The sequence below is a fragment of the Impatiens glandulifera genome, chromosome 1 (assembly GCF_907164915.1).
Source record: "Impatiens glandulifera chromosome 1, dImpGla2.1, whole genome shotgun sequence".
Classification (NCBI taxonomy): domain Eukaryota; kingdom Viridiplantae; phylum Streptophyta; class Magnoliopsida; order Ericales; family Balsaminaceae; genus Impatiens; species Impatiens glandulifera.
In genome coordinates this window covers 156460824-156532912 of record NC_061862.1, presented here as the reverse complement: position 1 = coordinate 156532912, position 72089 = coordinate 156460824, and the positions used below count along the sequence as shown (strand labels likewise).

The 72089-nt window shown below is 33.3% G+C and overlaps 3 protein-coding genes and 1 non-coding gene across 4 annotated transcripts; 1 reads left to right on the top strand and 3 right to left on the bottom strand.

Moving 5' to 3' along the window:
- Positions 1-32868: 32868 nt before the first annotated feature.
- Positions 32869-32969, bottom strand: LOC124923136. The gene has a single exon (XR_007098150.1). It is a non-coding gene; the product is annotated as a small nucleolar RNA Z279/snoR105/snoR108 (small nucleolar RNA).
- Positions 32970-37562: 4593 nt separating this feature from the next.
- Positions 37563-37936, top strand: LOC124912492. Its single transcript, XM_047453125.1, has one exon. It carries the CDS (start codon positions 37563-37565, stop codon positions 37929-37931), a length of 369 nt encoding a protein of 122 aa, XP_047309081.1. The 3' UTR covers positions 37932-37936.
- An 8603-nt stretch (positions 37937-46539) lies between these two features.
- On the bottom strand, positions 46540-51209 carry LOC124920342. The gene is made up of 3 exons (XM_047460811.1): positions 51111-51209; positions 50837-50994; positions 46540-49351 (listed from the first exon to the last, which is right to left on the bottom strand). The coding sequence occupies exon 3, from the start codon at positions 49254-49256 to the stop codon at positions 46797-46799; it is 2460 nt and encodes an 819-aa protein (XP_047316767.1). The 5' UTR covers positions 49257-49351; positions 50837-50994; positions 51111-51209; the 3' UTR covers positions 46540-46796.
- Positions 51210-53381: 2172 nt separating this feature from the next.
- Positions 53382-60298, bottom strand: LOC124920343 (kinesin-like protein KIN-6). The gene is made up of 19 exons (XM_047460812.1): positions 60025-60298; positions 58864-59333; positions 58574-58761; positions 58354-58477; positions 58164-58258; positions 57807-57930; positions 57583-57648; positions 57410-57472; positions 57230-57280; positions 56976-57058; positions 56766-56883; positions 55607-55679; positions 55310-55512; positions 55057-55221; positions 54806-54917; positions 54378-54499; positions 54179-54276; positions 54020-54098; positions 53382-53818 (listed from the first exon to the last, which is right to left on the bottom strand). Exons 2-19 carry the CDS (start codon positions 59302-59304, stop codon positions 53711-53713), a joined length of 2313 nt encoding a protein of 770 aa, XP_047316768.1. The 5' UTR covers positions 59305-59333; positions 60025-60298; the 3' UTR covers positions 53382-53710.
- Positions 60299-72089: the final 11791 nt, after the last annotated feature.

Here is a 72089-nt window from a genome sequence, read left to right as displayed (position 1 = left end):
GACAACGTCATCTTTACCTGAGGAGTATCTGCATGCTTGCCAAGTGTTGAGGAAGGTGAAACGTGCAAGCAACCTCCCTGCACCGGCGTGACGCTAGATTAACCAATCCCACGGTGAGAGAAGAAAGTGACCGTTGGGATCAGCCTCACTATAAAAGGAAGACGAAGCGACCTCATTAATGGCGACACAAGTTACGAAAATCTTAGAGAGATAAAGAAATCTTACGCGCGATCCAAAACTGTTGTGTCATTTACCGGAAGCTTTATTTGTTTGTGTTTTGTGTGTGTTGTGTATTACATCAAGAGTGAATTGGTGTAACCGGCGAGTAGCGAGTTAGGCTCGACCGGCATTATAAGTGTTGTAACTTTGAAAGTTAGTGGAGAACTGGAGATCCTTCTCATAACCTGAGAAGAAGGGGTGACGTAGGAGGGTTTGCTCCGAACATCCATAAAAAATCTTGTCTCGTGTCATTTCTTTTATTTTCGGCTTACTCACCCAAAAAACCTAACTATTACCAAACCAAAACAATCTTACTCCTCAGATCAAAAACCGGTTCACTCATACTTCTAAAATCGACTCCTCCTAAACATCATCTAAGTCGCATACATTGCTTCAGACTGAAACAGACATTTCCGCCCTTGAACCCGGTTCAAGAGTCTGTGACAGTTTGCGAAGTGCTGAGAACAGTTGTAGTCTCTAACCGGACTATCATCAAAGTGTTGTGTGTTGTTGTAAGCGGCCACCATTTTAAAACCGGAAACACCCCGGTCCTCCAAGGGCGTCCCCGATCCTAACAAGTGGTATCAGAGCGATGTTCTTAGCACTCAAGCAACCAAAGAAGATGGGAAGCATGACCCACAGCGACAAGCCGTCAATGCTAAACAGTGAAGCTTTTAGCAGTTGGAAGAAACAGATGTATCTACATCTGATCACGCTGGATGATGAGATGAGCCGAGTCCTGAAAGAGGGGCCAATCAAGATCAACAAGGAGTTAGACGAATGGACAACTGAAGATCAAAGACGGAGTAACCTGGACAACCATTGCATGAGGCACATCTATAAAGATATAGACGATAATACCTTGAACAAAATATCAGCCTGCGATAATGCAAAGGAGGTCTGGGAAACGATCATTCAGATCCATGAAGGAAACAAAAGAACAAAGGAGAACAAAATCTTGGTGGCTACACAGAAATATGAAAACATCAAGATGAAACCGGGGGAAAATATGAAGGAATTCAGTAACCGGTTCATCAGTGTGGTCAACGAGCTTCAAACACTCGGAAAGAAATACGAAAACCGAGAAGTAATCATTAAAGCCTTAATATCACTACCGAGCACATGGGATATCAAGACCATGGTGATGAGGGAATCAAACAACCTCGGGCAGATGAAGTTGCATGATGTATTTGAGGATCTAAAAGCCTACGAGTTCGAGATTAAGTCTCGGATCGAAGATGAAGCATCCACGTCAACCGCAACCAGAGCTTTGGTTACATCGGTGGAACCGGCGGTCCAAGTATCAACCGTTCCGGCTCCAGTCAAAAACGCTGATCAGATCAGTGAGGATGTGATGGCGATGCTAGCTCAGAAATTTGGGAGATTCATGAAGAAGAATCAGCCACCATCTAACAACAACTTTAGTTATAATTATGTAGATAAATCAAATAAAAGATGTTATAACTGTGACGGTTTTGGACATTTCAGGTCAGAATGCAGAAAACCGAGGAGAGATGATAGAAAACCAGAAGGAAACTATCAAGGCAACAACTACCAAGGTAACCGGTACAAGGGTAACAACTACCAAGGGAACAACTACCGGAGAAATGACAATCAACGGAACGACTACCGGAGAAACGACGACCAGCATGCCGACGAAGGGAATGAAATTCAGAAAGCACTCATTGCATCCGACGGTGGAAGCGAGTGGGCGTACTCCGACAACGAAGATAATGAAGAAAGGGTAACATGTTTCATGGCAAACAACGGAGAGGTATTTGATTTCTCTTCTGATGAGTTTACTAAGGAAGATTTGATTTCTGCACTCAATGAAATGGTCGATGAGTTCAGAAACATATCTGCATACATATCGACTCCGGTAGAATCTAAAACCGTAGAGTCAAGTGGTATCGCTGATAAGTCATACGAAACTGCAATGTATGAACTTGATGAACTATCCTTAGACAATGAGGAGACAGTTCAACCGGTAACTGAAACCGATGAGCGAGCAATGTACGTTACGGCTGCGTGGGAGAGATCTCGACAAGCCGTAAAACATATGTGTAATTATAAAAGACATCCTAAATGTAGATTTGGTATCAGTTACGAACAAAACCAACAAAACGAATCAAAACAACTTAACGGAATGAAACTCACGAAAGACAATCTTCCATTCATAAAATTTGTCAAGAGTTCAACAACCGAAAATAACGAAGAACATGATTTAAAACCGGAAAAAGAGCTTAAGTATGTAATTCCGACTGAATCAGAAAACTGGCTTCATCCTGAGAGAAGGAAAGCCAACCGGAAACAAAACAAAACGAGTAAATCTAGGTCTCAAAGAAACTCATCACCACAACATAAGGCATTCTTGAGCAAAGATCAAGAAGTTAAGCCAAACATTATAAGAACAGATACCGGGAAAGTGATCCGACTTATTCAAGTCTGGATCCCAAAGGGACTAATCAACCATGGACCCAACTGAATGTGGGTATCAAAAAGGTGTAAATAATTTTCTTTTGCAGGTTAAGAGAAGCAACCGGCTAAAGAACTCAGAATGGTATATGGACAGCGGATGCTCAAGACACATGACCGACAACGATGAACTACTAACCGACATTAAGTATGAAACCGGAGCAGTCATAACATTCGGTGACAACTCGAAAGGTAAAACCGTGGGCAAGGGTAAGATTGTCCATGGTAACCTATCCATAAATAATGTATTACTGGTAGAAGAACTGTATTTTAATCTATTAAGTATAAGTCAAATGTGTGATGTGGGTTATAAAGTTGAATTTCATAAAAACGCATGTTTAGTTAAGAATCAGCAAAATGATATCATTTTAACCGGTAACCGAATGGGAAATATTTACAAAGTTAATTGGAAAACTGATTTTGAAAAACTTGTGTGCATGATAACTGGAAATGATCCAAATTGGCTTTGGCATAAACGGCTAAACCATTTGAATTTCAAAACAAATAACTTTATATGTTCTAAAGAGCTAGTTCACGGTTTCCCAAACGTTAAGTTTTCAAAAGACAAAGTATGTGATGCATGTCAAATGAGCAAACAGATAAAATCATCTTTCAAAAGTAAAGGAAATTATCAATCTGAACGGTGTCTAGAACTTTTGCATATGGATCTGTTTGGTCCGGTTAAAGTAACCAGTCTAGGAGGCATGCATTATACTATGGTAGTTATTGATGACTATTCTAAGTTTACTTGTGTAACATTTCTAGTCTCTAAAAATCAAGCAACTCCAAACCTGATCAAATTGATTTTGAGAATACAAAATAAAAAATCTATTCGAGTAAACAAAATCAGAAGTGATAGAGGAACTGAGTTTATAAATAGCAGATTAACTACTTTTCTTGATGATTCCGGTATTAGACACGAGTTGTCTAGTGCCAGAACTCCTCAACAAAACGGCCTGGCTGAGAGAAGAAACTAAACTCTCAAGGAAGCCACAAGGTCAATGATAGCTGATTCGGGTATTGCTCAAAAGTTTTGGGCTGAAGCTATCAATACCGCATGCTACACACAAAATCGATCTTTAGTAACTAAACGTTTTTCCAAAACCCCTTTTGAAATATACTATGATCGAATTCCAAACATACGGTATTTTCGAATTTTTGGTAGCAAATGTTTTGTTCACAACAACGGCAAAAATTATTTGACAGCTTTTGATGCTAAATCCGATGAGGGAATAATGTTGGGATATTCAACTGTAAGTAAAGCCTATAGGATATATAATACTAGGACTTTAACAGTTGAAGAAACATCCCACGTTGTTTTTGATGAATCGGTTGAACGAAACACTGCATTACCCTTCGACCTTCACAACAGAATGGAAAATTTCAATATCTATTCTGATGATGAAGACGAGGTTCCGGTTTTTAGACGAATTGGCAATGACCAAGCGGTTGATGCTGAACCTCAGCCTGTTCAAGCTGCGCTACCGCAGAAAGTTGACTATTCAGTTTCGACTGAAGAAATCGGTCGGTCTGACTCTGTTCAACCTACCGATCAGTCTAACCTTGACCAGCCAACCGAAAGCTTGATAGACACGTCTCGGATAAACCTCAGAAGGAATAAAAATCATCCTATTGAACTAGTAATAGGTAACATATCCTCACCCGTCCGAACTAGGCAACAGAATTTGGAACACTATGAAAACTCCGCTTTCATATCACAAATTGAGCCGAAAAAGGTGGATGAAGCATTGTCTGATCCCGATTGGATCCTAGCAATGCAAGAGGAATTAAACGAGTTTGAGAGAAATAAAGTCTGGTACCTAGTACCTAGACCGAAAAATAAACTGGTTATAGGAACACGATGGGTATTCAGAAATAAACTCAATGAAGACGGTTTAGTTACGAGGAACAAAGCCCGGTTAGTGGCTCAAGGCTATAAACAGGAAGAAGACGTTGATTTTGAAGAATCATTTGCCCCTGTAGCTAGACTTGAGGCCATTAGGATATTCTTAGCTTATGCGGCTTTCAAATATTTCAAAGTTTTTCAAATGGATGTTAAAAGTGCATTTCTAAACGGTAAGGTAAATGAAGAGGTATATGTTAATCAACCTCCAGGTTTCAAAAATCCAAAACACGAAAATCATGTTTACCGGCTGAACAAAGACCTTTACAGTTTGAAACAGGCTCCAAGAGCCTGGTACGATACATTAACACAATTCTTATTTGATCACAAATTTACAATAGTTCAGTTGACAAAACACTTTTCAAATTTGAGAGAAAGGAACACATATTACTTGTTCAGATATATGTCGATGATATTATTTTCGGATCAACCGATCCAAAACTATGTGACAAGTTTTCAAAGATGATGACTGACAGATTTCAAATGAGTATGATGGGAGAACTGAGTTTCTTCCTAGGACTTCAGGTTAAGCAGATTGAAGTCGGAACATTTATAAGTCAACTAAAGTACACAGTCGAACTATTGAAGAAGTTTGGAATGGATACATGTGTAGACACTCATTTTCACACCTAATTTTATAGTTTGTACTTTTCATAAATCTGAGTCTATAAAATTTTCTCGAATTCATTCACGGACTCATTGCACGATTTATATTAAAGATGATTATTTTTAGAACAATTGAGTTTTTGAAAATAATTGATTTTGGATTCTTAATAAAGTTAAGGTAGTAATTTGTCTATGTTACAACACTTAGAGAAGTTATTATACTTAAAATATTCAAGGTTTTATTTAATTAATTACCTTGGGTATTTATAAAAAATAAAAATTAAAAAAATTATTTACAAAATATATATTAGCGTTTTTTATAAAATTTCGTTAGGTATATTTTGTTTTCTTTTAATTAGATTACTTTGTTAGATTAGTTAGATTAGATTTTGCAATTTGATTAAGTTAGTTAGTATTTTATTATAATTATAATTGTTCCTTAGAAATAGGAATAATTAATAATAATACAAATAATTAATAATAATACAATTGCTTTTTTTTAATTGTTTGTTTTAATTTTATTTCTTTTGTAGGATAAAGGGAAATAGGAATAATTAATAATAATACAAATAATTAATAATAATACAATTGCTTTTTTTTAATTGTTTGTTTTAATTTTATTTCTTTTGTAGGATAAAGGGAAATGGGTCAATCCAAGATCCACATGCAAGATCCAGATCAGATTTGTGAATAGAGATAGGAAGATCCAAATCAAAGGCAAATCAACCCAAAGTAAGGCCAAGGAAAGGATCCAATTGACGGATCCGACCGGTCACCCGACTAATGGACCGACCCATGCCCAAGATTCGACCCATGAAATCAAATGTTAAAAGAGTTAGGTGAAGGCAACGGTCATCTTCTTGATGGTGACAACCACAAATCTTGAAATGATGATTCTATCATGTGGGGTCAAAAGAAAATAAAAGAAGTTGCTAAAAAAGAGGAGGAAGTGGCAAGAGAGAAAGTTTCAACGTGTAGAAGAAAAGATTGAAGACTTAATCTAGTGACATGTCCAAGTGGAGATTATAAAATTAAAATGACCAAGTAATACATCATTATTAAATAAAGATTAAATCCCATTGGATTGAAAACTTGATTTAGTGACATGTCCAAGTGAGATTGCTCCATTATTTTAAACATTTGTAAATGTTTAAAATAGTTTTCTTTCCAACAAATGGGCCTTTGGGCCTAGGGTTTCATAGCTTTGCCTATAAATACCCCTCTTAACACCCTAGCAAAGGAGAACTGGGAACTCTTGACCTTCAATCTTCTCTACCTCTTTCTCTACCTCTCCCTTCGACCTTCTCTATTGGGCTGCATTTTATCTAAAAATCTGCCCTCTTTCTTTCAAGAATCTAAACAAGAGCTCCAACTAGTTTTGTTGGGTGATAAGCCTTTTGTTTAGAATTTCAATTCCTCTTTGCAAAGAAGCAACCCCATTGTAAGCCTCTTTGCACAATTTTGTTTTTTTTTATATATTTCAATTTGAATTAAAAATTGTTTTTTATTTATTTTATCTTGCACTCAAATCCTATACATTATTCCTCTTAAGTTGCTATTTTGATAGGCGTGTAGGATTTTCTTTATTTTGTATGTATATATGTAACATAATAAAACACAACAAAAAAATAAGATAAAAATTTCAATGTAAATAAAAGGTCCTTGACCAAAAAGAAAAAAAAGTTTCTTTTTAAAACCAAAATCGGCCCTTGAATTGGCCATTTAAAAAGACTCTAAAGCATAACAAAAAAACAGCAAGTATAAAAAAAATAAAAAAAAATATGTTTTTTTTATATACAGTTTTATTTATTTATTTTATATTTTTGAATGGTTAGATTTAAGTATTTTGTATATATAAATGTATACTTATATGTTAATAATTTTTTTTGGATTTTTATGCAATTTGGGATCCATTTGGATCACCATAAATAAGTTAGAATAGGGTAATGTTGAAAACCTAAAGCTGACCCAGGACCGAGGATCCAAGACTGAGGAATGAGGACCAAGGACCGAGCATCAGAAGACTTAGGACCGAGGATGGAGGACCGAGCTGCATTTATTTGTTTATTTATCTTTTTATTTATTTATTATTTTATTTTTTGTTTTCTTTAGTCTTAGGGTTTGTTTGTTTGACATTTTTGTTTGTTTAGTTAAGAGTTTGTGGCTTGTTTGATTTGATCCTAAGTTAGAAAAAAAATTAAAATTAAACCCTAACTAAAATTGAACTTAGCCCAAACTTAGAGTTAGAATTTTCTTTAGACATAGGACTTTTTTATTTTATTTTATTTTATTTTATTTATTATTATTTTATTATTTTATTATTATTTTTATTATTTTCATTATTATTTTTATTTAAATAAAAAAACCCCAAAATAGTAAAATTTTAGACCTTTAAATAATTCACTAAATTTCTTAAAAATTAATCTAGACTTAGGCCAATTAATTTTTGATTAATAACTTGCCTAGTTTTGATTTTTAGGATAACTTTATGTGTGAATTATTTGCTATCGTTTTCTTTTATCTTTGCTTATTTGTTTATCTCATGCAAACCCATTAAATGCTTAAAATGGAAAATCCTAAAATGTAAAGCGTAAGAATGTTTTAAAGAAAGGCCAAAATTAATTAGTAGAGACCTTATGGGCGTTGTGGGACATAGCGTCTAAGAAACTCTTTCCCACACATAACCAAACGCCGAACTCACATCTCTTAAATTCCTAATTTTTGAAATTAGGTGGCGACTCTCTAGTCGTGAGGTTAATTAATATTAAAAAAAAATTAAAAAAGGCCTATGACATACTTCCCATTAAAAAACTCTCAATCTCTCCCAGATTCGACGGGAAGGTAAGATATGGAGTTGTCTATAAAGCCTCGTTTTTAAAACTTAATTTTTTTCAACATTAAAATTAATTCCCCTCACGTTTTCAAAAAATAAATTTTTTAAAGAGTGCCCAGAATTTTTAAACTAGTTGATCAAAAATATATTTTTTTAAAAAATCGATCACAACATGCGCAGAAGCGGCTACACCAATGAGTCCTTCCGTAAAGTTAGACAAAGATGAGGATGGTCAAGCCGTTGACATCACAGCATATCGGGGAATGATTGGATCCCTGCTTTACCTAACAGCCAGCCGACCGGACATTTTGTTTGCGGTTGGAGTATGCGGGAGATTCCAAGCCAATCCAAAGCAATCACATTATACTACGGCCAAAAGAATATTAAAATATCTAAAGGGAACTCAAGAAGTGGGACTTTGGTATCCAAAAGACTCAAGTTTCAACCTCATAAGCTACTCAGACGCGGATTACGCAGGATGCAAGATCGATAGAAAGAGTACAAGTGGTACCTGCCAGTTTCTGGGTGACCGACTAGTTACCTGAAGCAGTAAGAAACAGACATCAGTTGCAACATCAACCGCAGAGGCAGAGTATATAGCAGCCGGAAGCTGCTGTGCACAACTCCTCTAGATCCAACAACAACTAAGGGACTTTGGCGTAGTTGCTGAGGAATCTCCAATATTCTGTGACAACACCCGCGCGATAGCAATTACATACAATCCGGTGTTGCACTCAAGAACAAAGCACATTGATATAAGACATCATTTCATCCGGGAGCACGTTCAGGAGAAACACATCCGGTTGGAATACGTCTCGACTGAGCAACAAGTAGCTGACATCTTCACCAAACCGCTACAGGAAGCTAAGTTTTCTCATTTCAGAAATATTCTAGGAATTACCGATGTTAAGCAACTTATATCATGATCATGCATGCATACTGCTTTCATACATATAATTAAAAACCGGGATATTTGTTCAGGGAGAAGCTCTTGCTTCTCAAACCATATTCAAATAGGTCATTGAAAATTCAAGAATGCTAACTGGGAGGAAGTCTCCGGTTATGCCTGATCACTTCATGATGTCAAATCACGTGTATACTTACTACACGGTTGAAATGACCTGGTAGAAGTGGATATAGTTAATCCAAAGTTGAACAAGTGTTGATATGTCTCAACATTTCTTCATAATCGGAACAAAATATCCAACTAAAACCGGTCATGGAAAACCGCTTAGTACAAATGCACTCTGGTTTCGATGGATTGAAATTTTCCGGTTAACTTGGGACAGCTAACCGCGTTTTCATGCATACCTTGAGAATGAAGTCTGTAATAAATAAAATAGTCTACCGCAATCGAGATGACGACATGTGTCCATCATCAAGAGAGGGAGACTCACATCTTGTCAATAGATTTTTGTCATCATGAATATCTTAGTAATAATTAGTTTTTACATTGGAAACAAACATTATACACTTCAACAAGTTAAAGTCTATTAACTAATTGATGACATCACTAAGCATGCTTAACCTATTGATCTAGCCGAACCCCTGACTATATAAACCACCCTCAAATCCTCACAACTCTTCACAAAATCTACTATTCACAAAAACTATCTTGAGTTCAAATCACCTCAAGAACATGAACTCCGATCCACTAGCAAAGAAAATTTTATTGGTTGATTTCAACTCGATCTACCAATACGAAGATCATGATGTCAAAGAAATGTTCTTAGCCGTTGAAAGAAGCGGGCTAAGAGGATTTCTGGAAAACAGATTCATTCTCGACTATCTAGTAGTCGATGAATTCTTCCAGACTGCAAAGGAGGTGCATCGAGACATAATCGTTGCACGAGTTTACGGTCAGTCCTTTCTATTCAGCGAGACGGATTTCGCTGAATACTACGGTTTGCCCACTGAAGGGTAACCAATTTAACCTACTCTCCGGTGACCATTGAAGAAATGTATCATCGGTTCTCCAACTTTGACATCCCGGTTAGACCCTGGGGTGCTAAAAGCCAACTCTCTCACAAGTACCAGCTTCTTTGTGAGATTATGGGAAAGTCTGTTCTGGGCAGAGAGAAAGGCTATTACTACACCCAAAGGCTTTTCGAGATGATGATCGCCGTTACGGTTGGGACACCGGTAAATTGGTCCTGGATCATCTTCAGCAACCTGAAGAAGATGATTCTTTCAAACAAAACCGGCTACGCTCCTCAGCTAAGCGGTTTTTGTGCTAGCTTGGATACCCACTTCGGACCCTTCGTCACTCTTCATCCGAAGCATGTGCTCACTAAGGAGAGAGTCCAAGAGCTGATCGGCCGGTGGGAAGCAGCTAAGGCAAATAGGAATCAAGCGGCCGGGTCATCAAATGTTTAAATTATTTCTCATCTCTTTTTATCCTTTCCCAAACCGGTAATTTTGTTGTACTACCGGTTTGGTACTTTCCATTAATGAAGATCATTTCTTTCCCCTTTCAATCGGAAATCAAAGAAATCATAAAGTAAATGACCAACATTAAATGCACCGTATCAAACCAAATCAAATTACTCTTGGAAATAGAAATATTCGAAGCATGCCTGATTCGAAAAGACTAGACATGCCCTTATCCTCTTGAAAATTGACAAGGCATTTATGACCAGACATAAATGGTCTGATTTTTCAAAATATTCTCATTTAATGCACCCAACCGCTCAAGCTATAAAAAGGGATCTAATCCTTCCTCTTCAAACACGTTTCCATTACTCTTCTCTCTCTAAGCTTGAAAGTTCAAAGATCTCTGTTCAATTCTCGATTCTCACTCTAATCTCCAAAATGAATGCTGAACTTCGAAACTCAATCGTAGTCAACTTCGAAGAAATAAAAGATGGCCGGTTTTACAACAGCATCTTCCAACCGATCGTAGAATCGGGGCTTCAAGAATTTCTTGAAGGTTCAGACACCATCCTCGAAGAGGAGGTGTACGAGTTCCTTAATAATGGACACATTCTTGATGATGGTAGCATTCGGACCATCATTGACGGGAAATTTCTTCGGCTTACCGAAGAACACTTTGCCGTTTTCTTCAACCTTCCAACCGAAGGATTTTTAGACTTCCCAACGCCGTTCTTCCCGGCTAAGGAAGACTACGCCCATATCTTCTCCTCTTCCATCGAACCGGTCGCCGACCACGGGAAGAAAGAAAAATTCGCTCCTCATTTCCAAGTCTTTCATGACTTGGTTCAGCGGTCTATCATGGGCCCAATGTCCAACCAAAACTATAATCGGGAGGCTTTCGACATCATGATAGCCATTATGCGTAAATCGCCCATCAATTGGGCTTCCTACCTTTTCAACAATCTGAAACAGCTCATAAACGCTCCAAGGGGAAGGATCAGTTTTGCTCCACAAATCACTCGATTCTTGAAGGATCATCGCCGCAACCTTGGACCCGGTGTTCCTGTCGGACCGGCCAATACTCTGACTCTATCCGTGCTAGATAGATGGATATCGAGGATTGAGAAACGGACACCCGACAACACCGTATCCAAATGGCTTGTCAGAATGACCGAGGGGGAGTGGATCGAGCTAGCTTAAATTATCTGTTTTTCTTTCCGGTTTTCTGGTCATTTTGTTGTACGACCGGAAAACCTCTTAGTTACTCTATGTTTCGGTCTTATTAATAAAAAATTTCTCATTTTTAAAGTCTCCGGTTATTCACAATATCTTTCCTTCCGATTTTTGACTTGAATAAACATAAGATTCCATGTTAAACGAAACTTCCGGTAAATCAAATCTCGAGAAAAAATGAAAAGTTTGAAAAACTTACCGCCCATGGTTTTACCGCACAAAATTACCGCCCATTGTATTCTCCGCATTTACCGCCGAAAGTTATTGCAGTAACTTTTGGAGGGAAAATTGGCGCCAAAAACATAACCAAGTGACGGTTCGTCTTCCAACCGTTCGAAACCGCCTCCTATATAAGTTCAAAACAGTTCATTTTCTACACAAGCTTTCTCTCTCTAAAATCTCAAATCTTAAGAATCTCTCTAGCTTCTGTTCATCGTTGTTCTTCATCCTTTTCATTCACAAGATTAACATGGCTCTAGGTAAAGCACCATTTCAATTCATGTTGCAGGTCGATTTCAGCGACATCAACGAACACGCCAGGGAGGAAAACAAGGTCGTGCTACAATCACTAAGGGATGCGGGATTGGAAACGTTCTTATCTGGTCCGTTCGACGTGCACCCGACGGAAGTCATGGAGTTTCTGGCGACGGCGACTCTAACGAAGAGGAAAGTCTCCGCCACCGTAAGCGGAAAAACGGTTAATATCACGGAGGAGCTATTCTCTGAAGCACTCGTTTTGCCGAGTACCGGGTTGGACTTCAAGACTATCCTGACCGACGCAGAATCCAACGCGGTCCGGTTGGTCATATCGGCTGACGATCAGGATCTGGTGACTCATTCAAGCCGGAAGAACAAACTCAAGCCGAAGTTCAAATGGCTGTTGAACATAATCTCTCGTTCAATTTAGGGTAGAGGAGGTAACTTCGATAACCTGACCAAACTCAAGCTGAAAATGATGATGGCGATTGTCCGCGGTGACAAGATAGATTGGGGAACCGTTATCTTCGAACAGTTCTGTGAAATGATAGTAAAGAAGGATGGCCGAGTTCAGCCTTCGCAATGCAGATTGTAAAAATTCTTAAGTTCCTTAATGTGGAACTTGGTGAAGGTGAACCGCTCCCACCTGCTAACATTCTTAACTCAAAGCAAAAGAGTAAGAAGACTGTCAAAGCGGCTAAGCCGAAATCCTCCAGAACGAAGTCATCAAAGGGAACCAGTTCATCCGCTCCGGCTGGAGAAAGCTCGAAACAAGAAGATCCTAAGGGGAAGGCGGTTCAAGCCGGGGCCTCTCAGAAGAAAAAGGAGAGGAAGAAGACATCCGCAAAGAAGAGCTCCAACAAGCCGGTGGACTCCGAGAAAACTCTTTCCTCGGATCATTCTCCAAAAAGAACCGGAGACGTTTTTCAGCCCATCCCCATCAACACAGTTCATCCCATTCATGTCGACTCTCCACCATCCAGGCAAGCCGAACCCTCGGGGAGCCAAGAAACCGAGTCAACATCGAAGGAAGAAGAGGATGTTAGTAATCACTCTGAAAACTCCAAGTCTCCTAACAAGAACATCGATGAGATAATGGCCGACGTAGGTTTAAGAACCTCAGAAGTCATTGTGGACGTAGTCCAAAACATTGCTAATGAAACCGAAGATGATGTGTCAAGTCATCTTAAGCCAGCTGATCAGGTTGTGATACCCGGTTAGAGTGAAATCCATTCGGTCGAAGAAACGGCCAAAACCGAGAACATCACTCCTCCGGCTCAGGAGGGAAATACTGAAGAAAAAGAACCATCCGGTTCGGTGGGGAACAAGTTCGTTCCAACCGACACAACGCTCCAACCGGCCCAAGATGGGCCAACAGACTCAACTATCTCACCTGAAGGGTCAATTCAGGTTAACAAAGGCAAAGAGATTTTACTTGAAGATTCTGCGGTAAAGGGAAAAAGTGTTATGCAAACCGATTCCCAACCTGAGATTGTAACCGAGGCCAAGGTCCTCATTTCAGCAGAAGAAGAGGAGGAGATGTTTGAGCAGCTCCTTCGGGATATGAACAAAGATGTTGGTGAGTTGATATCACCATACCACTTATGGGTCAAGCTCCGTTGTGAGACAAAACTATCAGACATGATCCCAGACATGAGAGGTAACAAACACTGGGAGAAATTGTTGGAACTAGAAGAAGTGGCTCTCAAACTAGCGGGTACCAATGTCATTCAAGCCGCATTCAGCAAATCCTTGGCGATTCACGAATGCACCCGGTTACATACAGTAGAAGATGCATTGAGGGAGGCAGAAGGAGCAACTTTAACTCCAATCGAATCAAGAATGTTTGAGTGGTTTCACCCAGCGCGTGAAAAACTCATTAAAAATATTGACCGGCTCGAAGCAAAATGGAGGAACGATTGCAGACATTACCTTCATGACAACAGAAAACCGGGGAAGTGATCCTCCTCAAACTAATAAGGCTCCGGAACTTGAGCAGGTAAAGCAAGTGGTGATCGATACAATCATCTCTTGTCTTGGGAAATACAGCATTACAACCGATGAGAAGATTGCAACCGTTGAAACCAACTTGACAAACACTATCCGGGGATCAGTTCAAACCGAAATGGCCAACACCGCTCAAACATCAATCAGGTCGATGATAGATGAAACCGTGCAAACTTCAGTCAAATTATTGATCGCAGAATCCGTCCAAACCGCAACCGCTCCCTTAATCGATATGTTGCAGGCTATGGCCGCTAAGATTGAAGAGTTGTCCAAACTTCAAGTAAACAAAACTCAAGCGCAAATCAGTTCTGATGCCGAAACCGCAAAGAAAGCTCAAGACGAAGAGAGGAAGAGGGAACGGTTAAGGAAGGAAATTGAAGAAAAAGATCATGAGTTGGCCAAGTAGTGTAATGAGGAAGAACAGGCAGCTCTACAAGAACCCATACCGGCTCAACCCTCGCACGCTATGAAGACAAGGAATAAGAATAAACGGAAAGCGGTTGTAGAGGTGATGAAGTTGGCAGGACGAAACAGTCGAAGAGAGATCGAACCGGTCGGACTAAACGAAGAACCTTTTGACGAAGAAGAAGAAGAAGAGGACCTCGAAATACTCAACCGGTGTAAGAAGAAGGCAGTCGAAATTTCAATCGCAACCCCAAGTATCAGACCGATCGTTGCTCAAACGTCTCGCCCACCAAAACCAGCTAGTGGCGGTTTTGGATTCGGCAAACGAACTCCCGGCATCTCAAGTGTATGGACCGGCTGGCAATTCGATGCTGAACGAAGAGAAAGGGAATGGAAGGCACGAGAAGCGGAAGAAAGGAGGCGGAAGGAAAAAGAAATTGAAAAGGGGAGACCATCCAAACCTTAGTTTCTTTTATTCCTTACGAACAATTTATATATGTTATGTTTTGTTTCAGAACTCAGTAGTTTTTATCATACTTTGAAGTAATTAATTTTCTCAATATCCTTTGAAAAATCAAAACATGTTTTGAAACTTTTTTAAAACAGAAAACCATCAAAAAGGGAGAAATTGTTGAACAGATTTTTCAAACCAGCCATACACTACAAGTTTTGAATATTTATTCTAAATAATCAAAACGGGAGAAATTGATAGAAAAATTAAGTAAGTTAATTTTTCAAACCGGCCATACACTACAAGTTTTGAATATTTATTCTAAATAATCAAAAAGGGAGAAATTGATAGAAAAATTAAGTAAGTTAATTTTTGGAACCGACCAGAAAAACTAAACAACTATTAACTTATATGTGCAGGAACAGATTGAATTGCACAAACCGGCTGGAGCCTCACAAACCGGCTGAAGAACACTTCAAAGAAATTAAGTTCCAAGTGATCAAGTCAAGATCAGAGGAACCGGTTTCAAACTTTCTTAGAGAGACTGGCTAGCAAAGACAAGTCTACATTCCAGCCGGACTATACTGTGTAAGAATCAACCGGAAACTAAAAACTATGAAGATGACGTAACATGACGAAATAGACGTGTCTCGAAGAAATAAACGAAGATAAGATTCGATTAGAAGCATGCGAGGAAAACAATGATGATTTACTGATCCGACTTCGACAGCCGGAAGGTGCATGCCTGACACGTGTTCAAACCGGTAACGTCATCTTTACCTGAGGAGTATCTGCATGCTTTCCAAGTGTTGAGGAAGGTGAAACGTGCAAGTAACCTCCCTGCACCGGCGTGACGCTGGATTAACCAATCCCACGGTGAGAAAAGAAAGTGACCGTTGGGATCAGCCTCACTATAAAAGGAAGACGAAGCGACCTCATTAATGGCGACACAAGTTACGAAAATCTTAGAGAGATAAAGAAATCTTACGCGCGATCCAAAACCGTTGTGTCATTTACCGGAAGCTTTGTTTGTTTGTGTTTTGTGTGTGTTGTGTATTACATCAAGAGTGAATTGGTGTAACCGGCGAGTAGCGAGTTAGGCTCGACCGGCATTATAAGTGTTGTAACTTTGAAAGTTAGTGGAGATCCTTCTCATAACCTGAGAAGAAGGGGTGACGTATGAGGGTTTGCTCCGAACATCCATAAAAAATCTTGTCTCGTGTCATTTCTTTTATTTTCGGCTTACTCACTCTAAAAACCTAACTATTACCAAACCAAAACAATCTTACTCCTCAGATCAAAAACCGGTCCACTCATACTTCTAAAACCGACTCCTCCTAAACATCATCTAAGTCGCATACGTTGCTTCAGACTGAAACAGACATTTCCGCCCTTGAACCCGATTCAAGAGTCTGTGACAGTTTGCGAAGTGCTGAGAACAGTTGTAGTCTCTAACCGGACTATCACCAAAGTGTTGTGTGTTGTTGTAAGCGGCCACCCTTTTAAAACCGGAAACACCTCGGTCCTCCAAGGGCGTCCCCGATCCTAACAAAGCTCACGAATTATTTCTGACTAAATTAAGAAATCACATGAAAGAACCATATCATTTCGTGATTCATTAGTAAATTAACTTTGTTTCTCTAGAGTACCAAAAGTAAGAATGACATCATTATGAACATAATTAAACCCCCAATGTATGGAATTCTATAAAGAGACTGGCTCAACTTAAACTAGATATAATAATTTCTTTATGGTCTAATACATTGTCCTCATTCTGTTGATCTAAGATTTCAATCCTTCCATGTATTAGTAGTTGTATATTGTTTGAAGGGAAGAAAAAGTGTTTCTATAACTTTACCACCCACCACAATTTAAAGTGTTGTTAGTGGTTTCAATATTTAACATTTAATATTTTAAATACAATTTTTATCATTTTAATTTTTTTTATTGAGATAACTTTAATATAATGTTTTTTTTTTAAAATTTTCTCATTATTATTTTAAACCCACCATAATTTTATTTCAAGTCCACCCCAGTTTGAAATTCTGGATCTGTCCTGCATTATAGTATATTGTTTAGATCAAATTAATAAAACTAAAATTAAAATTCTTTTATTCATGGACAATACATGAAAATGTGATAATGATTTTTCAATCTAAGAGAATTTTTCAAATGCATAACATCTGAGATGAAAATAAATTGGAAATTGTAGGTATGATAGATTTTTTTTTTATGAATTTGAAGTTTGTTTTGGCAAAATACTTTACTCATAATCTAATGATCTTTTCCGAGGCTTAATTAAACTTCTTAAAAAAAAGAATAATGTTTCAACTGCAATATTGATAATTTCACAATGAAATATGTCTGGAAAATTAGGGACAAAATCCTATATTTTCAACTGAGCTCAATATTTGTTAGGAAACAACATAAATTGTTTTTAAAAAAACATTTATTTAAAAAACCCAAAGGGGAGATTACATGCTTTTTTAGAGATTACTTGACTTTTTGAATTGAGTCAAAACATACTTTTTACTGTTGGTGTTCCTTGCCATTGCGGGCGGGTTTTAAATTCCGGGTAAACGGGTCAGGGTTTTCTTTTATAAAAACGGGTTAGAGTATAAATACTTTATTTTGGGTATTTTTCTCATAATAGAGCAAAGTTGAGAGAGAGAGAGTGAATTACAGATCTAGGGTTTCTGGTTTTCTTCTTCTTCTTGTTCTTTGACTAATCCAGAGAGAAATATTGGGGGAGCTTTTGATTGTGGAGTAGTCCAATCATAACTAGTGTAATCACTTCTTTCATTTGAGAGCAAGGCATGTAAGTTTCTACTATTGACATTTGTTTGATTTAGTGAAACTTATCCCTCCCGTGGACGTAGTCGATTTTGACCGAACCACGTATATTGTGTTGTCGTTTATTGCTTTGTGTTATTTCAGTTCTTGGTAAATCTGTTGTTCGTCATAGACGATTTGGAAACTGATTTGTTACAGGTTTGATTTCTAAGAAGATCCATAGTTTTGTTGTTGCAAAACCCAACAGTGGTATCAGAGCAGTATTGATTGGTTATATGTTTTAACATTGGAGCAGAGTGCTCTGCTGGTTATTTGGCGAAATTCATAGAAGAGATCAACTGGTTTTTTTGCTGGGTTTTTTTGTCAGTTGTTAAGACAGTAATAATGGGGAAATTTAGACCTGATATGGTGAGTCTGAATGGTACAAACTACAAGCAATGGAAACTGATGATTAGTGATCTGTTAGTTTCAGATGATTTGAATGAAGCAATTGAAAATGAAGGTGTTAGACCTGAGACTATAAAAGAGGCTGATTGGAAAAAGATAGATAGAAAGTCCTGCAGCTTTATTCGTTCCTGGGTTGGTGTAAATGTTGTGCATCATGTTGAGAACGAGACTACGGCGTATGGTGTGTGGAGCAAACTTGAAGCTCTCTACACTAGGAGGTCAGCAGGGAATAAAGAAGCACTGGTACGAAGGCTGGTGAATCTAAAGTATATTGATAATAAATCAATTGCTGAGCATTTGAATGAATTTCAAAATATTTTGAATCAGCTGAGTAGTATGAAGATAAACTTTGATGAAGAGGTGCAAGCACTTTTAGTTCTTGGATCTTTGTCTGCAAGTTGGGAGACACTTATTATCACTCTCAGCAACTCAACACCAAATGGTAAAGTCAACATGGCATTTGTCATCAGTTCCTTACTTGATGAGGAGAATCGAAAGGGGGATAAACCCTTTAAATCTGATATGTTGGTGGCTGATAGAGGAAGATCAAAGAATAATAGAAGTGGTTCGAGCAGGGGAAAGTCTAGAGCTCCAAAGAAGGATGGTGCTTGCCATTACTGTGGCAAAATGGGTCACTAGAAAAACGAGTGCTGGAAATTTAAAAATGATAAAGCGAAGGGTACAGTGAAGCCCAAAGAAAAGAAAGAACAGAGTGCAGATACATCTGCTTATGCTTCAGATGGTGAACTGACATATGCTTCTAACTGTCAAGACTCATGTCTCAACACATCTTCAAATGAAACAGCATGGATTGTTGACACAGGTGCCTCATTCCATATTACTCCACACAAAGGTTACTTCCAGTCCTACAAAGCTGGTGATTATGGTGAGGTTCGCATGGGTAACAGTGGTGTGTCCAAGATAGTTGGTCTGGGTGATGTTAGAATCGAGACAAATATGGGTTGTTTCTTGACATTGAGAGATGTAAGACATGTTCCTGATTTAAGAATGAATTTGATTTCAGCAGGTAAGCTCGATGATGGAGGCTACCATAATGTTTTCAGTGGTGGAGCATGGAAGCTAAACAAGGGTTCATTGGTTGTTGCACGATGTAAGAAATGTTGTTCCTTATACAAGACCAATTTGAAAATTGTCTATGATGCAACATATTCTGTTTTAATGGAGTCATCCTCTGAGTTGTGGCACAAGAGACTAGGTCACATTAGTGAAAAGGGGCTGAATGTTTTGATCAAAAAGAATGAGTTGTTGAATCTCAAGGATGCTCATCTTGAAAATTGTGAGCATTGCTTGAAAGGTAAGCAGAACAGAGTCTCCTTCAGTAAGTTAAAATTTGAACTGAAAAAGAATATCCTTGAACTGGTCCATACAGATGTTTGTGGTCCTATGAAGATTAAATCCATAGGCGGTGCTTCCTATTTTGTAACCTTCATAGACGATGCATCTAGGAAGGTTTGGGCCTATGCTATAAAGTCCAAGGATGAGGTTGCATCAAGGTTTGAGGTCTTTCACAAGCTGGTTGAAAGAGAGACGGGAAGAAAACTAATGAGGGTGCAGTCAGATAACGGAGGAGAGTACATAGGCTCATTTGATGATTATTGCAAAGAGCAGGGTATTCGACATGAACAGACTGTGCCCAAGACTCCACAACAAAATGGTGTGGCAGAGAGGATGAACAGAACAATGTTGGAACGGATGAGGAGTATGCTCTCCCATGCCAGGTTGGCTAAGCATTTTTGGGCTGAAGCCATGAGCACTGCAGTGTATGTGATCAATCGTTCTCCCTCCAAGCCATTGGATAATAAGTGTGCAGAAAGCGTCTGGTCAGGTAAAGATGTTAATTATGACTATTTACGTATTTTTGGTTGCAGAGCTTTTGTGCATATTCCAAAAGATGAGAGGTCTAAGCTAGATGCAAAAACCAGACAATGCATATTTTTGGGGTATGGTGATGAAAAGTGGGAATACAGGTGTTATGACCCAGTTGATAAGAAGGTTTTGAGAAGCCGAGATGTGGTATTCCTTGAAGATCAGACTATTGAGAATTTTGAAGATGGCGAAAAGCTTGATGCATACATACGTGACCTTTCTGGTCTTGAGTTGTCTCATGATGTTGAGGAGACAAGGTCACATGTAGCTTCAGATTCAAATAGTGATGATGATGTTCCTCAGGGTCAAGCTATAGGCCATGGAAATGATACTGATACTGAAACTGATCTTGGTGATAATGTTGGGGCTGATTTTGAAGTTCAACAAGAAGATGGAAGTCAACAGAATCAACAAACAGATGTACTTAGGAGGTCTACTAGGGAGAAAAGATCAAGTTCTAAGTACCCTACTACAGAGTATGTCCTTTTAACTGATTGTGGGGAGCCTATATGCTATAAGCAGACTCTTGAGGATACTCATAAGGAAGAATGGATAACTACTATGGATGAAGAGATGAAGTCATTGCTGAAAAATGGCACATATGAACTGGTTCAAAGACCAAAGCACAGAAAAGTATTACAAAATAAATGGGTGTATAAGATCAAGCAAGAAGGTGATGATAGCAAGACAATATACAAGGCTAGGCTGGTTGTCAAAGGTTTTGTCTAGAGGCATGGAATCGATTATGATGAGATTTTTTCACCGGTAGTGAAGATGACTTTTATCCGGGTGGTGTTAAGTCTAGCTGCTTGTATGGATCTTGAGGTTGAACAGCTTGATGTCAGGACTGCATTTCTCCATGGTGATTTGGTGAAGATGTTTATATGGAGCAACCTGAAGGTTACAATAAGAAAGGTGAGGAAATCAAGGTGTGCAAACTTGTCAAAAGTCTGTACGGTTTGAAGCAAGCACCAAGGCAGTGGTATATTAAGTTTGAGTCGTTCATGATCATCCATGGGTACATAAAGACGTCTACAGATCATTGTGTCTTTGTACAAAAGTTTGCTTCTAATGATTTTATTATACTTCTCCTATATGTTGATGACATGCTGATTGTTGGGAGAGACAAGCTCAAGATTGCCAAGTTGAAAAAGGATTTGGCTAAGTCTTTTGAGATGAAAGACTTGGGTCAAGCAAGACAAATTCTTGGAATGCAGGTCATTCGTGATCGGGTGAAGAAAAGGCTATGGTTATCTCAAGAGAGATATATTGAGAAGATTCTAAAACGATTCTGTATGGACAAGGCAAAGCTAGTTGTTTGTCCATTGGCTACACACTTGAAAATAAACAAGACAATGTCTTCTAAGGATGAAGAGGAAAGACAAGAAATGTGCAGTGTTCTATATGCTTCAGCAATAGGCAGTCTGATGTATGCAATGGTCTGTACAAGACCGAATATAGCTCATGCAGTTGGAGTACTTAGTCGTTTTTTTCAAATCCTGGTAAGACACACTAGGAAGCGGTTAAGTGGCTAATGAGATATCTTCGAGGGACCTCCAAATACGTTTTGTGTTATGGTACTGGAAAGCCACATGTTGAAGGGTTTTCTGATTCAGATATGAGTGGTGATATTGACACAATGAGATCAACTTCAGGGTATTTGTTACTTTTGGAGGAGGAGTTGTATCATGGCAGTCTCGTCTACAGAAATGTGTTGTTTTATCTACTACAGAAGCTGAATATATTGCCATTACTGAATGTTGTAAGGAAATGAGATGGATGAAAGAATTGTTGAAAGAAATAAGCATTGCACAAGACAGGTTTGTGGTGTTTAGTGACTCACAAAGTGCTATACATGTGAGCAAGAATCCAAGTTTCCATTTACGTTCAAAACACATCCAAAGAAGGTACCATTGGATCTGTGAAGTGCTCGAGAAGAAGGAGTTATACTTGGAGAAAGTGCATACAGATGAGAACGGGTCAGATATGATGACAAAGGGCTTGCCAAGAGGAAAGCATGAGATATGTTGTGCCAAAGCCGGAATGGTTCTAGCAGGAGCGTCACGATGATGAATGTTTATAACAACATTCTCCCATGGCTCGGAAGGGGGAGAATTGTTGGTGTTCCTTGCCATTGCGGGCGGGTTTTAAATTCCGGGTAAACGGGTCAGGGTTTTCTTTTATGAAAATGGGTTAGAGTATAAATACTTTTTTTGGGTATTTTTCTCATAATAGAGCAAAGTTAGGAGAGAGAGTGAATTACAGATCTAGGGTTTCTGGTTTCCTTCTTCTTCTTGTTCTTTGGCTAATCCAGAGAGAAATATTGGGGGAGCTTTTGATTGTGGAGTAGTCCAATCATAACTAGTGTAATCACTTCTTTCATTTGAGATCAAGACATGTAAGTTTCTACTATTGACATTTGTTTGATTTAGTGAAACTTATCCCTCCCGTGGACGTAGGTCGATTTTGACCGAACCACGTATATTGTGTTGTCATTTATTGCTTTGTGCTATTTCAGTTCTTGGTAAATCTGTTGTTCGTCATAGACGATTTGGAAACTAATTTGTTACATGTTTGATTTCTAAGAAGATCCATAGTTTTGCTGTTGCAAAACTCAACATTTACCTCAATTATTTAGTAAATAAAATATCAACAAAGAAGTGAAAAATATATTGGAAAAATAGGGAAAGATGAAAAAATTAACAAAAGGGAGAAAAGAGAGAAAAAGAAAAATATTAACAAGTTTTAAAATGGGTGGTTTTTACGATTTTTTTTTATTTTGATGCCCACTTTTGTCAAATCTTTGTTATTCGGTGTTTTGGAGTTTGTCGAGTTTGCCTTCACATATAATTAAGTGCATGACCATCTAAAATAATCCCTCTTCAAAGTTAGTCTTCATTTCTACTAATTTTAGAGAACACTTTATGCACACAAATTATCTTTGAATTTAGTACATTATGTTTTTTTCATTTAAGAATAATTGAAAGATAAGTGAATTCAAGTTTGTAAAGTGAATAATGGAGCTTGATAAAATAAATAAATTATGGAAACTTATTTGAAATAAAAAAACTCATTCTAATGTTTTGTTGCTTTCCCAAAAGTCTAGTAGATGCATTGATGAATTCACAACTAATGTTTTGTACACAAAAATAAGTTATAAGAGAAAAGAGATTAGATAAAAACAATAAATGATCCATTAAAAAAAATTATTTTACCTTTTCAAATCAAAAAAATTGAAATTTCTAAAAAAAATAAAATAGTTTCCAAATTGCTGTTAATATTAAATAAAATTTTGAAAATCTCAAAATCTATATGTTTATAATGTGGATAGAGAAAGTTTGAGTTTATGGTTATGAGATTGATAGAAAATATAAATTCTTATTTTTCAAAATATTTAAATTTTGATAAATTTTTATTAACTATAATAATTAAATAATTAACTATAATAGTTAAATAATAAATAATAAGTTATAAAATATAAATTATATTTGTATAAAATGATAAATATTTAATAAAATACATAAAATTGATATATTTAAGATTCAAACTTTATAAAAATAAATTTAAAATTTTTCAAAAATTTCAAAGTTATAAAAAATAAAGTTATTTAAGATTGAATTTTCTGTAAAAAAAAAATTAAAAAACCAAACTAATTATTATTTATTAGTATTCTTTATATATCATATTTATATATATTTTTCACATTTATGTGTAATGTATATATTATTAATACCATATAATAATAATAATTCTAATAATAATATTAATTATTAAAATTAAAATTAAAATTATTATAATCATAATAATTTTAATAATAATTTTAATTTTAATAATTAATATTATTATTAGAATTATTAGAATTATTATTATTTTAAAATTAACTTTTTTTTTTCTTATACTCATATTTTAATTGTTTTTAATTGAATCAAATTTTAACACATATTAATTTGATTTTACATTTTTGTTTATTAATAAAATTTATTTGAAATTGTTACTATATTAATATTTTTTAATTGAATTTGTTTAATTAATTGCTTATAGAAAGTTGAAACGAGACTTTTAAGCTTAAAGTCTTCACATCAATAGTCCCTAGAGTTTTACGAATAAGATATATCAAAGTAGTGTTTCAAATTATGAAAAACAATAAAAATGATCAATTGCTTCCATAATTCTTGTCTTAAAAAAATTTCACGCCTTCTTAAAAAAAGCCAAACTCGTTGCATCCTGCGCTTTATCATTTCTGCATCCCTCAATGACCTCCTCAACCTCTTCCAACGAAAAACGAGACTCCAACATATCTTTTTGCGCTAAACTAATTGAATAAAAAATAATATCATTCAATTTAGGTCTGACCTTAAATGACTCCTTAAACAAATCTTTATAAAATTTGACAATACTCGTAGAAATTTTTGGTTCACTATCATGAACTTTCCCTCGATCGAGAACAAATTAATCACATTATTTCTTGTTTGCACGTTAGAGATCCTGTTATGATCGAATACAACAGTAGAAGGGGGTTGAATAATGGTGTTCTATTTCTTTACTTAAATTTGATTTTAAACTTGTTAAGGACTGAAAATATGTTTCTATTCTTTAACAAATCGTAACAAGCTCTTGAACGGATTTAAGTGTGGAAAATGTTTGTGGGATTTGAAACGGAAGATATGATAGCGAACATAGCAATGAAATGACAACACAAGATTTTATGGATGTTCGGAGATAAAACTTCTATGCCACCCTTCTTCTGTTTCCAAAAAGATTCTACTAGAATATTTTGATTTGTATAACCTTACACAAACTCACTTAGATCACAGGTCTTAACACTTGCATATTCTAAACTCCTAGTTCTCATACTATCTTGCTGAACATACAACGTTCTGTTCAACTTACAACAATAAAATTACTATTGAATGATACAAAAGATTATCGCTAAACATATATTTTCTCGTGTATGCTTAACATAGCAACTTGGTGATTTTCTGAAGCACGAACTAAGATCCGGTGACGGAGAGTATGGAATCTATAAAAATTACTGAGCGTTGTAGAGATTGACATAGAGTGATTTTTCTGGCAGAGATAAAATTTCACTGATAGATTCTCGAGAGAGAGATTCGTCGTTGTCCTCTAATGCTTTTTTATATTTGATGCCTAGCAACGGTCGAATCTATTTTTTAAATACGTAGCAGTTATTCATTCGTCGTACGCCTAGCGTACGGGGTAGTGCGTAGAGGAATCGTTGTACGCCTAGCGTACAGGATAGTGCGTAGGGGAATGAAATATTCGTTTTCCATTTTGCATGTCAGAGCAGAGAGGTGGTTGTACATTTTATCGTACATTCCGTTTTGATCGTACATTTGATGTGGAACTTAACTGACAACTAGCTCTGGTGATGATCAGGTGTGTTGATAACGTACTTAGTTGCTTGATCAGCTCTGCTGATGAGATAATCAGCTGATGAGATAATCAGTTGATAATATACTCAGTTGTTGAACAGCTGTGCTGATAGCAACTCAGTTGTTAGCGCAACTTTGTTGTTGGGCTACTAATTTGTTGGCGCAACACAGTTGATGGGAACTCAGTTGTTGACGCATATTCAGCTGACGGACTACTCAGTTATTAGTGCTTCTTCAGCACTACTGATGGCAACTCAGTTGTTAACGCTTCTTCAGCTCTACTGATGGCAATTCAGCTGCCAGCTTCTTCAGCTCTACTAATGGCAACTCAGCTACTAGCGTAGCTGTGCTGCAGGGTCGGCCCTAGGGTAAGCCTGGCAAGCCCTCGGGCTAGGGCAGCCCACTCCCCAGGGCAGCCCATTAAATAAAATATATAAATATTTAAATAAATTTATGAATGATTTGAACATAAAATGTTGTAGCTTAATGATTCAACATTAAAACTTAGATTTTTCATTTGGTTATGAGTTAAAATCTCACCAAAAACAATTTTTTTTATCAGTTTTTAATACTAGACCTAAGGCGATAAAAAAATAAACTTTTATTTCTATCGGGGGCTAGGACAGCCTAAAACTCGGGGTCGGCTCTGCTCTGCTGTTGGGCTACTCAATTGTTAGCTCATCTTTGTTGTTGGGCTACTTAGTTGTTTGTGCATCTCTATTGTTGGGCTACTCAGTTATTCGCGCATCTCTGTTGTTGGGCTACTCACCTGATGGCAACTCAGTTGTCAGCGCTTCTTCAGCTATGGAGATGACAACTCTGTTGCCAGCGAGTCTGCTGAGTTTACCTGCGCATTAAAACATTGTTGAACTTAGTTTATTCATTCATCAAAGCATCATCAAAACTATGTGTGTTCATTTTAATTATCTTAAGTTTATTTTAATCAATTAAAACGATTTTCATAATTCAACTTAGCTAATGATTTCCCCTTAGCATATATAACTAAAGCTTTAAGTAGACTTGCTGACATTAATTATTGGGCTCACTTGAGAAATCTTTAATATTTACAACTATTTTGATATTCAACACTAATTTTTTCAATTCGTCGGATACATGGTTTTGAATCTTGATAGTATAACCAATGTAGTATCGTATTTAAATTTATCCAAAAAAACGACGCAATTCGTTCATAATTACCCATAATATTTATGTTAAAGGTGACAATTCAGTTCGGGTTGGCAAATTCGAGTTGACAGGCTTGCGAGTTGAGCAATACTAACCTAAACTTGACATGTTTAGTATTTTGTGTCAAAATCTTTTTTTTAAATGATCAATTTAATAAAAAATTGTTTAAACACAACGATAAAAACATGATATTAAAAAAATTTATGTACAAATTGATTAAATTAGAATAATTAATTGACTCGAAAATCTTCAAATAGGGAAATAAGATCTCCACACGAATCTACTAGTTTTCCATATCTAATATCTGATATCGTCATGATAATGGCATTGTGAATAATCCTTAACGGCCTAACTTCATTGTTAAAAGTTCTCTGATTTCTTTCCAACTAGATAATCCACCAGAAAATTATAGGGATGGAGACTCATCTTCTAAGTTTCGCATTTTTAGTTGCCCCAATCTATTCCTTCTAATAGCCACTAATAGTTTTCGGCATAACCCATTGTATACCAGTGAAATTCCACAAAAGACTACATATATTTGCAACAACGTGACAATGTAAAAGTAGATGAGAAGTTGTCTCAACCTCTTTATAACACATACGACAACGACTCACAACAATCATGCATTTTTTCATACATCTATCGTCAGTGAGAATTCTTCCGCAAATAACACTTCAACCAAAAAAGGAGATCTTTGTAATTAATCCGTTGTGTCAAAATCTCTAACCTGAATCCAATTTTTTTATTTGTAATCGACCCAAACTCGACCCAATTGACTTGACTCAACTCGAATTCGAATTGATTTAACCCGATGTAGTTAATATTACATATCTCTATTTCAGATGAACAATGAAATTAAATCACAATGAACAAAAATAAATAAATGTGTGACTTCAACGACTATAATCGACTTTCATAATTGGGAATAGGGATGACAACGGGTACTCTACCTGATAGGTAATGAAGTACACATCCCTTGAACTCGATTTTTATTTTATTATCCGACCCCGAACTCGACCCGGCGGGTATCTCTATTTGTATCATCATCACTGATTCGTTGGGTACCCGATCTTTGACAGATACCCCATTACCCGATTAAAATATAAATTTTTATTTATTATTTTTTAAATATACTAAATATTATTAAGACAAATGAAAATATTAAGAAGGTCGAAAAATATGAAGAAATGCTAGTGTTGAAAATAAAAGTGAAGGGAATAGAGAGAACACATTTTGAAATTACAGAAGATTAAGAGTCATCGAGAACATAAATTAAAATTATGATGGCTTGGAGTGTGGTATAAATAATTAATTAATATATTTATTGTAACTAGCATATATCTCGTGCATTTGTACGAGTAATGATATAAAAAACCGTGGAAAAAAAGTACGGTCTCGTACGATGCAAACGGATAAAAATATAAATAAAATTAATTTAATAAAAAATAATAATAATAATATGTATTCAATGTTTAAAATTCTTAATAAATCACGAATAATATATTAAAATAAAAATATAACGCTCTCATTCCACATTTTATTCATTTCAGTAAACAACTTATCTTCTCACACGGTTGTACTTATTTTGTTAGGTTGTAAGTTCGAAACATGCCTCTAGTATTTTCAATTTTATTTTTAACCGTTTTAAGTTTATGGGTGGGTCAACCCACAATCCGACCCAAGTATCCAAATTAATCACAACTCTCGACTCGGCAATTCGGACACTTTGAAAATTAAGAATCATTATATATATATATTACTTAGTTACAAATTTGAACTTATATTAATGTTTAAACGTCCCGTGTTCATCAAATTTGGTATTAAATTTAAAATATAAAATCTTATTAGTCTAGTTGGTTAAAGGGATGTACTTGTTTTGTTATGTTGCAAGTTCAAAACATACATTTAGCGTTTTTAATTTTATTTTTAACCGTTTAAAGTTTATGGAGGGTCAACCCACAATCCGACCCAATTATCCAAATTAATCACAACTCTCGACTCGTCAATCCGGACACTTAGAAAATTAAGCATTATTATATATATATATATATATATATATTAGTTAGTTAAAAAGTTAAACTTATATTAATGTTAAAACGTTCTACGTTCATCAAATTTGGTGTTGAATTTTAAATATAAAGTCTTATTAGTTTAGTTGGTTAAAAGGTTGTATTTGTTTTTTTAGGTTGCAAGTTCGAAACATACCTCTAGCATTTTTAATTTTATTTTTAATCGTTTTAAGTTTATGGACGGGTCAACCCAAAATCCGACACAAGTATCCAAATTAATCGAAGCTTTCGACCCGGCAATTCAGACACTTTGAAAATTAAGCATCATTATATATATATAGATTAGTTAGTTAAAAAGTTGGACTTATATTAATGTTAAAACATCTCTCGTTCATCAAATTTGGTGTTGAATTTAAAATATAAAGTCTTATTAGCCTAGTTGGTTAAAGAGTTGTATTTGTTTTGTTATGTTGCAAGTTCGAAACATACCTTTAGCATTTTTAATTTTATTTTTAAACATTTAAAGTTTATGGGTGGGTCAACCCACAATCCGACCCAAGTATCCAAATTAACCACAGCTATCGACCCGGCAATCCGGACACTTTGAAAATTAAGCATCATATATATATACTAGCATTTAGCCCGTGCATTTGCACGAGTAATAATATAAAAAACCACGAAAAAAATTACGGATAACATTTTTAATTTTATTTTTAACCGTTTTAAGTTTATGGATGGGTCAACACATAATCCGACCCAAGTATCCATTTACTCAACATCATTATATATTAGTTAGTTAAAAAGTTGAACTTATATTAATATTAAAACGTCCCGCATTTATCAAATTTGGTGTTTGAATTTAAAATATAAAGTCTTTGTAGCCTAGTTGGTTAAAGAGTTGTACTTGTTTTGTTAGGTTGCAAGTTCGAAACATACCTCTAGCATTTTTAATTTTATTTTTAACCGTTTTAAATTTAAAAACGGGTCAACCTACAATCCGACCAAAGTATCCAAATTAACCACAGCTCTCGACCCGGCAATCCGGACACTTTAAAAATTAAGCATCATTATATATATATAGATTTGTAATAATTGTATTGATGTAGAATTTAAAAAAATATTTTAAACTTTAACAAATATATATATTTATATATATATATATTTAATATTAACATTTCATGTATAGAGTATCGGGTTTGGGTTTCGCATACTCTCCGAACTCGATCGGGTTATCCTTTCCACTTCACATCCCCGACCCCAATTTAAAATACTCGTACTCGAATCCAACCATCGAGTATCCACGAATATCGGGTACTCATTTCATCCTAACTAGGGATTGTTGACGACTGCATAATAAGTAGCGATGCTGCAAGATGCAAGAAAAATTAAGGGAGAGGAGTCACAGAACGATGACCCAATTCTGGAAAGGAAAAAGAAAGCTTCGAACTTTTTGGACATGGCGGAAAGTTAAAGCGGAAACGAGAAAGGAGTCAAGTTGAAACCTACAAAAGACTTCGAATTTGTGAGTGAAAATGATAGAATGAGTGGGAAAGGCAAACACAAAACAAAAAAAAATTAATTTAAATAGTTGACAAGTTTTCAGTCATTTCAAATCTAGTTTTTTTTTTTCAAAGGGTCAAAAATTATCAGCCCTAATATTTGTCTATAAACGTACTTAAAGTAAACTAACATGTTAGGGTTGTGGAGCATATTTTTTTTTTCTGTAATTTGGCTTTTTGCTAACATCGACATTAACCGTCTTTGGTTTCGTCAAACATGGTACGACAAAAATATGCTAGCAAGTCACTTCATGTAGAAGCTACCTGGGCCTCTTCATGGTGTACTTTTCTTGACGAATCCAAAGACGCTTCAGTCCCCACATCTTTTTCTTTTTAGACAAATCGTAACACTAACACGTCTGGTCTTGACCTTTTGAGAAAGTTTTATCATCGCCATTTGTTGCTTTTCTTGAAATTTTTCTTGAAATTTGTCATATACTTCTTCTTCCGCCTCTTTATTTTTTATTTTTTGTCAATTGGCTCTTGTATATGACAAATCTCAATAAAAGCAACAATGGTGATGATAGATCTTTCTCAAAAGCTGAATTTAACGGAAATTATAGCGCCAAGGTTACGAGGAAAGGGAATAATGTTTGCCAAAGCTAAAAAAGCTAATTTGGGTTCTCTAACCTGAATAGGAGTGTTGTATCCACCGATAAAACAAAAGGGCAAAATAATATAGATATGGAGGTTGATCAAGCTGATGTTCTTGTTTTTGCTGCTACTCGATCCAAGGCTGAACTGTTCTATAAACAACCAGATCTAGAAGGCTCGAGCTTGGAAAAGGAAATTGTGAAATTCAGGTCACAATTGATAACAGGTGCAACGAAGTTAGAATTATAAGTTGAAGCAGTTACAATTGTGTTGGATTCAATGTTTCCAGCACGAGAAGTGATTGCTCACGCATATGGTCGATTCGTTGTGAGTAAACCTCTATCTCATTCACTTGTAACTGCTTCAACTTATTGTCTAATTTCTAACTTGTTTGAATTGTACCCATCAAATTCCCTGGATTGGCAAAGGTTAATCAGCATTGGTTGTGTTTTTACAGGCAATGAAGAAGGGAGAGGAGACACCATATTAGTTTTTTTGTGTCTATTGTTTTCGATAAAAGAGTTGATTTCTTTATCATGAAACTCGCTAGAGCTGAGGTTTTATCTGAGTTGATGAGCTGGTAGGATGATAATGCGGTAGTTTTTTTATTTGTTTGATGAAGTGAAATGGTTGGAGGATGTAGTCTGTGTGATAAAGAATATGCAACTTTAACTGGGTCACTGTTCACCTTCCATGCCTCGCAAGTTCACATCGATCTGCCTACACTCTCTGATAGGGATAAAGAGGTGGTGAGTTTGATTAGGATAGACAGAATGACTTCATTTTATACATGTATTTGTTGACCACCTATAAATTGAATGGTGTGGGTTAGCTACATCATCTTCTTGCTCACTGCTTTCTTTCTATTCCAGTGTATTCCTTTAACCCCTTTTGTTGCTTTTGTTTCTCGTTAAACTTCAACATTGAAGTTTGTAGATTTGTGAACTTGAGATAGGAATCTTGTTATCATACCTAATAATTAATAATCAAGGATAGTTACTAAACTTTTTTGTATATACTTTTTTTTTTTTGCTAATTGAATAGTTACTAGCATATAGATGTGGACTTGTTTGGTTATGAGTTAGAATCACTTTTGATTGACTAATGGTTACAGCTTCTTGCTCATTTTTTCCCTTCTATTCCTGTGTATTCCTCTAATCCCTTTTGTTTCTTTCGTTTCTCATTAAACTTCAAACAATTGATGCAGTATGTAGATTTGTGAACTTGAAATAAGAATCTTGTTATCATATTTAATAATTGAGGACAATTACTAAACTTTTTGTATATATTTTTTTTGCTAATTGAATAGTTACTAGCATATAACAGGACTTGTTTGGTTATGAGTTAGAATCACTTTTGATTGACTAATAGCTAGTTTTTATTGACATATAAGAAACTTTTAACTGATATTTTAGAATAAAAGAATCCAGATGTTGTTAAATTCAAAATTTATTCTAAATATCTCTGTCTTAAGTTTATTGTTGCATAGTTTAAATGGTAACTCTCAAAAAGCTTAGTATGTATAAAACTAGTTTTCTCCCTTTAGGGTTTAACCACCCATTTTAATGAGATCCTAAAAGAGGCGGATGGAATTATTCTTTCTCGTAACAATCTTGGATTGAACTCCCACCTGAAAAGGTTTGCAGTTCATATTTTGGAGTTTTAATTTGATTTCAACAATTTTTATATTTTGATTTCATGTCTCATTTATGATACAAATTTACTTTAATGTTTAATTTTATTATATTTTAAATATAAAAATCATTTAATAATTAAATCAATTAAAATTCAAACAATTTAATTTTCTTTTTGTGATTGAAAATTATATAACATCATTCCCTAAAAGATTTAAATTGTATATATTTATATTAAAAATTTAAATATAAAAACTATTGAAAAATTACTAATTAATAATATATATAATAAAAGTAAAAAATTTAAAATTTTATGTCAAATAAAATATAGATTTAATAAATTAAAATATTTTTAAAAAATCAAAAAGAAAAATAATAAAATGTAGGAATCAGATGGTTATAAATTAGGGTGCCCAATTGTCGTAACCAGGCTTAGGCGGACACCCTACACGCAAATTGCGAGATTTTGACCACTCATCATATTCCAGTTGCTGCCTGAAGGATCATATTCTCTTATATATTCAAACCTGTATACTTATAAATTCCATACCTTGCTTCAACTTATTTTGTGTCCGATGTGGGACACACATTTTCATCTCTTTTTAATTTATAAGGATATTTCTCTCTTATTCACGAGCAAATGTTATAACTTTTTATCAACGTTTATGTTTTTACTTAATATGAATATTTTATTGATTTCATTTAATATAAGAAACTAGAATATGTCATATGACATTAATTTCAATTAATCTTATTCATGACTAAAGAGAGATTTTATCAGGATAGTTCACAATAACAAATAGTTTTACATATTAATTTTCAAATTTAAATATAATTGTTATTTATTTTAAAAATAAATCAATTAAAGAGTGATTTAAGTTTTAAAGCACTCAATAATATATATATATATATGCATTGTTTTGAAAGCACAATTCCGGTTCATTAACCCGATTTTTTTTTGACAAACTTAACCGGATTTTAATTAATTTTACAAGTGAACACGGCTGTACATCTTTGTCATTAGTTTGAAGAAATATTTCTAATTTAGGTTGTCCATCAAATTAAAACACAAATTTCGAATCCGACTCCGCTTGGACTCTAAAATTGATCATGGTTTTAGAACTTTTTTTAATCGATGTCGAGTTGGTGTGGAAGACAATATGTCTCAATTCTCAAAATAGATTCAATTTCTTTGAAGCGAAACAGAACCCAAAAGCTTCTTCGTACAAAACTCTTCATGAGATGTAACCGACTAACCGTTCAAACCGGACCGAAACCGTTCAAACCAAATTGAACCACTTAAATCGAGTTCAAATCGGTTTTGATTTGGTTTTTAGTTCTAAGGGGTTGAAAAGGAAGGAATTGATGGAAGCTCTTTGGCAATCACATAAAGATGATTTTGCTATGGGGATAGGTACGGCTCTCCGAGATTGCTTTTGTCAATATAAACTACTATGATGATAGAAACCCGATCCAACAACCAATAGGTAAGCAAAATTTTATTTTCACTTTTATGTAAGTGTTGTGTTTCTCTAATATCAATGAGTACTTATCTAAATTTCATTCTAGAATCTTTTTCTCAGACCTAAATGTCACAGAAAGCTATGATACTATAATTGGTAAGCAAAATTTATTTTCACTTTTATGTAAGTGTTGTATTTCTCTAATATCAACGAGTACTTGTCTAAATTTCATTCTAGAATCTTCTTCTAATCCACTGGATGACTTAAGTGGTAAAAGTAGTTTAAAAAAAGCAAACGCCACGAGATAATAACTGTGGGTAGGAGTGTAAACGAGTCGAGTCGAGCCGAGTACCATAATATTTGAATTTGACTCGAATTGCATTGTAAATACTCGATTATAAATCAAGCTACTCGAGTTCAAACTCGAAAATTTTATTTTATTAATTAAAATTATATTTTATCACTAAATAATATCTCAAACATAATATAATATATATTTCAAAAACTTCACATATATAATCACAACATTATTTAAGAATAAGAAATATATATATCGTCACATAGTTTAAAAATAATCATTCAATCACAACATATCATTTAAAATTTATAAACAAAATAAATATTTAAAAAATGTTCATCAAAAATATTACAAGTTTGACAATATGATGCACTAATCATACCGTAGTGATATTCAAATTTATAAGATTCAAAATATAAAATAGTGAAAACAATGAATAATTTGCTTATTAATAGTATAATGTACAAAAATATATATTTTAAGGTCTTTTGATGGAGAAAAAATTTGAAAGATAGACGAAAGAGAAGAAAGAGATGGGTTTGACTGTTTAAAAATGGAAGAAGAAGAAAAAGAGTGGTTTGACCATTTGAAAATAGAAGGATGAGAAAACGAGAATGAAAAGAACCGATATAGATGGGTTTAGGTGTTTCAGAACGAAAGGAGGAGAGAGAATGAGGGTTTGAGAATGAAAGTTGTGAGAATTTTTTTTGATATATATTATATATAAATATATATAACTAGCTCGCGAGTTATTCGAACAACAAATATAAAACTCGAGCTCAATTTTATAACGATCTACTCGAACTCGATTCGAGCTCGACAAACCGAGTTTGAGTTGAACTTTGACCGAGCTTCTAACGAACAGCTTGACTCGTTTACGCCCTTAATTGTGGTTATGCTAACTTCATACATGAGATTAATAATAAATAAAAAAATGTATTGTTATTCTTATCCATTGAAGTAATCATATGTTTGTTCAACCCACAAATGTTTACATAGGTGGAAATAAGTAAACTTAAGAGGTTTAATTAATTGTTTATTTTTAAACAATATTACTTTGTGTAAATACTTGAATAACCACATATCATACAAGGTGAAAGTAATAGGTAGTTGTAATTTGCTTTTTCCATGAAAATAATGAACCTTTTATTATTAAATAATGTTATATGCTTCAATGACTTTGAATAAATTTTCATGCAAAATTACTATATATTGAGTTTGCATTCCATTTTGTTTAATATATATATATTTTCAGTTGGTGTGCGAGTATTAATGGGTGCATTGTGATATATATACCACGCATGACATTAACTAGACAAGTCATTATCATTTTTGTTTGGCTTAGGACACAAATCATATCCTTCATATGTCAAGTCTATTCGTAATAGGTTGAGAAACTCTCACAATGTGGTTTGGGTCATGAAAATATCTATTTATTTTGTTAGAGTTGTGCAAGAAAAAGTGGTATTCAATTCTCATCATTATTTGAATTCTCATCATTATTTAATTGATTGTTTGACTAAAAATAATGTTTGTGAATATAGAACAATGTTTACTTTCTTCTCTAGAAACATAAAATGGTAGGCCAAGTTGTATCTAGGATATGTTCAACAACCATTAATAATATGTTTGTTGATCCTCTTTGGTTGGTTTGTTATGCCATTACTACTTGTCCCACTTTATTTAATTTTTGAATTTTCACGTATTTTGTGAAAGTACGTATTAACAAGTTAAAATATTATGTTTTCTTTCTAACTTTTTTTTTCAGTTTTAACTGTTTTAATTTGGTATTGAATATAAATAAACATCTCAATTAAAGAATCAAACTTTAAGCAAGTCACAATAGAATATTTAGTAATATTTGAGTTTGTGATATTTTATTTTTTAAAGACACATCATTGACATTTAGCTACCCTAATTGTTTATTTTTTATTATTATTATTAACGTGGAAATATACAATGTTATTTTTAAAATTGTGGACATAGTTTATTTCAATCAATTGAATTTGTAGTGATAATTGTAATACTATTTTGGGTTTTTAACAATAATAAATATGTATAGATAAGATAAAATAAAATAACTGTACTCACAACCATCCTAAAAATATTATTGTGAATGACATCAAATCATGATGACAAACCAAACTTTATCCGCCCACAAAGCATGACTATTACTCATCATTCCATAAGTGATTTCACATCATTGTTACCACCAAATTGATTGCATTTACTTCACTCATTATTAATTTTATCATTCTTAATTAACTCTTTTCAAAATATTTTTTATCATTAACACGGGGTGTGTGGGTGGGTAGACAGGGTACACAATTTTTTTTATTCATATAGTATACTGTATTGAACTTTGTAGTATAAAAAAAATTAAATCGATACTTATCGAAATCTCGGTATGAACATACCGTTTATATCGAATATTGATGGTATATCAAAATTTCGGTATGAAGTCGGTATTATAACATGCATACCCCAAAAAACACATTTATCTTAAAAGCAAACAATCAAATGTGATTAGGGAGGATAATGAGACAGTTCGGGGTGCTGAATGTATTTATCATCACCGTCCTGTTCGGTTTCAGAGAATTCCCGCGGGATACCATTTATATTTTATATAATAAAAATTTATAAATTGATTTTATATATTTTAATATATTGAAAAATTATATTATTATAAATAAATTTAAAATATAATGAATAAATAAATATATTAATGATTTTATATATTTAATTGTGTTTATAGTGTACCGTTCGTGGCAGAATCACAGTAAAATCGGAGTGGGACGGGATACAAATATCATCTCGGTCAACTACCGATTAAATCGAAGAAAAAACGCCAAAAACAAGATAATTCGGTTCGGTTACTGCGAGTCAATTTCAAATTCACATCCTTATTAATACATAAACTTTAACAAAATTAAATATTAAAATTTTTATCCAATAATAAAATATTCATTATAAGTCTTCTAATCATTTAAATTAGTTTCCTCTCTGGTTTACTAAAATACCTAGGGATTGCATTGATAGAATGGATTATTTTATAATTTGATTTTAAAATATTATTTTATCTGAGGATGCGCTGCCACGTAAGGGAAGGACACAGCGTTGAAATGGCAGAGGTAGAAGGGACACGTGGACATGTAATATAGGACGGTAATTGATTGCGAATAAAAAAAAATAAAAAATAAAAATGAAAAAAGAGATAAAGCTTAAAACATATATATATAGTTTCCCACTATTATCTATCTATCCAACATCGAAGCAATCATCAACGATTAATAAATTAATTTAAAGTAAAATCCGATCATGACGATTTCCGATGTGGTAGTAGGGAACTTAACTGTACTCTATTTCATTACAATCGCCGCGATTAAAGTTTACGGTTTAGCGATGGGCCAGAGTTTTAGCGGTTTCTTTGTACTTGTTACATCTACTTTATTGCTCGCTTTTATATTCCTTGTATCGCTAACGTGGGATATTTCAAGAAAGGCGATCAAAGCGTTCGTGTCGTCGTCTTCATCGTCCAGTGACGCCGGCGGCGATTATTCCGGCGATAACAATATCGCCTGTCGCGGCGGAATATGCTGGCACGGCGTCGCAGTTAGATCGCCGGCTTCTCAAGTTCGGTTTAGTCTTCCTCAACGGGTAGATTATCGGGCAGCACACCATTTGTGACCTTATCAAACAAAATGCCCTTATCTTAATCAAACCGCATCGGTTCGGATCGGATTGGACCGGATCCGCGGGTTATATATGTTTATATTTTTAATTAATAAATATAAATTTGTTGATTTTGAATTCTATGAATATGGACCTATATATGTATATTATTGTTTTTTCTATTAAATAAATTTGACTTATATATATATTGTTTTAAATAAAATAAAGAGAAGACTTTAATATATCTATTATGAATAAAGAAATTTGGTTGGTTTGTTTAATAATACACCTTAACCCTTACCATTTATTTATCATAATACTAATTGTTATATTTTTTTTGAAAATGACTAAATATCGTTTCAACAAATCCTATCATTAATTAAAAAAAGAAAAAAGACAGCAGAAATCAAAAAGAAAAAACAATGAAATAAAAAGTGATTTTTAATTTTTTATACAACAAACAAACACAATGAAATCAACCTAAAAGTCTTAAAATAATAATTTTTGTGACTTCACCGACATGATACTCCATTTCTCTCTCGCGCACACACACACACAAAAAAAACTCCAATTCTGTTCATTAACGGTATATGTCTTAATGTAAAAGTATGAGAATTCTCATCAAGAATAATATCATTCCAAAACCTGCTCAACAATTCTACGGGACATGTGTAAATACTCTCGCGTTACATTCCGCCCAAATATGATGATAATAATACCAAAGAAACATTTAAAGATACTTGAGTAGAACCTATCTCTTTTTTTACCTTTTCTAAAGCTAAATTCTTGATATCAGACCAATTATATATAGGGATAGTTAAGAAAGTTCATGTGAGTAGAGAATTTATCCCAAAGGACAGAAGCAAATGAGCACTATCCAAGAATATGGGAATCGTTTCTTCCTTTACCAAGCAAAGAACACATATTTAGGGATGTTCATAAATTTGTCAATATTGTTACTCGTCATCAGCCTTTCCCTAAACGCAAGCCACAAGACCAAACCAAATGAAACCATTATTCAACATTCTGACCATGCTTACGACACTAAATTGGAATCAAATTTATTATCAACCTTAGCCTTGCACAAGTGAATCAATACTATCATAAGGATAAGTTTGTCGACATCCTCCAAGATCCTAACACCTTTTGAAATACGCATTACATTCTCCATCCTTAATATCCTGCACTGTAGCAATATGACAATCTTTTCTAATACGAACCGTCTTAAACTCCTTCTTTGTAAAATGGGTTGTCCTTCAAACCAATAGAAATAAGTGCCTTTACCATCGCCAAAATGACCGAGAACTATCTTCCCATCACATTCTCTTAATCTGAGAATTTCTTTAAGACCATGCCATATCTTCATGAATTATGCAAATCCAGATGTTTGTCTCTCTTTTCATAAACTTTGAGTGAACCAAACAGACCCACAAGTCAGCCTTTTTCTCAAGTGCCCACAAATGACGAAAATTGAGTGCTTTATTTCAATCAACGCACTTTCTTGATGTCAAGTCCACATTCTTTTTTCGGAGTACACACATATTTCCATTTGACTTTCTTCCCACCTCGACCTTGATTCCCCCTAAATGAAATCCCAATATTTTTTTCCAGCTCTTTTTATCACATTCTTAAAAACAATATCAATTGTTGTTTTCAATAACCAATAGTGCCCATCATGACCTTCTTCACAAGTTCGATCCTTCCCACATAATAGAGTTTCTTCGTTGCCCAACATTGAATATAATTCATCATATTCTCAATAAGTGATCGACAGTGCGAAACATGAAGCTGCTTGGATGAAAGGGGAATCCCAAGATACTAAATAGGAAGAGAATATTCTTTATTCCAATGATGTTGAAAATTTCCGCCTTCGACCATAAAACGCTAAACCTTTTCCTTCATTGACAAACTAACCTATAATATTTGAGAAAATATTTAATGCATCCTTAATAGTCGAAATAAAATCCACATCAGCTTGAGCCAGAATAAACAAGTTATCCGAAAACATATATGAGTAATGACCTTATCCTTGCAATGTGTAATAGATGTATGGTCGATTTCTCAAAAGCACTTTAAATATGCAGTTAAGAATCTCCATGACAAGAATAAAAATATATGAAAGAGAGAGGGTCACTTCGTCTCATGCCACTTTCAACCTTAAAGAAGCCCCCTATGAATATCATTAACGTGGATAATAAAATGTGGAGTAGTGATGCATTGTATAATCTAATAAATGAAAATGATTGAAAATTCTGAAGAATTTTTTTTGAATAATCCCATCCCATCTAACCGAAAACCCTTTTGAATATCAACTTTAAACGCAACACGAGGTGAAATAGAACACTTAACCTAACTCTTTAAAATTCCATGCACAATGAGGATATTATGTGAAATAGACCTACCGGAGATAAATGATGACAGACCATGACTCACCAAGTTAGAAATAACACATTTGAAACGTTGAGAAAACAAATTTAAAATGATTTTATAAATGATATTATAGTAAGAAATGAGACGAAAATTCTGATTTTTCTCGAAAAGAAAAATTTCTGGAAATTAAATTCATTGTAGAATTTTCCATTGTTTAAGTATTTTTCTATTCTTGAAGAACTCAATAACACCATCACAAACATCTTAGCCAAATAACCTCCATTGGAAGAATGATGAGTTGTACCATCAAGCTCATGACTATTGTCCCCATTCCCAGTAAATGCCACATGCCGAATTTACAGTACTAACCACCCTAATCATCTCCCTGCTTTTATGTTATGAGAGAATTTTAGAGTCGGTTTTCTAACCTTTAACAAGTCGACAGATTATTAACGAAGTCGGCATGTTCTGTAATTTTGTTTTAATAAACTGTGCAAACAATGCAACATGTTTAAAATTTGACATAAAGCGGTGTAACAACATGTGACAGTTCTTATAGCATTTGATTAAACTGCAACAGTTATAACAAAATGGAAAAAACAACTGGCAGAAATAATTCTATGGGGAAATAATTCTGAAGGCAAGAGCCCTTAAATACCTGCTAAATAGGAATTGAGAAGACTACTGATCAATTTGTGAAACTCTTCGGGTCCTGTAATTAATTTCTTCTTTTCTCTCATCATCATTGTATTCACCATGACAATTAGGGTTCTATCTCTTTCAATTAATTCTTCACTACTCATCTTCATATAAATCTTTTATCCTTGTATCAATTATATTTTTCTATTAAAGATTTATACCTAATTCTACTTCAAGGTATAACAGTTGTGTCAGAGCAACTTTCTTGGCATTATGATGGAAACGCGGATGGAAGGAGAATTGAATGAGATTCGTAGCCGTAGCCAGACGCAGGACGAACACTTACAAGCGCAAGAAAATCATTTTGATCGAATGGAGGCGATGATGACATCAATGAACGATGAACTTAGACGACCAACTCTAGTGTCCGGTAATTATAATCTAGAACTAAGAGGGGAAAGTGGAGGTGACTTCAGAGGTGAACGCCAACATGATCGCAGACGTGGTGAGGTAAGAAGACATCAGGATGAACATTCTGAAGACAGTGAACAACGTTATTATATGTATGTGGATGACGAAGTGGGCGACTTGATATATGAAGTGGATGTGTTCTTTCAGGTGGATCACACGTGGGAAGATTCAAAGCTAGAATATGTTTGTGCACACTTAAAGAGGCGAGCCCAATGTTGGTTCAGTTCACATCTACAACACAGGTTATCGGGAAGAGTTATGACCTGACATGAGTTCAAGGCGTTTGATATTAAAAGAGTTTGACCCGAGTGAATTTGATGATCCGCTAGACGAATGGAAAGATCTTAAGCAGGAAACATCAGTTATGGAATTTGGTAAGAAATACTTGGATGTCATTTACAAATTACCACACCTTATTGAAAAATTCTCAATTAAAGGCTATTTAAAAGGATTAAAAGAGGAGATTACAAATTCAATCAGAATTTAAAAATCGGGGTCATTATCTAGCAAATAAAGAGAGTCCACTATTGCCTAATCTTAAGCAACTTGCATTTGACAGAAAAATAAATAATCGAGAGGCTATAATTGATCAGGTACGAGTACTTCCACTAGTTATATTAACTAGCATATATCTCGTGAAAAAAATATTACGATAAAATTTTTATGGGCGGGTCAACCCACAATCCGACCCAAGTATTCATTTACTCTCACATATATTCAAATTAACCATAGCTCTCGACCCGGCAATCCAGACACTTTAACAATTAAGCATCATTATATATATATATATAGATTATAGAACATTGCCGAAACCAACAGTCACTAATCATAGTTTTCAAAGGTTTAATATCAACCAAAAAACTCTGGATTAGAGAAAAAAGAAGAATTAATGTTTCTATTGTGAAGAAAAGTGGAATATGGGCACATATGTAAGTCTGGGCTTGTGGTTATAAGTATTGAATTGATGAAAGCTGAAAGTCAAATAGATGATATCGATGGAACGAAGACAAAAGATATAATAGCAAAAGCATTGTTAGTGAGCCTAGAAGGAGCTACCACATTTGAGACAATGAAGATAAAAAATAATGTGAGCAAGAACACTATATATGTGTTGGTGGATTTAGACAGCACATTAATGATACAAAACTATTTTCATGTATGCCTTTTTACCCGAGACGGATATGGATAACCAATTAAGGGATCTACTTTATAAGTTTAGCGATTTATTCTAAGAGCCAACCAATTTACCTCCTAATAGAAGTTATGATCACCGAATTTGTTTGAAGGAAGGAGCGCATACCGTCAACTTGAGACCTTACATATATCCTCCTCTTCAAAAAGACAAAATGAAAGGCATAATAAATGAAATGTTGGAGGCAGAGGTAATTAGAAAAAGTTATAGCCTGTTGTTTTCCCCGGTAGTAAATGTTAAGAAGAAGGACCAGAGTTGAAGATTATGAATTGATTATCAAATATTAAACGATTATGAATTGATTATCAAAGATTAAACGAGGTAACCATTAAAGATAAATTTCCAATTCCTTTAATTAAAATTTGATAGATGAATTACATGGTAGCTGTATTTTTCAAAACCGAACCTGTGTTCGGGTTATTATCAAGTGAGAATGAATGAATGAATGTGACATTTGTAAGACCGTGTTTAAAACTCATGAAAGGCATTATTAATTTGTAGTAATACCATTTGGGTTAACCAATGCCCCTTCGACATTTCAAAAGATGATGAATTAATTTTTAAAACCTCACCTAAGGAAGTTTGTCTTAGTCTTCTTTGATGACATTTTAATATACATCAGGAATTTGAATGAACATGCGAAACATTTAAAGCTCAATTTTGAATTATTAAGACAACAACGATTGGTTTTAAAGTATTAAAAATGTGTTTTTTTTGTCGAGAGATTGACTATCTGGGCCATGCGATTTCATAAGAAATGGTGGTTGTGGACATGTCTAAAATCGCATCAATTGAATCGTGGCCACAACTGAGTAATCTGAAACAATTGAGGGTTTTTTTTGGGACTCACATGTTATTATAGAAGATTCATCAAAATTATGAATCCATTGTGTTCCCCATTGACAGTTTTTAAAAAAAAAAGGCAAGTTTGAATGTAAGTTTTAATGAGCTGAAATTAGTAATGATGAGGCCATCGGTACTCAAGCAGCCAAATTTCGAGGAAGAATTTATCATTGAGACAAATGCAAGTAAATAATGGTGGGTGTCGTTTTAATACAGTAGGGACATCCTATTGCATTTATCAGTAAAGGGTTAGGACCAAGATTTCAAGCCTCATCAACATATGAACGAGAGATATTGACATTGTTACATGTGATTAAGAACTGGAGGAGTTACTTACAGTTTAAGTCATTCATGATTAAAATTGATCACGAATCACTTAAACATCTATTGGAACATAAAAATAAACACTTGAGTCAAGAGAAGTGGTTATACAAATTGGTGAGATTCGATTTTTCAATACAATATAGAAGGGTAAAGAGAACGTGACAACATATGCATTATCGAGACTTTCAGAAAATGGATCTTCTTGCTCAACAATATCATAATTTTTATCAGTTTTAATGAAAAAAATTGAAAAATCGTGAAATCAATATTTGAATTTGAAGAAGATCATTTCGACATTGGGGACAGATCCGTCAGGGGTAAATGGATTTTCCTTCATCAAAGGTCAGTTGCGTAAGGAAAGGCGGTTGGTGGTGGGTTGTGATAAGATTTGAGAACTTATGTTATTTCAATAGTGCATAATTTAGCAGTAAGGAACATTCAGGAGTGATGATCACATATCAGAAACTATGTCAAACGTATTTTTAGAAAGGAATGGAACGAGATATTAGAGAATTTATGATGAAACTATGTGGTTTGCCAACAACAGAAATGGGAGAATCAAGGGTATAAAGAGTTGCTGCAACTTTTGACTAATCCTACATCAATTTGGAGTGATATTTCCATGGACTTCATTGAAGGTTTGCCTAAAGTCAATGGTTATTTTGTTATTTTGTAGTCAAAGATGGCTCATTTTGTTGGGTTGAAACACTCATTCTCTGCTAGTTATATTGATCAAGTGTTCATGGATCATATATTTCGTTTACATGGGATGCCGCTAACCATTATAAGTGACAGTGACAAAATCTCCGTGAGTACTTTTTGAAAAGAACTGTGTAAATTGTAAGGTATTGAACAAATAATGTCATCAATATATCACCCACAAACTGATGGGCAAACATAAGTGGTTAATCGAAGCCTGTAAACTTATTTGCGATGTATAGCAAGTCAAAAAACTAAGTCATTGGTAAAATGGCTTCCTTTAGCTGAATGATGATAAATAAAAACTTCCACTCGACAACTTTATCTTCACCATATAAAATCATGTATGGTCAGCCTCCACCAGTTCATCATCCATACTTAGTAGGGTACTCAAGGATCGATGCAGTGAACCGTAATTTGTCGGAAAGGGAAGAGGAATTAAAACTTTTGAAGTTTCATTTGCAATGTGCACAACATCGAATGAAAGTAATCAGGTAAGAGAAGGGTATATTGTGTTTATCAAGTGGGGGATTGAGTGTTTGTATGGTTACAACCGTACAGACAGTCTTCGGTGAGAGGAAAGATGCATAAACTCAACCCTAAGTTCTATGGACCCTTTCAAATAATGAAATGAGTGGGGAATGTGACTTACAAGATTGATATTCCGTCTACAGCAAAGATGCACAATGTCATTCACGTCTCTTAGCTCAAGCAAAAACTGAGAAATGCAGTAATCAATCCCCATAGTCTTATCCTCCAAGAGGACAACATGGTGAAACTAGTGACAATTCTAGATGAGGAGTTGTTTGGAAGGATGAAATTAGTATTGGACAGTTCTTGATTAGGTGGTTTAACGCTTCAGATGACGATGCTAGCTGGGAAGAAGAGTCATGGTTGATGACAAAGTACCCTCAGTTTGTGTTAATAGTGGGAGACACAACTTCTTTTAATCAGCTTGTTCGTGAACAAGTGTTGATGGGGAGGCTAGTGTTCTGAGAGCATTTTAGGGTTAGGTTTTCTTACCCTTAATAAGTCGACGAATTGTTAACGAAGTCGCATGTTCTGTAATTTTATTTTTAATAAGCTATGTAAACAATAGGTTTTAGACTTGAAATAAGCTGTGTAACATCATGTGATGTTCTTATAATAGTTGATTAACCTGTAATAGTTATAACAGAATGTATAGAAACAATTGCTGAAAAGGAATTGAGAAGACTCCTGGTCAATTTGTGAAACTCTTTAGGTCCTGTAATTAATTTTCTCTTCTCATCCATGAATAGGATTCTATTTTCCTCAATTAATTCTTCACTACTCATCTTCGTATAATTCTTCTATTTTTGTATCAATTATATTTTTTTATTTAAAATTTATACTTAATTCTACACTTTTTTTTTAACAATCCTGAATCAGAATCCTAAGAGTTTCTTCCCGGACTATTCATATTCCCCAATTAGACCTTTAAAATAAGCAATAACTTCATTGTGAATCTACTTCTGCCCAAGAATAACCCCACTGTCCTCATTAGTAAGTCTAAAGACTTTGTTTTTGATATTTCTAGAAGAACATTTCCTAAAGAAGAAGGAAGTATTGTCACCCAATGATAGACAATTTTTTCTGGATTTCTGTTTTGCAAAGCTCCTCCTTCTCACATAATCCCTAAAACTGACCATCGCTCTCTTTTCCTCATTCTGAATCTGATCGGAGTTCACTGTGCCCAACAACTTACCCTGAATGCCTTCAAGATTGGCCCTTGAATCCACAACTCTTTTGGAAATCGAGCTGAATCTTTTACTATCCAACCTCTGCAGACACCTCTTGAGCAGCCTAAGCTTCTCAATAAGATGTTTGGAACCAACAAAATTGTCATGAAGTTGTATAATCTAAAAGTATTGAGTTAGAAAATTATTGGGTATTATTGACTTCACTCAATATTCAAATAAATAATAAACATATAAATAAATAGGACCAAAACCCTAAACCATCCCTTCAAGAAGAAGAAGAAAAAGAGACCAATTCCTTTGCTACCCATATTTTTATTAGTGAAAAGAAATAATGTTGTCATACCACTATAATTATCAATAATCATAATCATAATAATCATATAATAAAAGATAGGAAAATTATACTACAGACTAAATATAGAAATATTTCTATCAGTCCCCCAACACATTAAATAAAATAAAAACAAAATCAAGATGAAAATCATTAAATTTTCTTCAAAACAATTAAAAACCTAAGCTCCTTCCCTTCATGTCTTCTTCTTTCTTTGTTTCTTTCTTTCTTTCTTCTCCTCAACTAATCTCCCAGAATCATCCATTATTACATTCATCATCTTCCTATAATTATTTCCATGGCGGCTGCTGGCGCTTTAAGTTATAAGGATATCCTTCCCACCCGCTTCCTCCTCCTCCTTCAGCCTCTTTTCGCTTTCCCAATCCATAACCCGACGAAGATGAAGAAGATGGCTGCTGTTGATGTTGATGCTGCTGCTGCAAACTTCCTCCTCTCAACTGCTGCTCCTCCATCATCCTATTATTATTATTCTGACCACCACCACCTATACTAAGAAACTGTCTAAAACCGACATTCTCTCGGTTCACTCCTTCGTTTGTCGTACCCATGTTCAGATCAAATATCCTATGATGATTATGATTAGACGATGATGAAGAAGAACCGGCCCCATTATAATGACCACCACCAGCCGGGGGAGGTCCCATCATAAAAAACTGTGATTGAGGTAAAACCGGGCCACCCCTAGTAGGATCAACCATGTAGGGCGACAGTGAAAACTGCGACGATGGTCCCATTTGAGGATACTGTAGCGGCCCCCCGAAAGAGAAGAAACCAACCCCGGTTCCGGTTCTGGGTAAATTAACCTGATCCTTTATCGATGATGACGACGATGATTGGGTTATTGGTTCTCTTTTCCCCACTTCCACTTTTGTTCCCATAAGAGAGATTGACTGAAAAGGAGCAACAGATGACTGATGTTGATCTGAATGCGAGTCGTCCTCGTTCAAATTAAAATCCAAACAGATTTTCTTCTTAGAGGAAGATTGGTCCGGCACAGAATCGGAATCGTCGCTTATGATATTAAGATCCAAAATTGGTCGCGTAGTTTTTTCGTCTTCATCTTCTTCTTCTTCATCCGCGACATTCAAGTCGAAACCGAGAAAGTTGCGGTTCGTTTCAGCGGGAGGAGTTTTCTCGATGCCCTCCAGAACTTTTCGAAAAGCACTTGTTGTGGCGGATCCTTTCCATCCGTCTTCAGGCTGTTGCTGTAAAGGGGACGAAGCCAGTTCAGAAACAGCAGCAGCTCTTGAAGCCGAAACTTGAGAGATATGAGTCGGAATGGGTTTCTCCGGCTGATCGATATCCTCTGAACAAACTTCTTGGTTCAGATCCAATCCGACAAGACCTTTTCCGGAAGAGTTAGCTTCTAATTCCTTATCGACAATTTCAGTAGAAGAGACAGTCAGTGGTGATGAATTTTCGGTTTTGGGATCTAGGGTTTCTCTGCTGTTTCTGCTGATGCTGCTGCTATTACTAGAAGATGGTTCTTCGTCCTTCATTGAAGAAGGATCGATTGATTGCTTCTTCTCGGAAGAGTTACTACAGCTCGGTTCTCTATGATCCCCGACTTCTCTTTCAACATCAATAGCGACCTGCCGTGCAACCTCTAGGGCGTCTACGATGCTGTAATCGAGTTCTATGTCTGATCTTTTCTCGTCGATCGAGTTCGGTACTTTGCAAATAATTGCAGGCTTTAGAAGATTTAAATTTATAGTCAGTTCTTTATTTTCCTCGCTAGAATCCTCCTCTTCGAGTTCATCAACCTCCCCGTTATCTTCTGTTGGGATAGTCGCATTCCCATTCTCCAGAGATTTGCAGTCGTCTATTTGCATAGGCGAATGGCTTTGAAGATCATCGTCCACAACAGAAGAACCAACTTTTGCATGTAATTTGCCAGTTGAATCAATCTCCATTGGCATCTCCTGTTTATCATCATCAGCAGCAGCACAATCGTTTGGGATGGGAACGTTTGATCTTTCTTCAATAACTTCGTCGAAAACTACGGGGGTAAAAGAGTCATTTTCCTTTTCTACTGAATCAGCTACTACTACTACAGATTCTTCCTTAGAAGAATTTTCTACAGCTGTCAACTCAAGCCGCGTATCATCCTCTTTGACTTCTTTCTCCTCCAAGATTGTTTCCTTTTCAACATCATCAGCCGACATAACCGGCTTTCTCTCATTCGTATCATCAGCAGAACCATCATCACATTTTTCTTCACCTCCATTGGGTAGTGAAATATCAGCACCGGAGTGTTCTACACTCACCTGATCGGTATCACCATTTTTCTTCCACTGATCAAACAGAGCCTTAGCTCCATCCTGAACCCTAGAACTTCCATGTTTCAGAAGGTTCTCGACAGTCAACAAGATACCTGAAGCTGACGACCTCTCATAACCAATCTGCAGCTTTTCCAACGCACGTAATAACACAGTGATCGATTCCTCAACAAAGTTATCGCTCGTTTCAACGCTGAATCTCTGAGCGTCGTTCAACCACCTATCGATAAAACAGAGGCCATCCAATTGAATAAAAAGTTCGAGACAGTCTTTGTCCTCGGTGGCTATAATAGTACTAGCTACAGTTGACCACTGTCGAGTCATGTCTCCCATGCTTTTTACAATTGAATCCTTTTCTCTGTGCATGACATTCACAAGGTCTTTAACACGAGCAGGTACTGCCAGCCCGTCTTTCATCTCAGTTAACGTAAAGAAATCCTCCAGCGTCATAATGTTTCACATGCCACTTAAATTAGGACGTCAAGTCCTTGTAATAATGTGTGAATAAATTATCAACCATTGACAGTGCAATACACCTTATTTACCTGAAAAGAATAAAGACAAATTTATCCAAATAAGGTCCAATAATCATAACACTTAGAATGCATAATTTGAGATATACTCAATCAAGAATTAGAATGCATCTCAACATGGTAAGCTATTTTTTTTTTTAAAAACAGAACATTTAGTGAAGTTCTAAGAAAAAAGAGGTCAAATAGCCCATTGAGCCTGTATTAACAAGGCCTCAAATATAAGAGAATTTGAAAGGTGTTACAATTATTCTGTTGAAGAATCTTTATGAGAGTTTCTTGCAATTTTAACAAGCTATTGAGCTTGTCATGCTAGTTATACTAACTCTAAGCTTGCTAATCAGACAGATGACAGCTGTTGTTAGTTGAATACAGTTAAATCTTTTATCAGCTATATGAAAGTAGAAGAAAAAATCCAAGCTCTTCGAGATCTTGTTGATGCAAATTATTGATAAAGAAACCAGATAACAAGCTGGAACTTAGTTTTCAGAGAACTGATTGATATAGACACCCATAAATACACAAAGGTCTTTGAGAAATTCTATCCCCTTAATAGTTTAATCCATTCATTGCATATTTCAAGAACCCAAATAAAGGGAGAGTTTTTTTGTCCATCTACATTGCAGGACTCAAATGCAAAATATAAAATGTCATGAGACAAAATTGCAACAGACGAGAATCAATCACTTGGGAGTCACTCTTGAAAATTCAAAAACAAATACAAACATTCTTGCTGTGTAGGTGTCATTAGTGTGCATTATTTAGATGATTTAACCTAACAAATTGAAGGAGAAAAATCAAATACAGCCCCTTAATGGAACAAGTTGTATTGTCACTTAATCAAAAATACCAATTTGTCATGGAATTATTATCTCGACAAAGATTGAAAATGAAAGTAATAAATAAATTTAAAAAAAGCAACTGTAGTTTTGCCTTGAATTGAATTGAATTGAATTGCAGGTGACAAAGCTTCTCACAGAGTAAACCAACAAAAAAAAAGAGGAAAAACTGGTCATCACCCAAACAAAGAGTAATCACTACTATCAACAAGAAACTTCTCATCATGAAATATGCACATAAAACAGAAGCAGACACACATAAAGAAGCCAAATTAGGTTAAAATGAGAAAATTAGATTCCTATGATTTTCCAGAAGCAAGAAAATGAATGTTATGTACAATTAGATGCCAAAGCATAGAGGGGAACAGGAATAATACTTTTATGAAACAACCACTTGTCACAAGGATGCCCCATCCAAATCCACATTTCAAGTGGTAATCAAGATGTGAATATATAGATGAATTAGAATTGATATGTATGTGTAAGGAATGAATATTCCAAATTTGAAGATAAACAACCCTAGAATTAGAAAAATCTTGAGATAAAACCCTAGAAGAGTTGAGTTTTATGCATATCGATACAATGGAAGAGTGAATCGTCGAAGACTAAACGAATTAATGAAACCCAATACAAGAAAGGGGAAAGGGTAGATAAATCTTACATAAGAAACAAACAAGGATAGCGAATCGAGAAGGAAAACCCTGAAAACCCTTTAATAGCAATCCCTCCTCCCCCTTTTAAAGCGGCGTATTGTTCTCTCCTGGTGTGTTTATCACTCCCAATCAGCCAAATCGCCTTCTTTTTCTTCGTTTTCTTCGGCTGAATCAAGTGAATTTGATATATCTCAATCAATCTCCAGAAAAGAAACTAGATTTCAAGTGAGAAAACAAAGAGAGAGAGATTGATAGAGAGAAAGAAGAGAGAGAGATGTTTACTTAATCTATCTTTCTTCTTCTTCTTCAGAAGCAGCAGCAGCTTCGTCTTCTTCTTCTTTGTTTCTGGGAAAACAAAATTCTTCCGAAATTTACTGCTCGAACTTCCGAAGACTCCTCCAAGCCTATTCGCACGTGTCGGCTATGAAGGGGGCCCTATTCACCGGCTTGAATTATAACTCCGGTCTCACTAAACCGGGTTGGCCGATATTTTAGGTTTGACTACTATTTTATTTTTTATTTATATATAAAATAAAATAAAGACTTAACTGTCAATTTCAATTGCCTTTTTTGAAGGAAGAGGAAAAAAGGTTGAATTTGAAAATGACATATGCTCTTCCGGTTCAAGTTATTAACTCGGTTTGAAATCACGTGTCTCCTCACGTGTTATGAAAATCAATAATATAATATATAATTAATTAAAAAAAATTATCAAAATTTTAAATTACATATAATAATATTTAATTATAAATAAGAGATAATTATTTTTTAATCAAACAGATTACACTGAGTTCCTTTTCATATTTTTTATTATAAATTCTCTCTCCTTATCTTTCTTTATATATATATTTGTTCAGTTATAATTTATTTAATTAAATTTTGAACTTTTATAACTTTAACTAATATTAATTAAAAAAAAAGGTTAAATTTAAAAATATTAATATATAATAATAAAGAAATACATCTGTTTTATTAATACAAAATTTATAATGTTTTAATTAATAAATTAATTAACTTTGCTGTTAATAAAATAATATTTAATTATATAAAATTATTTAAACACAAAGTAGTCAAAATATCATGGTTGAATGGTTGATGTGATCATGTCATTTAAAAAATTTATTTAAAAATAAAATCAAACAAAATTAAGGAAAATGGATTAATTTATAGAATAAAAATATAGTTTTTTTTTTAATAAATAATAATTTTTTGAATCTCTATTATATATTAATAATATTTTATTTAACTTTTAAAATTTTAAAATTATAAATATATATATATATATATAATTTATACGTAATGCCTAATTAAAGAAAAAAAAAAGATGATAAAAGCTAATTGGACCAACAGGCCGCGTGTTTCTCTTTTTCACAACCCTACTTTTTATGTTTATTTATTGTCATTATTTGTTTTTATATTTGTAAGATATTGATTGATTAGATTTGATATTCTATAATTAATTAAGAGATTTAAATCTATTATTTATTATATATATATTATAATTGGAGTGGATTATGTGTCAGATCGAATTTATGTCAAAATATATATTTATATACAAATTATACATATTTATAAACAGTTTAGAGATTATAATTTTAATAATAAGAGGTACAAATTTGGAAATAATTATATATTATATGCACAATAAGGTTATTTTTTATTTCCATAAATAAGTAATTAAATCGAAAATTATTATATATATATTTTTTAATTTGTAAATAACTATATATACAATTTTGATGATGTATTTTAATTTTCTAGATGCATTCTAATTTACTAATTTTAATATATATACAAATACAATCAACTAGAAATTAGTAGATTAAATTTTTATGTTAAAACAAATTAAACAACTTTCAATAATTTATTTGGTGTCTAAAGGCCATTGATTCAATGCTTTTTTATTGAGTCTTTAACATTAAAGTATTTTTGATTTTGTAAATCATTCTAGTATTATCTAAATTAATTTTATTTAATTTATCTGTTTGTATAAAAGTATATTATAAGTAAGGATGAACCATATATTATAATTTGTTCGGTAGCATTATTTATATTAAAATTTAGGAGTTTATATAAAATAATATTAAAGTATAATTATATTTTAATTTAATTTTAATAAATTAAATTTATAATTAAATTATCATCAAATTAATTTAAAGAATTAAATAAATTTATTAAGGTTTGAAATAAAAATAGATATTTATAGAATTGAACTTTAGTTCTTTTAAAAAAAAAAGGAAAAAAATTTACTAAATTTATTAAGATGGATTAATTTTCGTTGATAACTTTTGATTTTGCTAAAATTTCATAATTTAGGTGTAAATCTATTTATGGAAAGGAAATTAAAACTTAATTCTTAATAAGTATTATATATATTTCTCGAAATCTTGAAAATCTTATCCTATTATGGTAATTCTCCCCATCCTAATTATAACATACTATGGCATTAATATAGTTATTTAAATATCATTCTTCTATATATATTTCTACAACATACAAACTGATAAAATAAAACATAAAACCTGTTTGAAGTAAAACCCTTTTTAAGGATAAAGCATTTTTCATTGATTTATGGGTCGACATGTCCCATTGCATTTGGGATGACATTGTTAGTTTCAATTATAATTGTTTTTTAATCTCATGGTCATAACCCACTTCAACTTAAGGCGTCGTCACAACAACAAATGTTTCTAAAACCGACCCACTTCAACTTAAGGCGTGCCGACAACAAATGTTTCTGAAACCAAAAGGATTTGATTTCTTATCCATCTTCCCAAAACTAACTACAGAGAACAAAAGATATACTCTGGATTGAATTTTTTTTTTTGTATCTGAAATCAATTGGGTTCCACAAAACTACCTTTTGCTGCAATAACAAATGATCAAGATTGATTGGTGGTCCTGATCAATTGCAGAAGAGCCATGCTACCACCTTTTTGCATGTTTCTCTCAGCACCTATTATCGTCTTCTTTTCTCCCTTGTTTCCTCCCTGTGAACCAAACACGCAATAAAATCTTCAATGAGTCTTTAGCAGGCTTGGTAATATGTAGTCTTCTTGTTGATAAAAAGTGAAATAAGGTTTTCAAAATAACTTTTACAATATCTTAAAACACAACACATCTATATTCATAAACAGAACTAACAAGTGTTTCTCAAAAGGCAATAGTAGCATGAAGACTGACTGACTGACCTTTGGCTTCTCGTTCTCATCTTCAAACTTCAAATTGTTGATCTCTCTTAATAAATTGGATGAAGCAGGTGCTAGCCTCCTGAAAATTCCAAATAAGGTTAATAGCAAAAAATTACTCTAAACATATCTATCTATCAGATAAATTTCAGTTACACTGACCTTCTTGGTTTTTCACACTTAACGGATTTTTTGCCATGGGATTTCTTTCCCGACTGAGTAATCGGTTTTTCATTTGATTTAACTGCTGGCTTTGACTCCTGTAGATAATTCACACTCATTGTTGATTGGTTTAACAGACTATACACAAATTGCAGGAAAAAGAAGATAATTTCTTATAGAAGATAAATAGTAATTTGACCTTTTCATTTCCATCATCATGCAGCTTAATTTCTGTAGCAAATGTGGGACATCCAGAGTCTGATGTTTCAAGTGGCAAACTTACAGATTCTAAACCCACTGCTTCTGCATATGCCTCTGAATCTGAAACCAAAAACAAAAATATTTCATACATGAACTAGGTCATTACTGGCAAAACATTTAGATATCTATTGTGTATTCATAAGAAAAGGGATTATTAGAAAATTATGATGTAAAATTTTGCTTTTAAAAATGAGAAATGGGCATATTCAGTATCCCATTAAAATTCTGTAAATCCTTTTTCTATTAATACAATGTTTAAATTCCTTTTTGCAAAATATATATATATATATATATATATAACATTCTTTGAGATTGATGATAGAATGCAGCACACTGTTTGAAAGCAATCTGAGAATTTTGTAAAACCTATCACAGAAGGAACGGAAAGAGTATTCTCGATCTCTTTATCTTCCATGACTTTATCATCCCCGGAATTGTTGTCAGGTTTAGGAGAAATTCCACGTTCTGGGCTAACACACTGCACATATAGTTTTCAATTGTCAGCAACTAAGAAAAAATTGATTTGAGAAAAAGAAGGAAATGACAAAACATAAATAATTAGGAAAACCCTATTTTACTAAATAACATTCTTGAAACAAGATAAGCCATTTGGGTACCTGATTCATATCAACAGAAAGACATTTCTCACTTTCTGTAGATGTTATTTCTTTACTACACAAACAGGAGGACTTTAGATTCTCTAGTTCAAGCTCTAATCCAGAACTTCTGGTCTTTTCCATTGAGAGGTTTCCTTGTAGATTGACTATTTCATTTTCAGCAGCCTGTTTAATTTAATATTAGCTCATAAGAAACTGAATACTTCTAAAACAAACAGAAACTTGACCAAGTTAAGACATGCAAAGTTATTACCTTAAGTTTATCCCTGTATTCCTTTAAGACATTCAATAATGCTTTAGCAACGCCTTCCATAATCTTATTTTCTCTTTCTTTTTTTGCCATCAGAATGTTGTTTTCACAGATGGGTTCAAGATTTATTTGCTCAACCTCTACAGGCACATCGGGTGAAGATTCATTTGAATTGCTTATTTCCTTCACTGGTTGCTGGATATCCTCTATTTCCAAAAACAAGGAAATATATTGAGTCAATTCTCCAACCCATACAATATAGAGGCGAGTAGAAGTTAATGCAAAATAAAGAAATCCCACCAATGTTATTAGTACAACTTGGAAAATCTTCCTCCATATGTTGGCATTCATCCATAGCAGCCTTACCTTCAACCTTCAGATAAATTCAAAGCTAACTAGTTAGATAAGGCTGGTATCCATCCATCACAAGGTAAATAGTAAGTAAATAGTAATAAGATTGAAGCCGTGAATTGAACATGTGTACACCAGCTTTGAGCTTTCAAGGATTTAGAGGGAGTTAAGTATGACTTATAGCAGATAAAAATAATCACAGAAAGCTGCATCAGCTCTGAAAAACAACTACTTTCTACAATATTATGTGTATGGCCGGTCCAACATCATGCGCAGTAAACAATTTTCAAATTCAACTTTCAATAGTACTCATGTACAAATGTTTCCAACTCAAATACTTTTATAAAAATTATACAATTGGGACAAATCATGTTTTCTCAGAAAATGGTCATATTTTACCTCAAAAAGAAAACAGAACACAAAAGTTGTTGTATTGAATCCCAGACAAAGAGAACAAACAAACAGGCTAATATCGACATGTGACAAACTTTTGTCCATGTAATAGGCAATATGTGACACAAATGGAAGCATAAGACAGCTTGACTTTGAATGGTTGTTTGGTTTATCCTTTAGGAAGGATAAATAGTATGGATGTAATAAAGCGCAAGTATATTTATTGTAAAGAAATTGTACATCAAATGCTTGACTTTATCAATGTTTACTACGGATTTTTTTCAACCAAAAACGTTTTTGTTTTTTGGAGGGGGAAATTGTATGATGAAAAGATGATTATTTGGGTTTATTTAGATTAAATTACTAAAATATGTTTTACTGTTATTATTTTAAATGTTAATAAAGAATAAAGTAAGGATATTTTTGTATTTAAGTTGATGATTTGATTGATGATGTTATTTGGATTAAATCCAAATAATCCATATCAAACAAGCTCTTGGTCTTGTCATTCTATATAGTTCTTTCTAGGCATAAAATAAAACTACTAAATTCATTTTCAATAATACATTTAAATATTTCTAAATAATTGGTTAGTAAATTTCCATAAGTTCAATCCTTATTATCTTTCATTATATAAACCCAAACCAAGATGCAGAACTTCATATAGAAGACTTCATACTAGAAAACATGTACATGCTACAATATGATAACATACCAAAATAGGTTTCGGGTCAGCAACAAGCTTCCTTCTTTTAGATTTCACTGATTTTGGCAATGTTTGCAATTGCCTTTTTGTAGGTAGTAAAATGTCAGCTTCCTCAACATTATGAAACCTGCACATATACAATGGCATTCCCAAAAAATTATTTTGCCTTCATCAGGAATCAACCAATGATAATGGTAAGGATCAAGGTGGATGTTTTACTTGATTTTCATAAATGGTGAAGCTTGTCTTAGTAAATGAGTCGAGTCAAGGTAATCATCATCTCCAGATTTTATCGTTAGTATCTGCAAGACACAGGTTAAGCCATTAAACAATCAGCTCGTAATTCTATGTGAATAGTAATAGAAATCTAAAGATACTATTTAAACCAAGGACATTGACCAGGAAAAATCAACAATTATGATCAAATACTTAACAGCAAAATGAAAATTGATGTCCTGATTTAGATTTCTTACCAAAGCCATCCGCTTTTTCCCTTCCAAGTAATCACGCAAATAACGAGTCAGCTGTTACATCAATGGACAAAGATGCAAGTGTTCTTAGAAAGGTCATATAAGCAAGATGAGTTTTGTGCGAAAAATCATAAAGATGAAATTAAGGTCCTGTGAATACTAGAATTAGTAAAAGGAAATCACCAATGAATTCTGGTAATGTTTCTGTAATGGTTTCTTGGGATTATTCTGATGTTCCAACAGTGACTGCAAAACATCAAAATAAAAATTGCATGAATGATAAGATGGACAATGACTAGAAGAGAACTTCGTGAAAATGATAAGAAAAAAAATTAAAAACTATAAAAGTTGCTTACCCGTAAGCAGAGACCAAACACCATAGAGGTATTGTTGATGAAATTACTCTCTAACAGTCTCTCTCCCTGTCAAATGGTAGTTGTCAATATAATAGTGGTGTGATAATTGACATGTGAATTATATTGCAAGATCCACACTTCTTGCTTTTGATTTCTATGGAAACAATTCATGTTGATATATACTTCATATTTCCAAAAAGAAGAGTCGGAAAACAGAATAAAACCTGATTTCCTGTTCTTTTCTCTCGTTCCGCACCAGCAAGGTCCACAAATGTCAACGTGGCAGAGTTTACTTGACCACCTGCCTTTTCTGTGACACACCGGATACTAATGATGCACTGTGAACGGCTGTGTGATAGAAGAAGTAACAATGTAAAGTAGAAACAAACTTAATAGTATAAACTTATAAGCAAGAAGTTTGCAAAATTACAAATAGAGAATTACATACAATCCCAACGATTCAAAACTAATCATTACACAAGTGTCTATAATGTTTTGTAATCATCATAAGAAAACCTGTATAATAGAGACAGATAAATAATATTGTATTATATAACCAGTATATTCCAGTTTTTACGAACCTAGATTGATGATTTGAATTTGTTGAAGCAGTAGCCCGTTTCAACAATCCACATTCTATTATTGCTTCAGCTTCTTTAGCATTGCAAATGACAGCCTAACCACGCAGTCCATGAAAAACAAAACAAACATATCAATAAAAAGCAGGACATAGTAAATTCATAACTTCATATTTCGAGTAAACCAGCTCACCTCTTTTAGACCTTTGACAACAGACTGTTGCATCCACAAATCACCTCCATCTTGGGATAAATCAAACATCTTCTCTCCCTTCCCTTTCTCCGAATAAATTTCAAACATTGATATATGAAATATCCTTCATTAAAACAAGAAACACCAATGTTATTATAGACATCATTTATAAAATAACATAATTTGAGGAGATAAATAATGGTGCAAGAATAGTATCTACCTATTTTTAGCCTCCTCGAATGAGAATATTTGTTGTAGAGCCTGAGGCACTATTCCAGGATTTCTAATGGATCCGAAAACTGTGTGTGTTTTCCCGGAGCCAGTAGCTCCAAGAGTGGCAAGCATCCCACTCTTACCATGGAGAAAATCATTGACCAAAGGGCTCATCATTCTTAAATACACGTCTTCCTAAAATGATATGGAAACAAAACCAACTATAAGCACAATAACTCTAGACAGAAGAAGTGCAAAAATAGTTGAAAATCAACAGAAGGAGAATGAAAGAAGAACCTGGGACGAATCGGCACCAAAGACCTGAGAGAAACCTTCAAACACCTCAGATTGTGCTCTTTTCCCAACTTTTAAAGAAGACGGAGGAGAAACTGTGACAGAAGTTGAATTAGTTACTGTAACGCAACTAACACAGTCTGTTTTCAAGTTCCTCGAGATTTTATTAGGCAAAACAGTTCGAGATTTGATTGATTTAGCTCCACGGTTTTGCACGGTAAGAGGACGGAGACGTAAGAAAATCTCGAGACGATCCAATGAAGGTTCCGGTTTATTGAGTAGTTTGGGAATATCTTCATCCTGATCATCCATCGCTAATATCTCTTGAGTTGGAAATGCTTTGACAGAAGAAGCAGTCGGTCTTGCTCTCCGGTGAGGGTTTCGACGAATCGTTACCGTTTGCGGACAGTCAATGGGCGTTCTGTCTCCGGCCTCTTCTCCCATCTCTGCTCCGATGATGTCGGCGACGGCGACTACACGGAATTATTATCAAATACCAATTTGTCATGGAATTATTATCTCGACAAAGATTCAAAATGAAAGTAATAAATAATTTTAAAAAATCAATTGTAGTATTGCCTTGAATTGAATGCAACAACCAACAACAATGGACTCTAAGCATGTATGAGATGACAAAGCTCCTCACAGAGTATACCAACAAAAAAAAGGAAAAACTGGCCATCACCCAAAGAGTAATTACTACTATCAACAAGAAACTTCTCATCATGAAATATGCACATAACACTAGTAAGATTTAAAGAAGTGAACATGCAGCTAATAATTCTTCCTAAAAATTAGATTCCTATGATTTTCCAGAAGCAAAAAAATGAATGTTATGTACAATTTGATGCCAAAGCATAGAGGGGAACATGAATAATACTTTTATGAAGCAACCACTTGTCAAAAGGATGCCCCATCCAAATCCACATTTCAAGTGGTAATCAAGATGTGAATATATAGATGAATTAGAATTGATATGTATGTCTAAAGAATGAATATTCCAAATTTGAAGATAAACAACCCTAGAATTCGAAAAATCTTGAGATAAAACCCTAGAAGAGTTGAGTTTTATGCATATCGATACAATGGAAGAGTGAATCGTCGAAGACTAAACGAATTAATGAAACCCAATACAAGAAAGGAGAAAGGGTAGATAAATCTTACATAAGAAACAAACAAGGATAGCGAATCGAGAAGGAAAACCCTGAAAACCCTTTAATAGCAATCCCTCCCCCTTTTAAGGCGGCGTATTCTTCTCTCCTGGTGTGTTTATCACTCCCAATCAGCCAAATCGCCTTCTTTTTCTTCGTTTTCTTCGGCTGAATCAAGTGAATTTGATATATCTCAATCAATCTCTAGAAAAGAAACTAGATTTCAAGTGAAAAACAAAGAGAGAGATTGATAGCTATAGAGAGAGAAGAGAGAGATGTTTACTTAATCTTTCTTCTTCAGAAGCAGGCAGCAGCAGCAGCAGCTTCGTCTTCTTCTTTCTGGGAAAACAAAATTCTTCCGAAATTTACTGCAGAGATTTGAAATGAGGATGAAATTATGAATGAAGCGTATAGTTGAAGCCAAATGAAAGAGTTTGAGCGGTAGGATGTCCAATTCAAAATAAATAAATAAATAAATAAATAAATAAATGAAAAAACATAATGCCCATCAAAATATTAAATAATTTGTTTATTTTTATTTATTTATTTTTATTCGAAATAAATAAATTAACAAATTAGTTATTAATCATTTATTACTAATTTGCTAAGTCTTTATGAATTTTGGTGGCAATAAAAATATTAAATAATAATAATAAGTATTTTAAACGTATGATATTGATAAAAAAAAAGTATATTATAGTCATTTATTGAATATTTTAATATAAAATAAATATATATTATGGAATGATTTTGGGATTATATTGATACGAAAAATATTATTTAAAGTTTGAAAAATTACATAATAAATGACTAAGTTAAGGAGATTACAATCATACTATAGCATTTAATGTACAACAATAATAACAATAGTCTCAATTCACGAATAAATCATGCATTTTATATTGTGTTAATCACTCTATTTTTTTAATTTATCAATCTCAAGATTTATCCATTTTTTTAGATAAAATTTTCGGTCGAACAAATATTTAGTCGAAAACCTAACTCAATTCAAATTAAATTAACACGATTATTTAGCGACAAAGGACATACAATAAAAAAGAAAACGTGATCAAAATGACCATCTATATCTACATGGAGGAGATTCAATTAATGAAGTACTAGTATCCGACTTGTTCTTGTTCAACTATTGAAAATGAAGTCATGTTTCATCGAATCGATAGTTCTTGCAAGATTATTGAGTATCTTAAAAAGCAACGAAAAATGGTTGATGCAACAATAAAGACTTGAATAATGAACACAATAAAAAAAAAAATGATATACACTTTTAGAGCATTGTAACTTAAAAGGAACTATGTGATGAGATCAAAGACTTTTATGAATGAAATAACTGCCCAACACAATATCAATTAAGGAACAATATCTATACCATATAGAAAGGCCCCGATGATTCTTTTGAGAATTAAGGATTCAATTTTGACGATGGATCCCCTACTAACAGCTTACAAAATATTTACAATATTTTTAAATGTTTAGAAGAAATGACAAATTAACATTAGAACCTGGAACAATATTAAACCATGTTTATTGATAATCCAAGTGGAATAAACTTTAAGAAGGCAAAGATTCAGACAATGACACACAAATTAATAAGGATGTAGTATGTGGACATTGTAAGATGAAATGACACAATAAAATTTAATGTTTCAAAATTTTATGGTTTTCGGGGAGTGGTGGAAGAATCCTAAGAAAAAAAATGCATCAATTTATTCAAATAATATTCAATTTCTATATGATGAAGATGCACTAATGAAGATAATCAAATGAGAGTATAAAATAATTCAAAGTTGTTTACAAAAATGATGGATCAGAGAGACAAAATCTCTTGAAATTCATCTAGAACAAGAAACTTTAAACTAAAAAACATCGACTTCGAATCATATATTGTTTTTAAACATATTAATTTTTCAGCATTTGAATCTATTCGATCTAAACTTTCTTTTTTAAGATGTCCATCTTGAGGGGATAATTGAGACATGATCTTTAAGAAATATCGTATTTAAAGTTGGATTCTTACTAATCATATTTGTTTGTATATTTAATTCATACTAATCAGGTTTTTATGTTCGTTTAATTGTCATACTTTAATCATAACTAGAGCTTGTCTAGCTTTAATTCTTGATTCTCACACTTTTAAGATTTTAATGAAAATGATTTTAACTGTTTTTCAAAGAAAAATATTTTATTTAAAAATGTTTTTCAAAGAAAAATATTAAAATTATTTTTCATCAAACCAACAAAGCTAGAACTAATAGATTTGCTAATAATTATATATGTAATGATAAAAAAACTACTTAAACAAATTTGAAAATAAAAACTTCCTTACATGACAAATGAGTTAGGAATATAAAACTATTTTGATTTGACTCATATTAATCTTTGAAAAAAAAACATTCTTTAACCTATGTTTGATGTATATGTTAATGATTAAACTAGATTTATATGAATATTTCTTTTCAATAAAATTAAGATTTGTGTTTCTTAATTAAATTTAACTTGATTTTAATATTAAAATAATTAAAAGTAATAATAGCACATTAAACAAATTCAAAATAATATTTTGAATTAGTGACTAGTCAACAAATGAAATTGATTTTAATCAATATATTTTTTTTTTACAAGGAATTTTTTTTGATGATGTAATTTTTAAGGGTTTTTTTCTTTCAATCTTGTCCTAACTTTTACTAAGTAATTATTGTTTGGTTGTTTTCATCACAAGAGCAGCTTGTTTAATATTTGGGTTTTAGGATTTTTTAAACTTAACTATTAATTACTTCATCTATCTAATTAATTTTTTTTTACTCTATTAAAAATACTCTTTATTAACCTTAACTTAAAAAAGGAGAGAGATGATATTTTGGTATTTTAAAGCCAAAAAAAACTTTTTAAACAATTATCAAACAAGGTTTGTTTTTTTTAGGAAAAAACAAAAACCCACTCCCTTGAACAAGCCTTAATTCTTTGAATTTCTAATAATAATATTTTTTATTTTAAATGAGTACTGCTTATAAATGGTGGATAATATGTTCAAGCTAAATTATGAAAATAAATCGCACTAATAAAAAAATAACTTTTACCGAAAGAATTTACCGAGAGTTTTATAAAACTCTCGGTAAAAGTTCCGAGAGAAAAAATCTTTCGTTATTAAAAATAAATTCCGAGAGATGTGTAAAACCTTCGGTGATATGAGTTTTTACCGAAACTTTTTCAAATAACCCTCAGGTTTGACCCTCCCAAAAAACAGAAAATAATTCTAAGTGTTGCTATGAAGATAATTTCGAAGGTTATTCAAAAAACCCTCGATTTTGACTCGGATAATTGCGGAGGTTTTCAATAAACCTTCGGTTTTGACTATTCCAAAAAATATTGAAAATAATTCTAAGTGTTGGGAATGGGGTAATTGCGAAAGTTTTTTCAAAAAAACATCGGTTTTAACTCTTCTCAAAAAAACTGAAAATAATTATGTATTGGAAAGAGGGTAATTGCGAAGGTTTTTCAATAAACTTTTGGTTTTGACTATTCCCAAAAAAATTAAAAATAATTCTAAGTGTTGGGTATTTGATAATTGCAAAGGTTTTTCAAAAAAAACCCTCGGTTTTGACTCTTTAAAAAAAAAATGAAAATAATTCTAAATGTTGGGAAGAGGGTAATTGCGAAATTTTTTTAAAAAAATTCTCGGTTTTGACTCTTCCCAAAAAACAAAAAATAATTCTAAATGTTAGGAATGGGGAAATTGCGAAGGTTTTTCAAAAAATACTCGGTTTTGACTCTTCCCAAAAAAACTGTAAATAATTCCAAGTGTTGGGAATGGGGTAATTGCGAAGGTTTTTCAATAAGCCTTCGGTTTTGACTCTTCCCAAAAACACTAAAAATAATTCTAAGTGTTGGGAAGGGGGTAATCGCAAAAGTTTTTCATAAAACCCTAGGTTTTGACTCTTCTCAAAAAACTGAAAATAATTATAAGTGTTGGGAAAGGGTAATTGCGAAGGTTTTTCTATAAACCTTCGGTTTTGACTTTTCCCCAAAAAATTGAAAATAATTCTAAGTGTTGGGAAAAGGGTAATTGCGAAGTTTTTTCAAAAAACCCTTAGTTTTGACTCTTCCCAAAAAAACTGAAAATAATTCTAAGCGTTCAGAAGGGGCAATTGCAAAGGTTTTTCAAAAAACCCTCGGTTTAACTTTTCCCAAAAAAACTGAAAATAATTCTAAGTGTTGGGAATGGGTAATTGCGAAAGTTTTCAAAAAACTCTTGGTTTGACTCTTCCCAAAAAATTGAAAATAATTCTAAGTGTTAAGAAGGGGTAATTACGAAAGTTTATTGGAAAACCTTCAGTTTTGACTCTTCCCAAAAAAAACTGAAAATAATTCTAAGTGTTGGGAAGGGTAATTACGAAGTTTTTTCAATAAACCTTCGATTTTGATTTTTCCAAAAAAAAAAAGCTGAAAATAATTCTAAGTGTTGGGAAGGGTAATTGCGAAAGTTTTTCAAAAAACCATCGGTTTTAACTCTTTCCAAAAAAACTGAAAATAATTCTAAGTGTTGGGAAATGGGTAATTGCGAAATTTTTCAAAAAACCCTCGATTTTGACCTATCAAAACCGAAAGATATTTCATATATCTCTCGGTATTTGACCTAAATGTAAATGGTGTTTCACTTTCTAATTGATTTTTTAAACTCTTAACTAAGATAATCAATTGTATGTTATTTTTGAAATATATGGATCGTGATTAATTATATAAATGTATATGATTATGTTTGATTATATAAAGAATTGTATATGTTTGTGTTTGATGATAATAAGGATGTGTGTAGATTTTGATTATAAGAAAGTGTTGGGATTGTGTAATGTTTTAAGGATATTAAATGTGTTAAATTAATGTTGTTTAAGTTAATTAGAAAGTGAAACACCAATTAAATTAACAAATAAAGAAGTGAAATACTGCAAAATTTCTAAGTATCTTTCGGTTTTGATTGGTAATGCCGAGAGTTATTTTGGTATTTTAAAGCGAAAACTTTTATTTTTAAAACAATTATCAAACAAGATTTTTTTAGAAAAAAATCACTCCCGTAAACAAGCCTTAATTCTTTGAATTTCTAATAATAATAAATTTTATTTTAAATAAGTACTACTCATAAAGCGTGGATAATATGGTCAAGCCAAACTATGACAAAAATAGTTACTAAAATCAATATTAATCTATCATTAATTTAGTCAAACTTAAATTTTATTTGTGAAAATAATAATTTCTCCCCGATCTTAACCACAAATACAAATTTAATAAAGTTAAATTTTCAAATAAGTTAACAAACTCAACTTATAATTAATGATGCATTTAAGGATTGAGAATAGCCTACTTATAATTTTCTTATGAATTAATAAGTAAGCAAACTCTACTTTATATATCTTATAATTTCAAATTTGAATAAAATACATATTTTAAATTAATTTTTAAAATATGAATTTATTTAAATATTATTAATTATTATATTTATTTATTTAAATAATATAAATAAACAAATACTAATACTAACGAAATTTAGACTGAAGAAGCTTTCAACACTATGATTTTAAAAATTGGTTTCTAATTATAATAATTACATTTTCTTTGGTTGATTTAATTTATAAAAGTGATATAACTTATAAATTTTATTATTTTATGTTTAATTATGTATATAATATAAGAAATTTAAAATATGTAGCTTAATTATATTAATTAGAATTTTTATAAGTGTTTATTTAAATACGATTAATTAATATTTAGAAATTAATAAAAATGAAAGAATGAAATGATAGAAATAAGAAGTGTATGGTTAATGAGTTTGGAATTTTTTTTTTAAAATCATTACTAAATATCTTGGAATGAATAAACGTTACCAAACCGGGTATTCTCAACTTTATTGTATTTTCCCTTTTTTATAATAAAAATAGTTAATCAAGTTATCACACTTCTCAAAGTCTCTTCTTCCATTTTCATTAAGATATTATTATATATAATAAAATGTTTGCTATCATAATATTATTAAAATAATAAAGATTGTAATAATATAATTACTTGTCTATACATTATTCAATTTATAAAATATAATTCTTAAATGATATAAGAAAATAATAATAAATAAGGTAATATAAGAGAGTTATGGGATTAAAACTTAAAAGTTAGAATTAACTAAATTTGTCATATAAGAGATTTAACGTCCAAAATAAAAAAAAAAAAATAGGAGTTTCATTTATATTAAGAACCCTTTAAATTTAGTTAAATAGTTGTATAAAAAAACAAAGATTAATTTTTATTTTAAATATTTTAAATTAAAATAGAGGACTACTAACTTTCTAAATTAAAAAATAATAATTATGAATTAAGTTTTGAAAGGAAATTAAATAAGAAGAATATTCTTAATATAAATAGAAATTAAAAATTGAGATATTTAAACTCTTAAATGGTAAAATATATAGATAGGTATAATTATACTATGGCTATATCTCAACTTAATAAAATCAAACCAAATTTTAATAAATTTTAAAAAATACGAATCGGTTCTAAATCAAATTTATTTATCTAATTATTTAATATACATCTTCTTTTACCAGCCATCCTCCTCTTCCTCCTCTCTCTCCTCTTTCTCCTCTTTCTTGGACAGCTTGTTGGGAGAACAGTCGTCATTGCATGTTGGCGGGGGAGGGGGAGTACGGCGTGAATCTGAGGAAAGGATGTGGGGTGAACTCTTGTATGGGATACTTGATATTTGATTTTATGGTTGGCCGGGTTCGACCACGAGTGTGTAGAAGAACCAGTATTAAACCAGACAGACAGAGAGAGAAAAGAGAAAGATAAAGAAGATAGAGATAGACTTAATTACCTCGCCGAATCTCCACCACCGACCTACAAACTTTGGATTCATGGATGGACGGACGGAGAAGATGAAGAAGACAGAGAGAGATTGGCTGAGTGTGTTTTGTGTGTGAGTCTCTGATCAGTCAAACGGAAGGGAAAGGGAAAGATAAAAAAAAAAAAAAAAGGAGGAAAACTGAAATCTTGTGCAAGAAGAAATAACAAATGTGTTCTCCCCTTCTTCATGTAAATTAATATTTTTAATCAAAATAACACAACGAGGCTAAAAGATTAATTTGGATTTAATAACTATGATAAAAACAAAATAATTCCTTACTTGACAAATGAGTTAGAAATATTAGGAAAAAAAACATTCTTAAACCTATGTTTCATATATATATATATATATATATATATATATATATATATGTTAATGATTATACTATATTTACATGAATATTTATTTTCAATTAAATCAAGATTTGTGTGATCTAGTTAAAAATTAAATTGACTTTAATATTAAAATAATTACAAGTGATAATAGCACATTAAACAAATTCAAAACAAGATTATTTTAATTAGACTCCAATCAAATAGATAAAATTGAATTTAATCAATATTTGGTATTTGTTATTTTTATTTTACAAAGAAACCTCTTTTGTTTTGTTTGGCCAATTGTATAAGAATCAAGAATTCCTCAAAAAAAAAAAAAATTATTGTTAGGCTAATTATTGCCTTACAATTTTTTAAGAATACATCTACCTAAATAATAAAAAAATAAAAAAATAAAAAAAATGTGATTTTGAACGTTCAATCAAAATTTTTGTAGATTAAACAAGGTCTATATGGACTCAATTAACAAAACTTAAAAAAATGACGTGTTAAAATATAATCAATTTAAATAATCGAGATTTAAAAAAGAAATCTGAATATCATCATTGTTTATATATTAGATATTTTAATCAAATGATTTTTTTTCTTACTTACCTATGTTTATAATATGGAGCATAAATCAATTGATTATAAATCAAAATCCTTCAAATTGCAAAATTATTTATTGGTCTAAAAATTTAACATAATGTTGGTGGTATTCATATCATCAAAATAAATATTATTATGAACTTATAAAATTCATTGATTCTAAATCAAAATCAAAATAAAGACTTTGAAATTATAATTTTTTATTGGTCTCAAAATTGCAAATAATAAAGATGATATTTATAAATGATGTTGGCACAATAGATTTCGTAAATCTGCTAAAATACTCATGGTTATGAGTATCAAACTACATAAAAAAAATTGCAGAATTTTTATTTGTGAACCCGTAATTAAGGATATCAAATTGCAAAAATTTTATTTATGAACCCGTAATTAAGGATATCAAACTGCACGAAAAATTGCAAAAAATCTATTTATGAAACTATGGCTAAAGATAATTGCATAAATCTATTTAAGAATCCATTGACAAACTGGAATGAAAAATTAACGAATAAATCATCTATAACTTATAAGGAATATGCACTCTATATTGTGAGAATCACTCTATTTCTCTTTAGTTGATCAATCTCAATATTTATTCATTTTTCTAGATAGAATTGTTGTCGAACAACCCGTTAGTCGAAACCCTAACTCAATTCGAATTAAATTAACTTGATTTTTTAGTAACCAGGGACATACGACAATAAAGAAAATGTGGTCAAAATGATTCTTTATATCTACATGGAGGAGATTCAATTATTGGAGTATTAGTATTTGGCCTCGTCTTGTTATACTATTGAAAATGAAGTCATGCTTATCGACAATTTTTACAAGATTTTGGAGGATCTTAAAAAACAACGGAAGATGATTAATGCAACAATAAATTCTTGAATAATGAACACAATCGGAAAAAAATAATATACTCTTAAAACATTGTAACTTAACAAGGACTATGTGATGAGATCAAAATTTTAAAATTGTTATGAATGAAATAACGGCCCAACACAATAGTTGCACAATATCAACTAAGGAAATATATTATATATATATATATAGAAAGTCCCATATGATTCTTGTGAGTGGATTCAATTTTGATGATGGATCCTACTAACCGTTTATAAAATATTAACAATATTTTTAAATGTTTAGAAGAAATGACAAATCAATATTACAACGTCGAACAACATTCAACCATGTTTATTGGAAATTCAAGTGGAATAAACTTCAAGAAGACAAAGATTGAGACGATGACACACAAATTAATAACAAGATAGTTTGTGGACGGTGTAAGATGAAATTACACAATAAAGATTAATGTTTTAGAATTTTATGGTATTTGGACAAAAAAAAAGAAATACATTAATTTATACAACTAATATTTTATTTATAGATGATGAAGTTGCACTAATGAAGAAGAGACAAAATCTCTTGAAATTTATCTAAAACGGGGAACTTCAAAGTAGAGAATGTCGACTTCGAATCATATATTGTTTTTAAAACCTATTGATTTTTCCAGCATTTGAATTTTTTCGATCAAAAATTTTGTTAAGATGTCCATCTTGAGGGGATATTGAGAAATGATCTGTTTAGGAAATATCTTATTTAAAGTTTTATCACATATTTGAACAATTTTATACTTTTGCTTGCTAATTAGAGTTGTTTCTAATTTCATGTCTATAATGGATTGAGTCATTAATTTCCAATCAATAAATCAAGAATACTAGAAACCATTCTTTCTTACATTTTTTTATTGATCATTGACTAAGGTACATTTAATATTTTGCATAAGATTAGAGAATATTTTTGAAGTTATAGTATACAAAGTATAGTACGAAAGAAATGTAAAAATCTTCTTTGGGTTAGACAAGCAAGTGTTTAAATTTGACGAAACATTCAAACTGATACAACATCTCTTCGCATGTGGAGAAGAATCTCTATTAACCAAGGGAACTTGAGAACACATCCATGTCCCATTATTAATTATGTTGAGGTAATAATTAAACATCAATATAGTTAGATTAGTTAGATTCAACATATATATTGTTTTTACTATTCCGATATAATTATTTAATTTTATTTGAAATTTTCGAATATATTGAGGTAAAATTTATGTTATCTAACAAAATAAAATAATGTTTATATCGTTTCTTACTTTAGAACATTTTAATAAAATGACTATAAATTATTTTATATAAAATAAATACATACAAAAACAATTTCTCGGATTCTCAACCGACTCAAACCCAACCCTAGAAGCAAAAGTGTTTACAAACAAATTAATAAGTGTTAGATAAATTCAGACCGGTTCAAATAAACCTAACTTAAATAAACTTCCCATGCAGGAACAAGGAACCGGACCGGATGAAAGAAACGACTAAAGAAAACCAATCGGTCAAGCTACTAAACCGATCAAGAATATTCGGAACGTGACCGCACAAAGAAAGGATCGGCCAAAGCTCAAAACCGGAATCATCAAACAGCCGATCATCCACAAGACAAGAATAACCGGAAGAAGTCCGGTTACATCACTACCAAAAGACATTCGGCCAAGTCAAATGACCGACCAGTACAAGAAGACATTTCGGGTATCTGTTGAGAACGATACCAAAGGAACAGACTGAACACTTCCATATTCATGCAAGTCTGAGGAAAGACTGTAGGCTGCAGAAGACAGTACTACCGGATCCTTCCACTTCGGGATAAGACAGAAAGGAAATCTTCCAAGTACAGACAACTGTCAAACAGACAGTGCCTACATCAAGTAAAAGACAAATCCGGCAGGTTTGTCTTACACACCGGAAGAACAGACCGCCAGGTCTGAGACAGAACACCAGGTCTGAGGTTGACCATCAGGTCTGAGGAAACGACCGCAGATCTGAACCTCTGAAACACTGAATCACTGCACCTCTGATCAGCCAATCAGATTCAAGGCAGTGAAATATGACCGTTGGCATATTTTACCTATAAAAGGGGTAGCTGAAGAAGAGTAAATGCAGTGACTTAAGTGGGACATTAAGAGACAACAGTGTGATATTGAGATATTAAGAGCATTTACTACAAGTGATAGAGCGTGCTGTTCTAAAAAGCCTAAGTGTTGAAAGTTAAAGTGTGTTTTACAATTTCGGTGTAAATTGTAAGAGTGTTATCGAGCAGGAAATAAGTCTCGATCGGCCTGTACTTGTACTCCTTAGTGAATATCCTTCTCGCGGTTTCGAGAGGAAGGGGTGACGTAGGAGTTTTATCTCCGAACATCCATAAAATCTGTTGTGCTATTTACTTTCTGTTGGCTTCATTGTCTAACCGATTAACTTAACTACACCGCTCCAAACCGACTCTATACTAATCATACCGAATCTCCAGATTACCGAAACCGACTTACCATCCTTCAAATCTCCATCATCCGAAACCGATTCTGCCTATCATACAAGTGTGCCGCTTCAACCTGAAAGCAAACCTCTTCCGCGCTTGAACCTAGTTCAAGGGTTTGTGACAGGTTGTGTAGTATTGAAACCCCGGTGTTAATCTCTAACCGGATTAACCACCACCCTACGAGTGAGAACCGCTAACCGGTCCAACCCCCGGTCCACCAGCGGCGACCTAGATCCTAACAATTGGTATCAGAGCAGTTAGTTTCAATACTCAAGCAAGCATGTATCAGGATAGGCCTCCAATGCTAGAAGGTGATGACTTTGCCAACTGGAAGGCACGCATGCACCTGCACTTAGTCACCTTGGATGATGAAATGGAATCCATTCTGACTGAAGGACCGATAATTATTGACAAAGATAGAAAGGAATGGACGGCTGAAGATAGGAGAAGGAACAATCTGGACAACCATGCTAGAAACCGGATCTCCAACAGCGTGGACAGAAACACATACTGTAAGATCAGAGACTGCCAAACCGCGAAGGAGACATGGAACACAGTTATCCAGATCTTTGAGGGAAATGAAAGAACAAAGGAGAACAAGATAATGGTAGCCACACAGAAGTTTGAGAGCATCAAGATGAAACCAGGAGAAACTATGAAGGAATACAGTGACCGGTTCACTGGTGTGTTAGATGAGTTAGCAACTCTGGGCAAGAAGTATGACAACAAAGAGGTCATTATGAAGGTTTTGAGATCTCTTCCAAGTGCTTGGGACATAAAAACGATGGTCATGAGGGAATCAAAGAGCCTACGTAAGATGAAACTATACGATGTATTCGAAGATCTTAAGGCTTATGAGTTCGAAATGAGATCTAGAACTGA

Coding starts and splice junctions, on each gene's coding strand:
- LOC124912492 (XM_047453125.1), top strand. CDS start 37,563: ATGACGATTTCCGATGTGGTAGTAGGGAACTTAACTGTACTCTATTTC.
- LOC124920342 (XM_047460811.1), bottom strand. CDS start 49,256: ATGACGCTGGAGGATTTCTTTACGTTAACTGAGATGAAAGACGGGCTG.
- LOC124920343 (XM_047460812.1), bottom strand. CDS start 59,304: ATGGGAGAAGAGGCCGGAGACAGAACGCCCATTGACTGTCCGCAAACG. Junction 55,513..55,606: donor AAGTTGTACTAATAACATTG/GTGGGATTTCTT, acceptor TTTTGGAAATAG/AGGATATCCAGCAACCAGTG. Junction 54,099..54,178: donor AAGTGTGAAAAACCAAGAAG/GTCAGTGTAACT, acceptor TGGAATTTTCAG/GAGGCTAGCACCTGCTTCAT.